At 34.1% G+C, this 61565-nt stretch overlaps 3 protein-coding genes and 1 pseudogene across 14 annotated transcripts; all 4 read right to left on the reverse strand.

The window, feature by feature from the left end:
- Nucleotides 1-4521: 4521 nt before the first annotated feature.
- Nucleotides 4522-8133, reverse strand: LOC111992150 (fructose-bisphosphate aldolase, cytoplasmic isozyme 1). The gene is made up of 3 exons (XM_024023974.2): nt 7123-8133; nt 5649-6331; nt 4522-5215 (listed from the first exon to the last, which is right to left on the reverse strand). The coding sequence occupies exons 1-3, from the start codon at nt 7148-7150 to the stop codon at nt 4853-4855; spliced, it is 1074 nt and encodes a 357-aa protein (XP_023879742.2). The 5' UTR covers nt 7151-8133; the 3' UTR covers nt 4522-4852.
- A 48-nt stretch (nt 8134-8181) lies between these two features.
- On the reverse strand, nt 8182-15942 carry LOC111992151 (uridine kinase-like protein 3). 3 transcript variants are annotated; one of them, XM_024023979.2, is made up of 15 exons: nt 14136-14226; nt 13873-14042; nt 13178-13269; nt 12810-12879; nt 12239-12357; nt 11938-12034; nt 11237-11316; nt 10609-10803; nt 10378-10461; nt 10193-10253; nt 9586-9646; nt 9239-9332; nt 9070-9142; nt 8768-8850; nt 8182-8649 (listed from the first exon to the last, which is right to left on the reverse strand). In XM_024023979.2, coding segments are annotated over exons 1-15 (1458 nt in total). In that variant the 5' UTR covers nt 14138-14226; the 3' UTR covers nt 8182-8472. The 3 variants fall into 3 exon arrangements, with proteins under 3 accessions (XP_023879747.1, XP_023879744.1, XP_023879743.1); XM_024023976.2 differs by lacking the exon at nt 14136-14226 and adding an exon at nt 15627-15942 and having other exon boundaries at nt 9070-9332; XM_024023975.2 differs by having other exon boundaries at nt 9070-9332; nt 14136-14234.
- Nucleotides 15943-31952: 16010 nt separating this feature from the next.
- On the reverse strand, nt 31953-33115 carry LOC111992143 (sufE-like protein 1, chloroplastic/mitochondrial; annotated as a pseudogene).
- Nucleotides 33116-41791: 8676 nt separating this feature from the next.
- Nucleotides 41792-58674, reverse strand: LOC111992133 (uncharacterized). Of its 10 annotated transcripts, none has more exons than XM_065771570.1 (6): nt 58294-58674; nt 58054-58160; nt 56955-57157; nt 56409-56503; nt 55429-55491; nt 41792-41903 (listed from the first exon to the last, which is right to left on the reverse strand). In XM_065771570.1, the coding sequence occupies exons 3-5, from the start codon at nt 57028-57030 to the stop codon at nt 55429-55431; spliced, it is 234 nt and encodes a 77-aa protein (XP_065627642.1). In that variant the 5' UTR covers nt 57031-57157; nt 58054-58160; nt 58294-58674; the 3' UTR covers nt 41792-41903. The 10 variants fall into 10 exon arrangements, 9 of the variants coding, with proteins under 9 accessions (XP_065627642.1, XP_065627640.1, XP_065627639.1 ...); XM_065771568.1 differs by lacking the exon at nt 41792-41903 and adding an exon at nt 44609-45054; XM_065771567.1 differs by lacking the exon at nt 41792-41903 and adding an exon at nt 53361-54216.
- Nucleotides 58675-61565: the final 2891 nt, after the last annotated feature.

A 61565-nucleotide genomic window follows, 5' to 3' on the forward strand; every position in this document is an offset into this window, starting at 1 on the left:
ATATAGCTAGGTGGGGGTGAATGTCATTTCAAAGAAATGTACTCAAAGAAATCCTTCATATATATATATATATATATATTATTTATATTTATATTTATTGTTATCAGTCTTCATTATTTAATATCATCCCTAGTAATTACTGTATATAAAAGATAAAAATAAAAAGGCAAGTTTCACAAACATACCCTGAGGTTTGAGGAAATACCAATAAAGTCCATAACATTTAAAAACTGACCATCTCAGTCCTTATCCTCAAACGGTTTGTAACGTCCATTAAATCTCTCCTCTCTTTCATCCCTCTCCCTGAAAGTCTCTCTCTTCCCTTTCTCAGAATCTGAGAAGAAGAAGAAAAAATTGAAGAACAATGACTTTCTCGGGAAAAAAACAGAAGAAAGAAAAACAAAAATGCCTTACCACCGACCCAACAAATCTCAGAAACCCAGTGACTATTGACCACAATCAAAACCCACAAACCCAGCAAAACAATGGAATCAGCAAAAAACACAAATCCAGCAAAACAATGGCGTCAACAAAACCCACAAACCCCATCAACTCACAAACCCATAAGCAAAACTCATCCCCAAACCCAGAACCAGCAACCACAGACCACATGCATCAACAAATTCACAAACATTTCAAACACACAAAATCTTCATCACATCTCCTCTGTGGCTTTCTGACAATCTGCCACCGACCAACCCACAACAAACCCAAACCAACAATCCAAACCAAAACCTACAAAACTCCAACACACCCACAAAAAACCCATATCCTCTATCACCGATCCAAATCAAAACCGACCCACCTACAGAACCCACAACCATGGGGCCACCACAAAGACAAAGAGAGAGGTGAAATCAGTGAACCTACCACCACGACGCCACCGGACAGACGAAGAGAGAATTAGAGGTTATGGACTAAAAGGTCAGATGAAAAGAGAGAAATTATAAATCAGAAATCAGAGTACGGAAGAAGAGAAAGAGAAGAGACATGAGAAAGAGGAGAGTTCTGACAGAGAGGAAAGAAACTAAAAAATTACCCAGAAAGGTAACGGCATTAACAAAGCCATTTGGGTATTGGACTGAGATGGTCAATTTCTAAATGTTATGGACTTTATTGACATTACCCCAAATCCCAGGGTATATTTGTGAAATTTACCCAAAAAAAAAAAAAATGAAACAATTATTAATTTTACTACAAAAGAATTATTAACTGACGTGATTATGAATATGCAGGATTGATACCAACAAAAGGCTTATCAAAACTAACGTGACTAAAAATAATGTGATTGATACCTCTTTAATAATATATTAAATAAATATTTGAATTACTTTTTATGATTATTACGTAATATTTCGGTTTATTAAACTTATATAATAAAATTTGTAAGTAAGGACAAAATTTAGTTACAAAATCAATTGTAGTCTTAAGTTACAAACTCACTCAATATTTTTTTATTGGAGGTGAATTTTGACAAATTCATCATTGGATTTTGTCTTCTTCTTATATCCTTCATGTTTGCAAAATTTTAAGAAAATTAAAGATCAATAGCTAGGTCACCAATAAATTTTTAAATTACAAGTTTTTATAATTTAAAATTATACATAAAATATAAGATTATAGATTATATAGTAAATGATATCCGATTGACACAAAACTTGACATGTGCATTAAGAGCATAAAGAACATGTAATTCAACAGTTAGATTTTCAAAATATGCAGTAATATTTATTTTATTAAGTGAGTTTGTAGGCTAAAGCTACAATTAATTTTGTAGCTAAACTTTGTCCTTGTAGTAATTATCCGTTACATTACCCACTAAATAAAAATTAATAATAATAATTATTATAATAATAATAATAAGTTTTGCCCTACATTAGAAGTTGTAATAGTTATTTGAATTCCCACTAATCACTTCATTCGAGTAGTTTTCTGACTTTCTCTTTACGTTTTACAATTAGCAGGTAGGTGCTTAAGACACAAATGAAGGTAAGTTCTATGTGAAAGGTCAGAACATGAACATGCATGGTATTTGAAAAGTCTTTTGGTGCGATGTCAAATCCTGGTTCTTTTATAAATTTCAACAACCGTGCTTGAGTAAACACCAATGCCTGCAGTTTCATATATCCATTTATTTGTTTTGGGTCTCTCATTATGCAAAAAGATGTTGATAGAAAATCAATTCTTTACTTCAAATGAACACAAAGGGACATTCCTAGAAGCTTCCTAGCTATAAACAATATGCATGAGTATTTTTTTTTTTTTTACTAAAGGAAAAAAAAAAAAGCCTTACCACCGACCCAACAAATCTCAGAAACCCAGTGACTATCGACCACAATCAAAACCCACAAACCCAGCAAAACAATGTAATCAGCAAAAAACACAAATCCAGCAAAACAACGGCGTCAACAAAACCCACAAAAACCATCAACCCATAAACCCATAAGCAAAACTCATCCACAAACCCAGAACCAGCAACCACAGACCACATGCATCAACAAATTCACAAACATTTCAAACCCACAAAATCTTCATCACATCTCCTCTGTGGCTTTCTGCCAATCTGCCACCGACCACCCCACAACAGATCCAAACCAACAATCCAAACCAAAACCTACAAAACTCCAACACACCCACAAAAAACCCATATCATCTATCACCGATCCAAATCAAAACCGATCCAAATCAGTGAACCTACCACCACGATGCCACCGGACAGAGGAAGAGAGAATTAGAGGTTATGGACTAAAAGGTCAGAGGAAAAGAGAGAAATTATAAATCAGAAATCAGAGTACGGAAGAAGAGAAAGAGAAGAGACATGAGAAAGAGGAGAGTTCTGACAGAGAGAGAAAGAAACTAAAAAATTACCCAGAAAGGTAACGGCATTAACAAAGCCGTTTCGGTATTGGACTGAGATGGTCAATTTCTAAATGTTATGGACTTTATTGACATTACCCCAAATCTCAGGATATATTTGTGAAATTTACCCAAAATAAAAAGATAAAACAATTATTAATTTTACTATAAAAGAATTATTAACTGACGTGATTATGAATATGCAGGATTGATACCAACAAAAAGCTTATCAACTAATCGTGACTAAAAATGATGTGATTGATACCTCTTTAATAATATATTAAATAAATATTTGAATTACTTTTTATGATTATTACGTAATATTTCAGTTTATTAAACTTATACAATAAAATTTGTAGTAATTATCCGTTACATTACTCACTAAATAAAAATTAATAATAATAATAAGTTTTGCCCTACATTAGAAGTTGTAATAGTTATTTGAATTCCCACTAATCACTTCATTCGAGTAGTTTTCTGACTTTCTCTTTACGTTTTACAATTAGCAGGTAGGTGCTTAAGACACAAATGACGGTAAATTCTATGTGAAAGGTCAGAACATGAACATGCATGGTATTTGAAAAGTCTTTTGGTGCGATGTCAAATCCTGGTTCTTTTATAAATTTCAACAACCGTGCTTGAGTAAACACCAATGCCTGCAGTTTCATATATCCATTTATTTGTTTTGGGTCTCTCATTATGCAAAAAGATGTTGATAGAAAATCAATTCTTTACTTCAAATGAACACAAAGGGACATTCCTAGAAGCTTCCTAGCTATAAACAATATGCATGAGTATTTTTTTTTTTTTTACTCTAACCCATCGGTAATATATAAATATATACCCATGTATGTATATGTTACCCTACTCAATCTCTGATAGAACACACTACTAGAGAAAGTTAAGAAATTCTCAAATTTTCTTTCTTCATTTTGAATCAACTATTGTTGTATATATGGAGTTTGAGTTTGGCATGCAAATAGATATACACTTTTATGTTGGTGCATTGAGATGCTTCCAAGAGTTAAAACGGAAGTTTAGGGCATTATATTACATCTTCACGAATGTGGAGTTTTCCAAGAATGAAAACCCCCAACATTGAAGACTTTTGGGTGTTTTCCAATTTTCAATATGATACTATGTGTGTTATAATGTGTACTATGGTTAATGGATCCTAATTTTCTTTTTTTGGATTTTACTTCTAGCTTTTGTAATCATAAAAAGAAAAGCCACTCAAGTTTGTTTTCTTTTTCTTTTTCTTTTTTATACTTAATTTTCAATGTATTCAAGGATAACATATCTGACTTCAACCAGTGAATAAAAGAACATAAATTTTGTGCTTTGAGTTTTTTCTTAGTTATTTATATAGATTGTATGATTAGTTTTTATTATGTATTGACATGGATGCACTGTGCACATAATTGCTAACCATAGTGTAATAGTTTTGAGCTCGTGTTATTTAGAGAAAGTTAGCCTATGTGTTTTGTCAACCAAATCAAAAATTTATTTATTATCTTATTGAAGTAACATCAATCATATTTATTGTCACATATTTATAATAAAATTAATAGTAATAGTTTTGGTTTTTTTTTTTTTTCTAATTATTGGTATACCATCATTAATTACATGAGTAATTTTGTCGCTCCCAATACTATAAGAAAAACATTGTGCAGTGAAATTAAACTTCTTGAAAGGATCTTTGAATTAGCAATACACATTTTCTGATGGGCTAAGATAAAGGCTTGACCCCTCTTGGGTTTCTTAATTGTTCATCTTAGACCCTCTAAGTCACAATTTTGGAATTTCTAATGGCAAAAACCTAGGTTCTTAGTGAGACGAGAAGGCAAACTCAGGACTTGGGAAGTTAACAGTACAATATTTAAGCATTGATAATATGAACACCCATTGTAGAATACGTACCAAAACTAAGCAGGTAAAGAAGGAAGGTACAATTGCATTAGAGATTATGATAATTGCCACGCTAGAAATTGAAGGCCTAGTACTTGTAACCCTTGACAAACAAACTCTCAGAAGCCAAACCACCAGCACCTCCACCAGAATACTTTCCAAGACTGGCCTCAGAATTAGCCTTGCACCTCACCAAGAACACCTCTTGAGCTTTCCCAACATTCTCCTTCTTTCCAGCCCATGTCTTGAGTGTGCTTTGTTGCAGAGCTCGCCCAAATGAGAAAGAAAGAGTCCATGGCTTCAGCACCTCCAACCTGTTCATTGCATTAAGATTAAGTGTTGCCTCTTCCTCACTTTGCCCACCAGACAAGAACACAATCCCTGGCACCGCAGCTGGGACAGTTCGGCGGAGTGCTGTGACTGTGTACTCAGCTATCACCTCAGGTGTTACCTGTGCAACAAAACAATGCATGCACTATTTTAGAAGGCTATGAAGACAAAATATTGTTGATATGGCAATGTGTCTAGTCAATAGATTGCATTTTGCCACATTATTAGCATTTAAACAAGAGTGATACTACCGCTATTATAAATTTAATTACATGATTTTTACAAATTAATATTTAACTTTTGCAATTATTGAGTTGGTAAGTTTTAATTGATCCTCATATGAATCTATCACTAACACCATTTTATTACCTATCATTAACGACTTGTCATACCTCAACAATTGTAAGAAAGAAAAAAAAAATTGAGAAAAATTGTGATGCTAGACTAATTGAAAATAATTAAAAATTTTATGTATTATGACTTTTCATGTGACACCCATCATATTTGTCATGTTGTGCATAAACCTTTGTGTAGTAAAATCAATAGTAGTTTACCTTTGGGCTATCAGAGCCTGGTGTAACCATGTTGGGCTTTAGCAGTGTGCCTTCAAGAAGAACATGCTGATCATTCAGTGCCTTGTACACTGCTGCAAGCACAATCTCAGTAGCAGCAGCACATTTCCTAATGTCATGAGCACCATCAGTTAAAATCTCAGGCTCAACAATTGGCACCAGTCCATTCTCCTGACAAATGATTGCGTAGCGAGCCAAGCCTTGAGCATTTTGTTGGATTGACAATTCAGAGGGCTCATTAGGACCAATCTTGAGCACGGCACGCCACTTGGCAAAGCGTGCACCGGCCTTATAGTACTGCTGGCACCTTGCACCAAGTGAGTCAAAGCCTTGAGTGGTGGTTTCACCATTTGTACCAGCTAACTCAACCGTGCCCTTGTCAACTTTGATGCCAGGAATGACATTGTTTTCTTGAAGGACTTCAACAAAAGGCTTACCATCTGAAGTCTTTTGGTAAAGGGTCTCCTCAAAGAGGATGACACCAGAGAGGTAGGGGAGGGCATTGGGAGAAGTGAAGAGGAGCTCGCGAAGAGCTTGGCGGTTCGACTCGATGTTCTCCACATTAATGCTAGCTAGACGCTTGCCAATGGTGCCTGTGCTCTCATCAGCTGCCAAAATTCCCTTACCAGGAGTGGCAATGTACCTCGCATTCTTGATAAGCTCCTCTGGAGAAGAAAGGAGAAAAGGGCTGTTTGATAAAGAAAGACTAGGCAGAAAACTTGTAAGAATTTTGTTGCAATATCACTCTAATTATTAGTTTTTTGGCAAAAATTATTTTAATAGAAAAAAAAAAAAAAAAGCATGATATAAAAATGCCTTATGGTTTTACGTGTGGGACAATAACACTATTCTGAAAGACTACCATTTTATATCTTTATTCGCACTCTTGAGGGTTGAGGGGTCCATTAGTGGTAGGGCATATATGATTCATTAAACCAAAAAAAAAAAAAAATCATCTCCATTTAAAATGCTTCTATTTATAGTTCAAATTAATATTATAAATCTAAAACTGTATTCATTGCTATTAGATTTTGATGAAGAAAATATTTGGAGGATAAATCTTTTGAGATTCTCACCCCCCAAAAAAAAATTGCATGAAAAGATATCTTTTACATTTTGACAAGCAAATCATCTCTCACAAACATATGAATCCCACACTAAAAGATAAGACATACATAAACATCAGACGTATGAGATAATTATTATTGGATGCATGAGACAATTATAGTGACTGTACAACGTTCCTGCTGAACAATAGCCTTAGTTCAATTTTCCAAATAAAGAGGCAGGATGGTCTTTGCTATGTGGAATAAAAGCTGCTAAAACTCGCATGCAAATGAAAATAATGTATGCAAAGAGTATACAAGCCATACAGAGAGCTTGTCACATCTCATTCTTATCTACATTCTAAGCAATCATAAAGCTTGATAGAGAGAGTGAGAGAGGAGAGACTCACCTGCATACTTTCCTACAAAGGCCGACATGGTTACAAGCTATCAGTTGGTATTGGCTTTGGATAAAAAGGGATATATAGATAACAGGACGAAAGTGCAAAAACCAAGTTTCCACTAGCACCAGCCTATATAGATCAGCTTTCATGGAATATACCCTCAGAATCATGCAACAACACGTGTCCAAAGATTAGCCCAAGGAGTTTTATCATCCTCGGATAAAGCAATGAGTGATCACTCTCTTAGCCAAGTGGAAGTGGCAAATCCATCCACTACTAAAAAATTCATATTCACCTCTCGTGGACTTAAATATTGTGTGGAAAACCTCTCTTCCATCATCCACTTTGCTCTTTTTTAACAACTTTAAGAGGTGCTTATAAAACACAAACAAATTTTTGTGGTTTCTATTAATCTGTCTCATGCACCCATTTGTATATATTTTTTAGACCTATCTCAATCCCCTTCAAATATCATACTAACTTATCTTAAATCATAAAGCGGCAACAAATATCTGAAAGGAATAAAACCAGAATATAAACACAATTAAGGGCACATTCAGACTAGTGTAACAAAGATGAAGCAACAAAGAATTTTATTAAGTAAATATATGGGTTCACAAATACATATATCAGGGGAAGGCCATTAATCAGTTTCAACTTGTGACAGTAAAGATTACTTTTTTATACTTTCTCCCCCTTTTTATTGGGGGTTGACCATCTAGAACAGTCTGAGAGCAAAAAAAAAGATTCCAACTGCCTACTGTAATAAATTGCTATCCAATACATTTATGTTGTAATGTCATATTATAAACACAAAAGGGCTTGCAGCCAAACACCCCAAGGGACCCCGGATTTCTAAAAACGAAGTAAAAAAAGTGTGGAATAAAAAGAAGATACTTTCTAAGTTTCAATTGAGTCAAAATTGTTTCAAAATTCTGAATGACCTGGGCCAGCACAATATGATTTAAGCAAATTCAGCTATTTATCCACACTTTAGTGCTGATGATAAACTCAAAATGAATCTAGAACAGTCTGAGAGCAAAAAAAAAGATTCCAACTGCCTACTGTAATAAATTGCTATCCAATACATTTATGTTGTAATGTCATATTATAAACACAAAAGGGCTTGCAGCCAAACACCCCAAGGGACCCCGGATTTCTAAAAACGAAGTAAAAAAAGTGTGGAATAAAAAGAAGATACTTTCTAAGTTTCAATTGAGTCAAAATTGTTTCAAAATTCTGAATGACCTGGGCCAGCACAATATGATTTAAGCAAATTCAGCTATTTATCCACACTTTAGTGCTGATGATAAACTCAAAATGAGGGGTTTGGACTAATCAGCAGCCTCAATGGAACTACTGTGAAGGGGCTACCACTTGCTGGTCATCATCATCCGTTCCAAAATATCGGTCGCCAAACTCACCCATGCCAGGAATGACACGGAAATCATTATTTAGACCCATCTCAATCTCAGAAGTGACAATTTTTATTCTTGGGAAGCTTTTGCAGACCACATGTACACCCTGAGGTGCCTGGTGAGATTAATAATGTAGCGGCGTTACTAGGAATGAATCTATGCATAATCATGGGAAAGCGGGAAACAAAAAGAACTTTTTTTAAGGTAAGCACTCATGGACAAAAGTAACTTACTGATATGAGATTAAGAAAAATAATGTTGGACTCTGGTACACCCTTCCTTAGAAGTAAAGAGATAGCTTGAACAGCCGAATTTCCTGGAGGAAAAGGTAAAACTCTTAGTTGTTCTTGCCTTAGGTAACAATAAAAATTTGCAGCAATCTAAAGCATGCTCAAATTATATAGGGTGTATACGACTAGACAGGAATGGAAACAAATGGAGCCCCATATGAGCAAGGAAACTATATAGAGTCCCTTACATAAGAACCAACAACAATTCAAAAAAGGATAATGATTTCCACATGAGAACTACAAACCTGTCCCTAGGATAGGATCCAATAGTAATACATGCCTTTCTGAGATGTCCGAAGGCAACTTTTCATAGATTAGCTGCCCAGTAAATGAAGCATTTTTTATTAATAGAAAAAAGGTCAGAACCAAGGAAATGAAACACATGCACACACAGACCCAAAGATAGGCACAAACCTGCTGACCATTGTCACCTTCTCTATGAATAAGTATTTTCCCAATCTTGATACCTTTACAACATGCTCGCAAAGCGTTCTCCATACTCTCACCACTGGCAATGGAAATGTTTAGCAACATACAATGACTATGGAAAGGAGGTCCAACAATATTTACACATACGACAAGTACAACAATGGGTAGACAACAATATGGTTCAAGAAGAAAGTTGATTCCGAGGACACTATCCAATTAGTAATATTGTAAATTTGACAATTTGCTACTTCTAAATTTCTATTCCAGGCATCTAATAGAGCATAAGTCATACTTCTAAATTAAAAATGTCATATCAAAACTAGGTTGAATACCTCCTGATAACTGAGACACCACACAACCTCTTACAGAAATCCACACCAGTATACACAGACCCTGCATATACAGAAGGGAAATGCTGTTAAAGCAACACATCATGAAGAAAAAACATAAAGCTGACTTCTCATTAATGAATTAGCTGCATTACCATTTTTGTAATATATTTACACACATGTAAAGCATAGGACACAGATGATATCTGGGCATGTGAGGCCTAAAGTTTATTTTGATAACAATATAAAGAACTGTAAACATTACTTACTTGAAATATTTCAATAATTCAACAAGCTATACCTAAAAAAAAAATATTAATGAAGATATCATTGGCAAATATGGTAGCTGAGGCTTTCCTATATGATGCTTCAGAGCATAGAACTAATGTTGATCATCTAACTTGGGCAGTAACCCTAAATATACAAGCACAAACAATTATTTAACCAGAGGGCCAACAAGCATATCATCCATGTCATGATTATCTATTTGAACTATATACAACAAATTTCTTTAACTAAAATATTTCAGGGAAGTCGGATCAATTTGGCTTCAAAAGAAACCAAATTCAATATTTGGAAAACCTACAAAGTTAAATTAACACCAGCTTACCAGTTGGAGTGATCACTTGCTTTTCGGTAAATGGAAGATGTCCAAGGCCATGTTCAACAACCTGGTCAAGATTCCAGAATCTTGATAAGTGATAATTTAAAATAAAATAAAAATATATATATATATATAAGAGCAAGTGAAAAACCAACAAATGACCCATGGGTTCAATGGAAAACTATACCCACCAAACGGATCAACCGATCAGCATAGAAAACAAAGTCATGCTTCGTTGTTTGAGCATCACGTATGAGGGTATGCATTCCCCGTATCTGCATGAGGCCAGGAACAGTTATAAGACTCAAAGAACCATGCTACATTAACCTTTATAATAACATCGACTTTGAAGCTCCAGGAAATATATATATCACTGTAACATAGTTAACAAGGTTATAAGTGGGAAGCAAGAGAATGGATACCTGAAAAGTTGAGTGAATGACATATAAATTAGGGTATATTTTACAGAGATCATGCTGACCAAGCTTTGTACGAATATGCTGTACAATCAAATCAATGGCTACATGATTATCTCCCCCTCGAGGAATAATGATATCAGCATACTTCTTTGTTGGTAGGATAAAGTCATCAAAAGCAGGCTTCACAAATTTGGAGTACTGCATCAAAATAACGTCTATCAACATGTGTCAAGATAAAAAGGTAAAAACGCAGACACACACACACTGAAAATTAACTTGAATACATAAAATTCAAAGTCCAACTTTAAAAAATTGTTGACAAAAGGAAGAAAACATGAAGTACAAAAAAGATTCACACATGAGAGTCCTGAATGAATTATTCCCCCCCCCCCCCACCCCCCAAAAAAAAAAAAAAACTCCATCACTTATCTTTAATAATCCACTTCTAAATAATGAATTATAGTAATTCTTTCTACTAAAAACAAACTATTTTACTAAATTGCAGGGTGGCAGCATGGAACTCAAGGGTTATGGTTCCACTAGTACAGGAAGCTTAAAGCCAATTACAGCTTAATGAACTATGGTTATGGTCTTTCTGCCTGTGTAATTGCTAATTTGAAATGTTACTAACCTGATCAAGTACTGTACCAATATCCCTACTCTTCTCAACAGTATCCCGCCTTATCCTCCTTGCTAGACGAACATCAGCATCTGCACTGAAAATTTTAATATGTGAAGTAACAGTCCAACTTTGTAACACAATGAAGTGATATAAAATGTATACATCACTACATACAACAAAAACTTTTTTTCAAAGTCCATCTTTTGATGGAAATATCAGCAATTGTTTGCAAGAACATCTGAAGTAACCAAAAATAGAAAGGGAAAAAAAAAATATTGTAAGTTCACCATGCTTTTTAAGTTGTAAGACTTACAGTTGTTGCCTGAACTAGTGCATTTTTGCATTTTAACTGACAGGTCTTCCTGACAACAAATACTGTAAGTCTAACTAAGCCACATTTCCTCATATCAAGAAAGCTATATGGAATGAGCAAAAAATGTAAGAACATTTAGGAACCAGGCACCATGCTAAAAGTGCAACTGGCCTCATAATACCAAAATTCATGAGAACTACAGATCCCAAGCAATCTTCATAAATAATTTCTAGTGGCCAAAAAAAAGAAAATAATATAGAATTTGAAATGTAAATTATAACATGAATACCACAATATATTTTCTAAAAAATTGAATGTTCTAGTAAACCTGATGAGCTTGAGATATTCATTATAATAAGATCCAATTTTAAAAACAGGGAAAATGAATATAGAGGACCTGTATCAACAAATATCTTCATATTCATCAAATCTCTAACACGCTGATCATGGAAAATGAGTATGCCTTCCAAAAGTATAACATCTGAAGGGTTTACCTGCAGATTTAATCATAATAAATATCTTCATATACTACATCAAATATGTTAATTTTATGGAACTATTGGAAGGAAAATGACAACAAAAACTATCAATGCAAGAAGTTGCCACTCCGAAGATATCTGCAATGGGTCTTTACATAAAAAGATAGCAGTTATATGTAGAATGATGCCTACTGGAGCCAAAAGATATGAAAGCTGTACCCTTCTTGCTGGAAATACATTGTTTTTGTAACTCTTTAAATCATAGTTTGGAATATCAACTGCTTGTCCATGCCTCAACTTCTCCATAACACACAACAGTTGCTCAGTGTCAAAAGCATCTGATGGAAATTCAATGTTGCAGTTAGAAGAATCAATTGAGCTAGCAAAAAAATTGAACTAACAGCAAATAATGAACACCATACTTATGTTCATTAAGGATACAAACTGATCAGACTGAAAGTAACTCATTACCTTACTAATGAACTATTTATACGATTTGGCCACAGTGAAAAATCCTAATGGATGGTCATTGACATTACCACTAAGTGGGAGCCTTTTGAATGATATAAGTCTATAGTACTATAACAAGAACATACTTGCAATTAGCTTGAGCCATTTATAAAAATGCATTTCTTTACTGAAAGAAGATATAAGATAAACTTGGTTGATAACTAAGTAGAAGCAAAGGATTAAAAAATAGTTAATTTCAGTAAATAACACGGCTGAAATTCTACACAGGTCATTGTTTTAATGATATTCTTCAGACTTCAGTCACCGAAATTGCACTCACCAGGATGGTCAAAATTGTAGTCATGTACTTGTTTAAGTTCCTCCTCAGTCAAATTATGATAAAAGGAATCCTGCAATAAGAAAAACCAGTAGGAATATATTTTCACTATCAAATACAATAGAAAGAAAAAGAATCGAACCATCTTGAAACTGCAGAAAATATTATTAGAAATTTATAAGAAAATCCCAAGCAAACATTAAGGAGTAGAAACAGTAACACAATGTGAATTTTCAAATATTGTATGCCAGAATTTTCATTAATTTCCTTGTTTTCTAAATGATTCAATTTGTAAGCCAGAAATATATTTGATCATAGAAAAAACTTCTCTACTCAGCCACCTAAACATATTTGAATCAGACAAACATTACCTGGTTAACAAGAACAACACGTTGATCATGAAGCTGCTGAATAATAAGATCACAAACTGTTGTCTTACCAGATGCCGCTCCCCCAGCAACCCCTGCCACAAAATTTATTAGAAAGCCGATGCTTAGGATAAAGATGAAGAATAAGTGAATAGATGTTCTCTTTTTCTGATGAACAAGTTATTTAAAAAAATAAGTGCACACGCCAACACTGTAGACCAATTTTTTTAAGTAAAATTAATGCTCCAGAACCAGGTAAAAGTTTCAAACTTGTACACACCTAGAACTTAACATTCTGGATTCCAAAAGAGATTTTTTTTTTTTTTTTTTTTCTAGGTAAGTAATGGCAGAGGGGAAAGGTAGGGTTCCAAAATTAAGACATTGGGCATCATAGAGGATGCCCAGTACCACAGAGCTATCACTCAATTCTAGCTTAAACTAATAGATATAATCTTTGTTGCATGTTTCTGCGTGAGACAGGTAAGAGGACTACCAATGCTAAAACCATCAAACTTCACCTTTGTGAGTCAGATTCTTCCACATTTCAAAGAAAATATACCAACCGGTGTCCCTTCTATCTTCTTCATTTTAGGGGAACCCTTTTCTGTACTTCCAATGAAGGGTTGCACATGCACCACCTTTTGCCGCCTCTCAAAAAATTATAAGAAATTTGCATATATTTCCACATAAACACTTACCAATGACAAAAGGCTGTTTATGCAATTCTTCGGTTGCTGACGCTGTTGTAAGTTCCATCTCTTTAACTCCTTGCTCCAAAGAGTCCATGTGAAATCCAGAAAAATGAACCCCTGAGGAGGCCTCTATTAAATCCACAACTGATTTAGAAGTAGAACCCATGGGCAGGGACCTGCATATGAAATTTTAAGAACAAAGTGCAAAGGAGGTCATAAGTCTGAAAAAACATGAATGGAAAAGTTTAGAGTCTTTAGACTATACACACATTTAAGAGTCTGTGCTATCCTCTAAACGTAAAGGTTGTCAAATGTATAACTTCTGCAAAAATCACACACAAATGTGTGCTGTATGCAGTTAACTCTTTTTTTTTTTTTTTGTTTTAAAGACCAATCATTCACCCTTTTGAATTTGTAGATACAAAGGGATCAAAACCAATCACAAGGTAAAATGTCAAGAGTACAACTCAGCAAACGCTATCCGAGGATGAATAGAGGATTAGGCGAGAGTGTGAACAACATATAAAAGTCCTAGGACAATAGGAAAACAAATAGCATGCCTAGGAGCCAGAGTAATTTGGTCTTATCAGCCAACTAAACAGAACGGCAATAGCAAGAAAAAATATCACATGAAACAAGAAAAATCTTGTAAAACAAGAAACTTGTGAACAAATGTCCAACAGCTACACTCCAACACAACTATAATTCCAAAATAGAGCAATGACTTTCTCTTACATATGTGAAAATTTTGAATTTACCACAATGTTTGCATACTCTATACGCTTAATAGGCAACCCAATGCCTCAACACGTGCCTAAACAACCTAAGGCCCAGTCCATTCTCTTTATTCCAAGCCACTAACAAACTTATCAAAAAAAAGAAAATTCCAAGCCACTTACACTCAGAACCCTCCGTTCACCAAAACACCGCCCCGCCCCGCCCACCTAGCTTATGCGAAGGACCAAAACTGTATTCCAAGTTCTTGCCAGCATATACAAAAACTGTCTTCGGACACCTATCACCGGCTATCTTCACAACGTATTTATGATAGCTTTCTACTAATAAACTAAAGCCCATTTCGCAATACCTTCAGTGGGTAAACTTCGTTGTCACACCTTATCTAACTTTCTCCCCATCCACTACCAACAAGCAAGATTCTAAAGTTTACACCTTTTTCCTTCTTTCCTATCTTTATTCCTATAACAAAAAGGAACCACTCCTTTTCTTTTCTTTTTCAAAATCTCAACCATCTCCCACTACAATTGAAGCAAGCAACAATCACGCATTCTTCAAATTACATTGCCTCCAACACTCCTACCCCAATCAAATACCGTTTCGTAGTTCCTTGCACCGCAAGGACCAACAACCCCAAATAACAACACAAAACAATCACTATCAAACCTCAGCATCTCCAAAACTAATAACATTAAACACGAAACCGATCACAGCCAAACTCAGAGGCAGCGTCACGGCACCTTAAAAGCAACTCAAACCTCAAAACCATGTCTTGTTCCAATCATTGCCCACTCACATCCTCAATGCCACACACCCACACACACACATAAATACACAAATTGCAATATCAAATCCCAATGATCTCCGCGATAAAAACATCAATAACGTGAGAGAAATGAAATCAAACCACATTCTTAACAGAATCAATTTCTAGATCCAATACTCACAACACAACAAAAAAATCAACATCGCCATTAAATTAACAACCAAAAACAATCAAATGCAGAATACAAAACAAAACATACCTGAAGACGAAAACTCGAACAGAAAATTGTAGAGAGAGAGAGAGAGAGAGAGAGATACAGATTTAGGGAGAGAAAGAGAGAGATTTGGAACCAAAATTTTTACTCTTTTTTTTTTTAATTTTTACTAATTTTGTAAAAAAAAGAGAGAATTTTATATATTTACGGAGGTTCGGTAATGAATGTCCGTATCGGACTCAAAAATTGGGGTATGGGTATTTATAGTGGATCCCTGAGGTGGATGAAGTTGAGAAAATGGGCATAGAGTTTGGGTGAAATTACAGAGGGAGCCACTGCCTCCACTCTTCGGTGAGGTGTGAGTGACAGAGTCACAGTCACTGACACAAAGTGGTGAGAGAGAGAGAGAGAGAGAGAGAGAGAGAGAGAGTAAAAGGCAAGCAATAATTAAATAGGAAAAACTATGTCAGTGGGTCCCTGTAGTTGTTGACTTGATGGTGATGACATTTTTGAAGATAAAGGATCCACGTCGTCACTGATTCGGATTGTAGGGTCCACTCACTTTTGATTTTGAGCACCGTCTCATGAAATTCACCAAAAATTTCCCAGTTTTTATTGGTCAGAAAAAGTGGAAAATAATTAAGTTTAATATATTATGATATTTTTACGCAAATTTTACAACAAATCATAAGTTATTATTGGTTGTTGTATGTCGGTCAAAAAAAGTAATTTAATTATTAAATTTAAATTTAAATAAGTAACAATTTATTATCTAAAATTTGTTATAAAATAGGATAATGTAGCATAAAATAAAATTTTCTTAAGTTTTTATTGGTGAGAAAAAACGGAAAACAATTAAATTTAATATATTATAGTGTTTTTCGCATTACTTTTACAACAAATTTTAAACGATAAGTTATTACATGTTATTATTGATGAGTAAAAAATAATCTCGGTATTAACTTACCACCTAGAATTTGTTGTAAAATATCGTAAAAGTGTTGTAGACAAAATATTTCTCAAATAGGATAATGTTACATGCATAAAAATTTTCACAATACTTTTCGTAGATAAACATTACATCCACAACATTCTCACAACAAATTTTAGATAAAAAATTATTATCAACAATTACTGATAGACAAAAAAGTAATTTTAGTCTTGAGCCTAATTTAGAATCAATAACTACTTTCTACCTAATATTTGTTGTGAAAATATTATAAATGTAACATTTTTTTTATATAATAATTAAGTGGGTAGATTTTTATTAGTTCTCAACTTACATTAATTTTGTATCTACCATGACCAATCTTCAACATTAGCATTTGTCTCTTATATACACGTGTTTATTATTTGGGGGAATTTTTTTTTATGAGATTGACGGATCTAATCACCAACAGTGTTTGTCTCTTATATGAGTTTAATATGCATATAAGAACGGAGATTTATATAAACCTATTCTATAAGATAAAATATACAGGAAAACAACTTGCAAATAGTATAAAGTTTAAAAATGTACACAAACTATCCATTAATTTTAATTTTATAAAGAGTCTTTTGGTTCAAAATTATTTCAAATACTTTTTATAGATCTTTCTCTTATAAGAAGAGATATATAAATTAATAAAAATTCAGACTTTGTTTATTATTTCTAAAAAAAATGTATATTTCATTAACATACCCTAAAGTTTGGTATAATGTCAATCAGGTTCAAAACTTTTTAAAACTAACCAATTTAATCCCTACAGCCAATTTAGTCCATAAAACAGTTGAGAAAAAACAACTAACTAGCCTAATAGTGTTTAAGGATTAAGTTGGCTTTAGAGACTAAATTTGTCAATTTTGAAAAGATTTGAACTTAGTTTGACATTAGCCTAAACTTCCCGAAAATGTTAGTGAAAGTTACCCTTAAAAAAATTAATTAATAAAGAGAAAAATTTGATCCTGAACAGCAAAGTCCCATTGCCTTAGAGGAAAAAATATATATTTTATATATATATATATATATATATTTGTTATTTCCTGTCGTCTTGTATGTTAGGACTTAGGACAGTAGATCGTTTTTTCACTATTTTCAAAAATAGTCTTATTATTTAGTTCAAATTGTTTTTTTTTAATTCAAAAATGCAAATCAAGGCCAAGAACGTGTTTTGACAAATGGGTGAAAGAAAATGTGAAATAAAATAGTTAAATTCAAAAAACCTCTTAAATAAATGTATCTCCCAACACTTTTAAAAATCTTTCCCATTCAAATAGTTAATTGTTTTGGGGAAAATTGTCTTATTATTTAGTTCAAATTATTTTTTTATTAAAAAATGCAAATTAAGGCCAACAACATGTTTTAGACAAAAGGCTTAAAGAAAATTTGAAATAATATAGTTAAATTGAAAAAACCTCTTAAATAAATGTATATTCGAATACTTTTAGGTGGCGTTTGGTACAGAGGAATCCACATTACTCCTGGCATCCAGATTCCTAGGATTGTGATTCCTAAGAATCACATTCCTAAGAATGTAACTATTCCTATATTTGGTTTCATTGAGAATCTCTTAAGATTCCTAGGAATGTGAGATGATAATATTTGGTTTATTCCCATGAATCTTAAATGAATTATTTATTTTTTCTATTCTATCCTTAGATTTGAATGTAAACTACCAAGTCATTAAAAAAAATCTTCCTCTAAATAAATAATTAAAAACCAAATATAAACTATTAATTATGACAAATTCATTAAAATTATTTATTTTCCATGAAAATAAATCCATTAATAATTTGTTCAGCAACACACACATAACAACAAAAGTGAATACCTGGCAATAATGGAGAGTCCCCTTCAAACTTTTTTTTTTCCACACGTGAAACCTAAATAAAACTTTGTTAAAGAATATATCAACAGAGTTGTCTATCCTATTTATGTTATTTTGGCAGGAAAAGATATTGATAATTTGTTTTATATTTTATTTTAATTGCTTAAATGATAAGGAAAAAGGGTTAAAATTGTCAATTTATAAAAAATACAATTTCTTTTAAACTTGGGAATCTGGATTCCCACCTATTTTAAAGGGAATCCACATTCCTACTGAAAGGGGTTTAAGGGGAGAATCTAAATTCTCCTGACATCTGATTCCCTTGCGTGATTTGCAACCAAATATGATAATTTTTAAACATTTCTAGAAATCCTAAAACATTACCCTGTACCAAACGCCACATTAAAACTCTTTCCCATTCAAATAGTTAATTATTTTAAGGAAAAATTACCCAATGAATATTTGTTTATGAAAAAAAAAAAGGATATTAGAAAAGTCCAAATGCGCGTGCATGGACTAGTTGCAAATTAATTATCCAACATGAAAGAAAAGGACAGGAGAAGCTATCAAATTGGTGTCTTTTTTTACCTTTTCCTTCGGAAATATTCCACATTTTATAGCCAAAAATATTTTATATCTAATCTACCATTCTTAGTGGCAAATCCTAATCTTAAGAATTCCCACTGCCCCTTAAACAAGATTAACAATATTTTGGTGACCTATCAATGACAAACCTTTTTTTTTTAACTCTCTTATCTTCTTTTAATATTAATATTTTCATGAAATTGAGATTATGGTGCTCATTTGTTGCCTTTTACATTAATTCAACAACATAATGAGTGGACACTTTTATTTACATTCTTAAACTCGATTTTAGTGACAAACGATTGAAATGAGGATTAGATTGATATTAATATGATAAAGAAAGAGACTTGATGAGTTTCAAAACATTTTTATAATATTTAGAGATCATACCAATGAAAATTGAAAAGACACCCACAACCACAAGTAGGGTTCAATCCCTTATCTTTTTTATTTTAACTTATCGTTACTTATGAGGGATTCAATGATCAAATTATTTTCTTAGGGCATTTCACATTAAAAATTATTATTAGGGTTTGTCTCATGTAGCAAAGCTTTGCTATTATAGACCAAAACACAAAACATAATCTATTGAATTAACAAGTCTTGTATTGAGTTTACAAAGCTTCGCTTCTATAATAGAGAATGCAGAATATAATTTTTTTTTAATGTTGATTTGTGATAATATGTTTGGATTTTTTTTTCAAGTTTTTTTTTATTTGGTGAAAATTAGTTAAAGTATAATTATACATAAAAATGAAATTTTAAAAAAGATGTCTACAAATACTAATTAAACTAAAAAAAACTAAAAGAAAAAAATATTGCCAAATAGATATAGACTTTCTATTTTCCTTTTTCCATGGCAAAAAAAGAACGGAAAACAAACTCATAATTATTGGGGAAAATCCACCATAAATAATGAGTTATTGAAAGTGCCCAAAATACAAGGTAGTAAAAGAAGAGATAAAATTTTAACAAAAATGACTAAATGACCACTGCCCCAAAAATTTAATGAACAAAGATGAGAGAAAATATTAATAGAAAGTAATAAATGAACAGTTTTCAAAAATGAAATAATAAATAAAGAGAGAAAATATTAACCGATTTAAAAACACAATAAAAATTCACAATAATCTTATAACATTCCTAAATTAGTATACCACTTCACAAATAAATCTGTCACAACCTATATATTAATTTCAATTTTCTTTAATGATTCACGCGCAAAGTAATATGCTAATTTAGGAACATCGTGAATTTTTATTAATGTAAATAAACTTCAATGTTACTTGTAATAGAAAGTAATAAATGAAGAGTATCTAAAAATAAAAAAGGAAAAGAGGGGAGGGAATCTTTTACAAACACAAAGTAAATAAAGGAAAAGTTGGGCTTAATTAATGTTAATAGTTGGCACGTGAAGAAAATTAGTTATAGCATCAATTCCATGATTGGCTTTTGGAGCGTAGAGGAGAGGAGGTGGGTGGGCCATGCCATTATCTGGGACTGGGAGGTAGAGATGTAGATCCACCAACTGAGCTGAGCTCGATGCAATTATGATAAACGTTGGTTACATGACGGTGGGACCCCCTTTCCTGATACCGCTATGATCATCACAGCTGGCCACTTCTAGATCCAATGTTCTCTTGCCATTTTGCCACGCTATGCCCACGGGATAAATAAATTTAATTAACACACCATTTAAAGCTTTTTTCATTTTTCTTGTTCTTTTCTTACCTGAATTATTCTAAAAAATCAAACTTAATTGGATAATTTCATAAGATTAATGCTGGAGTCACGTAAAATGGTATAATTTGTGCCACAATTTGCTCGTGTGGCGAGTTGAGAGTGGTAGTGGTGTAATGGTGTATAACAACTCAAGGAAAAGCGCTAGCCACATTTGCACTATACCTCAAAAGGACTAGTCACAATTGAGGTTCTTTGCAGTTGTTAATAAAGCCCAGTTCAACCCAGTAAATACCCGATATGGGACTCATCACACACTCACATACATCAAACAATTAATCAAATTGGAATATCATAATCTCTCCCACTTAAATCCCTAACGTTCTCGTTAGGGCCCACTTTGTGGGGTAGTGTCTCCGAGCCCATATAGGGTTACTGGGCGGTTTTGATACCATTTGTAACGACCCCGCCGCAACTGTGTAGATATTGTCCGCTTTGGGACCCATATCCCTCACGATTTTGTTCTCTCCCAAAACACACAATAGTGAGGGAAAAAAGCCTCTACACATTAAACGGAGATCATTCCTTATAAACACATTCTCATGTGCTTCTCTAGGTGATGTGAGATTCTATGAAATGCAAGACCCCCTTTTTGGGTCACTACATGGTGAGACCATGTGGGGACCCACCTCTACCATTTAGTTGTAGCACAAGTTTTACGTGACACCAACATTACTCATTTCACAACTTTCTGGCTTTTACGATTGCAAGTAATCAGAATTTGTTATCTTTTGCGACCCACCACTTTACATTAGTTACTCAAAATCACATAAAAAAGCAAATTGTGAAATTGAGTATGAGAATAATTGTCCTCAGTTGAATTCTTCAAACCTCACTTCCATTGTTATTGTTGGAAAAATTATAGGGTCATAATTGTCACAATTAATTTTATATCTATCTTTACAACTATCTGATGTGGTTGACTATAAATAGTGAGTCCATCTGAAAAGTGACATGCAATTCGTCAAACCTCACATGCATCATTTTTGTTTTTTATTCATTGTACTCCTTTTATGTGAAAATCAAATCTATGATCCTATTCCTTTTTTTTTGTTTTTATGCTGAAATTAATTGGACTTGTGAACTTTTACCTCTTTTTTTTTTTTTTTTTTTTTTTTTGGGTGATGTTAATAATGATAAATGTGAACCGTGAAAAATAATCTATATATGATGTATGTGCTCCATTGTTTTTAGAAATTTAAGTGTATAGAATTTTCTTGGTGATCTAAATAAGAACCACAAAAGATAATGATTGTGATTTAACATTAATTATGCGATTCACATAGGCCTAATTCTAGAACAACTTTGTCACATGAGAAACTCATTCCTAAAATCCTTCATATTCTTATGAACATTTTTACAAATTCCTAAAAAGCTAATTACTGTTTAAGTGACTTTGACTAAAATTTCCTTGATAAAGATACCTATAACCAGAAATTCTTATACTTTTTCCCTTTTCCTATGTCCACATTTGAGATATTCCTTCTATTTGGATTCTCCTTATTGTGGCAGACATTTTTATTGATATTATATTGTATTTATTTTCCTTTTATTTTGCTTAGAATAAGTGGGATTTGAATTTAGATTCTCATTGTTAAGAAAGATAATACCAGTGAATTAAAAATCTTTTGGCTATTGATATTTTAACCGTTAACCCTAAATTTTTTTTCACCACGCAGAGTATAGGCATCAGTGCAATTCAACTTGGAAATAGATTTTACATGGCAAGGATCAGTAATAAATAGGAACAAACGATTATGTAAGACAATTTGAAGGTTAGTGGTGATTCAAAGACTATAACCATGCTATGCTACTTCTACAAATAAATTGGACCAACTAGATAAAAAGATCGACCAAGAAATCTCTCGACCTCATATGGTCTGAACCTAAGGAATTCCTCAATACCATGATTGAGGACAAAAGCTATAACTCAATAGGCCAACTTGAAGAACTCGAACACAGATTTATATCCTAGCTATTGCATCGTGTAGTTGCACCTTCAAAGTGAGAGGAAAAAAAAAAGTACAAAGGTAAAAAGTTAAAGAGTCTAACACATTTTTTCATCCAATAACGAATATTAAAAATGAATTTTTAAATTTTCAATCTTAACCCTTGAAAGAAAATTAAATTGTCGCACCAACTATCAATCCCTCAAGCACAAGGGACTAATCATATAGATTTGAGCATGATATCTTGGAAACCATTGCCATGTTACCTCCATTATGAGAACCTACATACACTTGTATGCTAAAAGATCTCAACCATAACCAAGGGAAAAAAGTCAAGCCGATATCCCTCATTATAGGCCTATTATAGCCACATTAAAGGAAATGGCTTAAATCAAGGGGAATTGCTCCGAGGACAAGCCTATATATTGAGAAATCCAAATCAAGAATAGTTATGAAAAAATTTCCTTGCTTTCACTAAATTCACCTACCAAAATCCTACCAACTTAAGCATTGAAATCGGTGCCACCTCTGAGTTCTCCTTTTTTTCGCAAGCACTTGATTGATTGGTTTTACCATTTAATCTATTTCATAATTTTTTTTTTTTTTTTGGGTGATGTTAATAATGATAAATGTGAACCGTGAAAAATAATCTATATATGATGTATGTGCTCCATTGTTTTTAGAAATTTAAGTGTATAGAATTTTCTTGGTGATCTAAATAAGAACCACAAAAGATAATGATTGTGATTTAACATTAATTATGCGATTCACATAGGCCTAATTCTAGAACAACTTTGTCACATGAGAAACTCATTCCTAAAATCCTTCATATTCTTATGAACATTTTTACAAATTCCTAAAATGCTAATTACTGTTTAAGTGACTTTGACTAAAATTTCCTTGATAAAGATACCTATAACCAGAAATTCTTATACTTTTTCCCTTTTCCTATGTCCACATTTGAGATATTCCTTCTATTTGGATTCTCCTTATTGTGGCAGACATTTTTATTGATATTATATTGTATTTATTTTCCTTTTATTTTGCTTAGAATAAGTGGGATTTGAATTTAGATTCTCATTGTTAACCCTAAATTTTTTTTCACCACGCAGAGTATAGGCATCAATGCAATTCAACTTGGAAATAGATTTTACATGGCAAGGATCAGTAATAAATGGGAACAAACGATTATGTAAGACAATTTGAAGGTTAGTGGTGATTCAAAGACTATAACCATGCTATGCTACTTCTACAAATAAATTGGACCAACTAGATAAAAAGATCGACCAAGAAATCTCTCGACCTCATATGGTCTGAACCTAAGGAATTCCTCAATACCATGATTGAGGACAAAAGCTATAACTCAATAGGCGAACTTGAAGAACTCGAACACAGATTTATATCCTAGCTATTGCATCGTGTAGTTGCACCTTCAAAGTGAGAGGAAAAAAAAAGTACAAAGGTAAAAAGTTAAAGAGTCTAACACATTTTTTCATCCAATAACGAATATTAAAAATGAATTTTTAAATTTTCAATCTTAACCCTTGAAAGACAATTAAATTGTCGCACCAACTATCAATCCCTCAAGCACAAGGGACTAATCATATAGATTTGAGCATGATATCTTGGAAACCATTGCCATGTTACCTCCATTATGAGAACCTATATACACTTGTATGCTAAAAGATCTCAACCATAACCAAGGGAAAAAAGTCAAGCCGATATCCCTCATTATAGGCCTATTATAGCCACATTAAAGGAAATGGCTTAAATCAAGGGGAATTGCTCCGAGGACAAGCCTATATATTGAGAAATCCAAATCAAGAATAGTTATGAAAAAATTTCCTTGCTTTCACTAAATTCACCTACCAAAATCCTACCAACTTAAGCATTGAAATCGGTGCCACCTCTGAGTTCTCCTTTTTTTCGCAAGCACTTGATTGATTGGTTTTACCATTTAATCTATTTCATAAAGCAGGAACTCGAATAGATTGCTCTAAGACTTGAGGAGGAATAATAATGACAAATCACCTATATCATCCTTCTTTATGAAATTTGATGAAGAATGAATTATATTCTCACACTACTAACTGTACAAACAGAGGAGGTATTTATACAAGTTGAAGTTCTAACTAATCCCTAAATATATGGATCTAAAACTAACAATACCTATCAGCTACTTACACGTGTCCATAAATATTACCACTGTTAACTACAACTAAAACTACCAGTGACATAGAAAATTACAATATAAAGCTACAGGTCGTTTAGATAGAACCAATAGCTGATTCTTTGTACTTGTCCTGCTCAGATTGCAACTTGTAGTTTGGAGCTTGAAGCTGACCCTTCTGATACTCCCCCTCAAGAGGAACAGGGGAATGTATATTCAACAAGTTCATCTTGGACAGCAAATGATGAAATTGTTGTGAACTGAGAGCTTTTGTTAACAAATCTCCAACTTGAGACTTAGTTCGAACATGTAACAGCCTTATCACCTTAGCTAAAACTTTATCCCTGACAATGTGACAGTCTATTTCTATGTGTTTCGTCCTCTCATGGAACACAGGATTTGCCCCAATGTGCAAAGCAGCCTGACTGTCACTGAAGAGCAAGGCTGCCTTAGAATGTGAGACCTGAATGTCCTGAAGAAAACTAATCAACCACACAATTTCACAAACAACAACAGCCATTGCTCTATATTCTGATTCTGCTGATGATCTTGAGACAGTGTGTTGCTTCTTAGATTTCCAAGAAACAAGTGAATCTCCAATAAAGACATAATAGCCTGTAGTTGACCTTCGAGTATCAGGGCATGCAGCCCAATCCGCATCAGCAAATGCCTTGATATGCAACTCAGACTAACTAGAGTACAATAAACCCTGTCCAGGTGATCCTTTGATGTAGTGCAGAACCCTATGTGCAGCTTGAAGATGTGGCAATCTAGGCTTACCCATAAACTGACTTAGCTTATGGACTGCAAATGTGATATCAGGTCTTGTGATAGTTAAGTAAAGCAACCTTCCAACCAATCTTCTATACAAACTAGTAAGAAAAATCAAGCGTGAAAGAAAATGCGGAAAGAAACTAAGAAGAATCTAGAAGAGCTCAGAGTGCTCTGATACCATATGAAATTTGATGAAGAATAAATTATATTCTCACACTACTAACTGTACAAACAGAGGAGGTATTTATACAAGTTGAAGTTCTAACTAATCCCTAAATATACGGATCTAAAACTAACAATACTTATCAGCTACTTACACGTGTCCATAAATATTACCACTGTTAACTACAACTAAAACTACCAGTGACGTAGAAAATTACAATATAAAGCTACAGGTTGTTTAGATAGAACCAATAGCTGATTCTTTGTGCTTGTCCTGCTCAGATTGCAACTTGTAGTTTGGAGCTTGAAGCTGACCCTTCTGATATTCTTGAAGCATGAAGTAAAAATAATTAACAAGATTATCAAAACAGGGTCATTGACCATTTCCAAGTTACAACACCTATTTTTCTGTTCTTGATAGTAAGTTATACTAATATTCGAATAGATTAGCTTCGTTTGTGCAAAAGATCTTGATTGAGATTATGCACAAGATCACATTCACATATAGTGATTATATTGGGATTCGATTGAGAAACTCTAGAATTTCACTTGGAACACATAGTCACATACTTGTCCAATTAATGCAAAAAAGTTGTCTTTCATATTGTGTTTTATACTATGGTCTTATTATTGAGTGTTCTAAGGACACATATTAAAGATTAATATATAAGTGTGGTCACTTATGAATTGTAATACACATCTTTCAAAAATAAGAAAATTCACTTGTTAATAATCCATTAGCTTGCACAAATTTATAGTGGTTGTATGTGCTTTTTTTTTTTTTTTTTTAAATGTGTGTATAGTTAGACTTTATTTTTTTTAAATGTATAAAAATGTTATTTAATAAAGTATTAAATGTATCTTAACCACTCCCATTAAATCATTCTTGCAATTTATTAATTATTACTTGTCCCTTAAATTCCGCAGGAAATAATAAAGTCCTCTAAATTGAGTCAACATCACACTCATTTGAAAACATAAAATGTCTTTAACAGTAATACATTGAATGAAGTACTGAACAAAACAAGGATAACTTTTATTTCTGGGGCTTAGAATGAACTAATATGAAAGGCTATACATCGCCAAATAAAGATATCCACCTCCACAGATTTTTAATTTTGTTCTATTATCTTTCTCCTCTTCCATTAGGACAAAAGGTGGGGACAAACTGCCCTCATGTTATCATAGTTGTCTGCGGGCGGCCAAAATACTTTTAGATATATTTAAATGTGACATTTTTGTTATTTTAATTTTTTTAAACAAAAATCTATTCTTTTTATCTTGTAATATATATATATATATATATATAGAAATGCTAAAGTTATAACAAATTTTACTACAAAAAAACTTACAAATGATGTAGCAATAAATGTGATTAGTGACACTTTAAGAAGATAATAAACAAGTTTTTTTTTTTTTAGAAAAATAATAAACAAGTATTTGAATAAATGATGTTAGAGATACTATAAATTTTACAACATGAGGCTAATAAAAATTTATCAGCAATCACAAAAAGTAATTTAAAAATGTATTTAATAGATTGTTAACGTCCACAATTCATATTAATTGTCACATCAATTTTTAAAGGTTTTGAAGTAAAATTTATAGTATTTCTAGCATTTTCCTATTTGAAATTATTTCTTGTGATTAATGACACATATTTGTAAGCCCAATGTATTTAAAGTTGTATTATCTCTAGTATTACTCAATTCTTTAGGACTTCTTATAAGTATAGGAAAAATGTAAAACTAATTTTTTTCCTATATCTCAAATTTTTTTTTAATATATTTCAATTTTTACCCAAAATTTTGGGGGCCTTTCTCTAGTAAGGGGCCCTAGGCCTAGGGCCAACCCTGGTTGTTTGGATATAATTCGATAATGGTTTACTTTGTTTGGACTAAATGTTATTTCTCCTAGATGTTCTAGTCCATAGGTCTAATCCTTTTTTTTTTTGGATAAATCAAAAAGAATATATATATATATATATATATATATATATATAATATATATATAGAGAGAGAGAGAGAGAGAGAGAGAGAGAGAGAGAGAGAGAGAGTTTTACTAATGTATACCCTTAGGGTACATGTTAGAAAACCATTTAAAGAATTTTTTATATGAGAAAATGAAAATGTGATTAACTTTTTTTTTTTTAGTTTTTTCAAATCCTCGTAAACAATTTCCAAAAATAGATGGTTAAAGTATGCCCTTAGAGCATTCGTAGTAGTGGAGCTAAAAATTTAGCTTTTTAGCTCCACCAAAAGTTACTTTATCTATTATACCTACACAATTGCTGCAGCAGTGAATCTATTTTAACTATCAACATAATAAAATAATATAAACATCACAATAAAATAATATACCCCTACAATAAAATAATATATCTCACAACTCAAAAAACATTCCAGCACTGACCACAACCTCCTCTACAATCAGCCACAGCCACAGCCACCACTACCACCACCACCACTAACACAGACACAATCAAACCCACAAACAAAATAAATCCCCAAACAACCATCATAGTCACCAATCCACCACCACAACCACCAAGCCCATAGGAAAAAAAAAAAATCAAACACCGTACCACCAAACCATAGCCACAACAACCACCATCGCCATCAAACTCACAGAAGAAAAAAAAAAAATCAAACATCATTCCACCACCATAGCCGGTGGATTAACGGCGTGGATTGATGTGGATCGAATGGTGTGGATCGACGGCGTGGGTCTGGGTCTGGCGGCAAGGATCGATGGCGTGGGTCTGGCGGCGAGGATCGACGGTGGTGTGGGTCGGTAGTGTGGGCTTGAGTTGACAGCGGTGAGAGAGAGAGAGAGAGAGAGAGAGAGAGAGAGAGAAGGTTAATATTTTAATCAGGTAAGGATTAAAATATTATTATTATTATTTTTAGCTCTCATGAACAGTGCACATTTATAAATAGATGTGCACTGTAGCAATGGAGCTAAAATTTTTAGATTTAGCTCCACTGCTGCAGCAAGACTTTTGTGTTTGTGGAGCTAAATTTTAGCAATATAGCATTATACCTCAACTGCTGCGAATGCTTTTAGAGCATATATTAACCAGACCCATATATTAAACACTACTTCGATTTCCCATAGGAGAAGATGAACTTTTTTTAATCAATTGAAGTTCCATTAGAGGAATGGTGATAGCCCAAGAGCGGTCACTCTAAAGTGACAAGCAGCTACAATTTATTTATTTATTTATTTTTTTATGAAAGACAAGCTGCTACACTATACACAAGGCAACAAATTTGGTTGGCCCAGCCTGAACATTCTTAAGCCTTATCTGTCCATGTACTTAAAAGGACAAGCCAATTTTGACCCAGTCCTAAAATAGAAATGAGCTCATATGTATCCTTTTAGATTTGCACCAAAGATTGGAAAAAAAAAAAAAAGTGGAGAAAAATACGGAGAACTAGAAAACGTTTGAATGGTGACCAAACCATCATTGAAACAATCTAGAAAAGGCCCACATCTCTAGACCCCTAAGGTGTTGCCCAGTCAAGGCCCAAATAAAATTTGGAGTCGCTGCACGGTCCAGATCACCTTAGCATACAAGTTGATTTTTATTTTATTTTTTGTTTTAAGGTTGTGTTCTACTTCTATAGGTCGGCATTAGTTAATCCAATAAGAAAGCTTTTGTTTTATGATCTATATCAAAGATTTATAAATCGAATCTCATTTACATCATGCATATTATAATTCAAAGAAAAACATAGTTGAGCATCAAAGTTTGTATACATATTTTGGAAAAAAGCCAAATATGCAACATTTTTTAGGAATAGTTACTAGCTGCCACATTTTTAACCTTTTTTTTTTTTTTTTTTCAATTGAGGAATATATAGTAAACTGAATTTTAGATTAATTATAGACTAATCTTATGGTTATTTCATTTAGGTATTACATCTTGAGACACCAAAGGATTCAACCATACTGCTTATTTCTTCTCCAGTTTAATAAAGTATGCCAATTTCACATTTTTTAAAAGATTATTTTTATTTCACTATTTCAGTACATTAAAATGTTTATAATAAAAAAAAAATATTTTTTTTAAAAAAACTCATAAAATAACATAATAATATTTTAATTCGCATAATTTTAAATTTTTTTTTTACCCAAAATGATTTAAAAGAAAGGATTAATGGGAGATGGAAGTTTGTCCCATTGTTTAAAAAACAAACCATTGAGTAAACCCACATATATATATATATATTTGGCTAGATCGATGGATGTATGTGTTGGCTAAATATCTATTACTTTGGCTTTGACAAAGACAGAAGGAAAATATCTTTCTTGTCATCTACCCATATGAGAGACGTACGTTCCAGTGTCAATTTTGTAAATCCAGTAGATTAGGGGGGTACAATTCTCCTTTAATGAAATTGAACTTGTGATCCCGCTCTATTCCACCAACCAAAGAGGACAGGACAAGGTGAAGCAAGATTCTTGTTAATGGTGGTGGGCTTTGAAAATTGGCAACCATGCAATGCAACTATAATCTGGGTCGACGTCATGGGTTCCACGAACTATGTTGTTCAATAATATTCAGACGTTACAATATTTTTCATAATTTCTTTTTTCATTTATTATCATATCTATTGGGATTAGCATACGGTAAAAGTATTATCAAAGTTGAACATGCGATTCCAAAATAATAATAATAATAAAAGAATAAAATTAACATGCATAAAGAAATATCACTCCAATTACAATATTACTGACATTCCCTATTATAATTGGAGAATAATAAAATTATTGTTAATAATAGATACATGTGAAAGTTATGTTATTCAAATTTAATCACAATGTTTCTTTTGAAGAAAAAGGTTATCACAACATATTATTTTAATGATTTGTAGGAAAAAAAAAAGAAAAGAAAAAATGGCCCCTACTATTACTAGAGAAAAAAAAGAAAGAAAAAGGACGGGCCTAGGTCTAATGGCACACATCTAATTCTCTAATTGGGTAGCCCAATGATCCAGGGAAAAAAAAGAACATGTATAATAAAATAAAAAGGAATGTGTAATAAAGTAGTCGCCATTCGATTCTCAAAAAAAAAAAAAGTAGTCGCCATTCCTTTTAGGTTTAATTGTATTTTCCCCTTAACTATGAGGTCCATTTCAATACCCTACCAAACTTGTAAATGGATCAATATTTCCTCTCATTTATTGATTATTAACAAATTGTCCAGAGAAGCTAGTGCTACATTCATAACATTTTTATAATAAATTATAAGTGGTAAGTTATTATTGGTTCTAATTTAAATTCATCACTAAAATAACTTTTTTAACCCACTAGTTAGCTGTCAATAACAACACACAACTTAAGATTAATTATAAAATATTATGAAAACGTTGTAAATATAACACTTCTTATTTGCTCAGCCATAATAAAATCCAATAAATATAAATGGAAAGTACGGCTTTAAGGATATGGTAATCGAGCTGAGGAAAGGTTGAAGACCTATATTTTTTTGTTTGACAAGAGAAAGAGGAATTGCATTAAAATCAATCAATGAAGACTGATAGTACTAGTTCTACTGTTTTTCGGGTATTGTTAGTTTTCCATTTTTTTCTTATACCAAGACTTTCCTTTCTGAATGCATTGATCTCTTAAACACGACCACGTATCACAATTCACACTAAGTTAGACATGTAGTTATTAACAAAACACGAAAGCAACAGAAAGTTCACCAAGACTTAGTGTGTGGGAATTCTGTGTCTTTGAAATTATGTAGAAGATAAAGAAATAAAAGGTCCCAGAAGACTTTGAAACCAGCAGTAGTAGTTGATTACACGGCATTCACGCCAACAAGAAGGACCGGCACTAGTTAAGCTCATGCAAATCTTTTCTTCTGTGTATTATACAGTTCTGCTTTAACTAATAAGAACCAAATCCTCACATACTAAAAGAGTATTTGCATGCGTAAATGATATGTAGGGGACCCAAATAATCATTTCTCCTCTCATGCACAGCAAAAATCTTTCCGTCAACAATGGAAAGTAATTACCTCTGTATTGCTCATTCATCACAACTTTTGTACGTAATGTCTAGCACTGATTTTTTTACCCCTCGATCAAGGCAATATAAGAAATTATAGAAAGGCAAAGATAGGAGATGATGTCTAGCACTGTTCCATTTATTTTATTAAATGTTTGGCAGGACCCCTTAAAAAGATAGGAGATGATGAAGAAGAAGAACCGAAGGAAGCAGTTCTGTTGAGGCAACAAAGATGGAGGGGTGAGTGTCATGGGTATAAAAAATTTTACATTAAAATGCGTCTCACCATCACTTCCTCTTAACACCAGCACGCTGTTAAGAGATATCTTCCACTTTTATGGCCACAGGATTAAGCTGTCTCCAATTTCTCCTTTATTCTCATCCCTCCCCAAAACCACCTGAATTCGAACTCTGAACCGGGCTTCTTTCTCCACCCACCTCAGAATCCAATTCAACAATCACATTTCCATTTCTGCTATCTACTTTCAACCCCGAATTCGATACCACAACCGGAGTTTCTTCAACGCCCAGATCAGAATTCGATCCAAAGTTTACATTTTCAACTCTGCCATCCATTTTCAACCCCGATTTCTCGCCCTTTTCGGCTTCCACGGCCAACTGAAGCGCCTTCTTCTGCATCAACCTCAACATATTCAAGAACGCATTACTCCTCGAAGGAGTGAGACTCTGCTGAAGCCCAAGAAGCACCACGAAATCAGGTGAGACCTGAATAACCTCATCAACGGGACGACCCGATAGCCCATTAACGAGTAGAGCAGCGAGTCCCTTTGTGAGAACCGAGTCAGAATCAGCCTCGAAAACAACATTATTATCCGAGTTCAAATCGGCCCTGACCCAGACCTGAGAGACACAACCTTCGACCTTGTTATCCTTTGTTTTGAACTGGGTTTCGAGGGGTTTAAGGTTTTTACCATATAAAACAAGAGCTGCTCGTACTTGGCCTTTGGCTCTTGCACGGACTGGAACAGCTTGACAATCTCTTGGAGCTTAGGTGGCAGTTCTTCTATAGGTTGCAGGGGCACAGAGCTCGATGCTGATATTGATGGTGATGGTGATGGTGATGATGATGATGGGGTAGTAGGGAGTCTTTGAAAAGAGCTGGGTTTAAAGAAAAGGAGGTTATGGGATTTAGAGGGTATTAAGGTTTTGGGACAAAGAAGAGGTTTCGGGAGTTTGGTGGTGAATAATCGAAGAGAGGATGAGATTGAAGAAGACATTGCTGTTTTTGGAGCACAGAAAATTCCAGAGAGAGAGAGAGAGGGATGGGATTGTTATTGTGTTTGATCTAGCTCTAGTGAAAACGTGATTTGAGGCTGCGGGTTTTAGATTTTTTTTTAACTTTTTTTTAATAGAGTTTCATTTCCTGAAAGAAAAGAAAGCTTGAAGGTTTATCAATGGTGAATAGTACGTAAGAGAACCAGAGATGAGGAAAACAAAAACTGAAATTTTATTGAAGCTTTCTCAAATGAATACATAACCCACACTCTCTATTTATAGATTACATAGATCATAACTACTCTAGAAGATTCGTGATCATGGGACAAAAAGAGAATCTTTGGATGCTAAAGTCTCAAGTTAATTGGATGATACAGGGAGATCGAAACACAACTTTTTATCATGTGTCAACTCTGGTCAGGAGGAAAAGATACCAGATTCTAGCAATCAAAAATTCTATTGGGGAATGGATCCAAGAGGAGAAGGATATAGCGGAGTTTATCAGGAATGGTTTTAGGGACATTTATACTTCTTCGCTGACAACTTCGTCAATAGCAATGCCTACGGTTTCTCAATGGCAAGGCCGGCTTAATGAAAAGGAAAAAGAGAGCATTGGAGGGCAGATAACAATGGAGGAGATCAGATCAACTCTCCGATCGCTAAAAGCTTTTAAGGCACCAAGGCCGAATGGGCTACATGCATCGTTCTTCCAAAGATTTTGGCCAATAGTGGGCGAATCAGTAGTTAGGGAAGTCAAAAAAAATTTCATCAAAAAAAATTTCATCTAAAAGAAAGTTTTGGAGTACCTCAATCAGACCCACATCAACCCCATTCCTAAAATTCGGAGTCCTGAGACTATTAGGAATTGTTGGCCAATCAACTTGTGCAGCACAATCTACATGGTGGTCACAAAAATTATAGTAGCAAGACTCAGATTGTATTTTGGAAAGCTTATATCACCTCTTCAGATTGCCTTTGTGCCAGGGCAGAAAGACATTGATAACACCATCATAGTACAAGAGCTTATTCATTCCATCAGTAAAAAAAAAAAAAAAAAAAAAAAAAAAAAAAAAAAAAATCATAGTACAAGAGCTTATTCACTCCATCAGTAAAAAAAAAAAAAAAAAAAAAGGGTAACGTGGGCTACATGGCTATCAAGATAGATTTGGAAAAAGCATACGATAAGCTTGAGTAGGCTTTCATCAGAAATATGCTTTTGAGAATAAATCTTCCTGGGAATCTTATAGACCTCATCATGAGTTGTGTTTCCTCGGTATCCACCTCTATCCTCTTAAATGTTGCGCCATTAAAGCCGATTCTTCCATCTAGGGGAATTAGACAAGGGGATCCTCTATCCCTTACCTTTTTATACTCTGCATTGAATACCTTGGTTAGCTCATAGAAGAGAAGTGCAGTAATAAACTATGGAATCCAGTTAAAGCGTCTCAGAGTGGCTCTACGTTCTCTCATTTAATGTTTGCCAATGATCTAATCCTCTTTGCAAGGGTTGATCATTTGAATTGCTCCACAATTAGAGAGGTTCTTAATGAATTTTGTGAAGTTTCAGGCCAAACGATTAGTGAAGCTAAATCAAAAGTGTATTTTTCACCGAATGTGGATGAAGGCACAAGGGAGGAGCTTAGTGGTATGCTCAGGTTTGCTTCTATTCCAGGTTTAGGGAGATACGTTGGTATACCCATTAAGCAACCTGGCTCTTCCACACAGGACTTTAACTTTATCTTGGATAGAGGAAAGCAAAAGCTTGTAGGCTGGAAGGCAAACTTGCTAGGGCTATCCTCATTCAGGCATCTTCATCAACTATCCCATCATATGTTATGCAATGTTCCTACCTCCCCACAAGAATACTTAAGGGAATGGATTGGGTCAATAGAAACTTTCTTTGGGGCACTTCGAAGTTGGCAAGGAAGGTTCATTGGGTGGGTTGTTAGAAGGTAGCAAAGCCCAAAAAGGAAGGACGATTGGGCTTACAAGCAACTAAGCACAGAAACACAGCCCTTCTAGTGAAGCTGAACTGGTGATTTCATATAGAAAAAAGAGTCCTTTTTGGCACGTGTGTTGAAATCTAAGTATTACTCAAGCCGTAGGCTAGGTTCGAGAAACCAAAACAAGCTCCCATGCTCCCAAACATAGTCTGCTATGAAGAAGGGCAGGGAAGTCTTCAACAGAGGTATTAAATGGACAATTGGGAGAAGTAGCAATCTTAGTTTTTGGTATGATCATTGGGTGAATCATGAAGTGATGCAGAATTTGGTGATTGGTCCTCTCTCACGATAAGCTTCAAACTTGAAGATTCAAGATGTCATTAAGGAAAATGGGTGGGACTGGAGTTGTCTAGAGTTTGAGCTATCCCAAAATGTTAGGCTTATGATTCAAGCTAACCCGATGGCTTTGGCATCGGTAGGAGAGGACAGATTGCGTGTTTAGCTTCTCCCCAAGGAAATTTTGACCTAAAGAGTGCGTGTAAGATGGGTATGGGGGATGAATCAACGATTAGTGTTTCGGTCAATTGGATTTGGAAACTGGATATTTTGCCAAGAATTCAAACTTTTGTCTGGATGTGTGCCCATAACAGCATTGGTGTTTGGGATTGTCTTAAAAAAAGGGGGCTGATGGAGGATATAAACTGCCCATTATACAATAGGGTGATTGAATCGATCCTACATGCTCTCTGAGATTGTGAAATGATCAAACTGGTTTGGAATCAACTGGGGTTTTATGGACAGACCCATGTTTTTGGACCAGGGACCTTCATGAGTGGCTGGAGTACAACGGGAAAGTAATCGATTCACTTAGCTCTTGCAAGCCTCGTGGGAGCATTGTATTTCTTTTTGCTATATGGATCATATGGAAAAGCCGAAACAACTTTGTTTTCAAGGGGAGAAATCAAATCCCAGCTTTGGCAGCAGAAATAACGAAACAAGTAGTGAAATATTTCTATTATGCTTACTTGCCTAAAAGTGCAATCTGATCAGCTCTAAGGCAAGTTAAATGGGAAAAACCATAAGGTGGGTGGATTAAAATGAACACTGAAGGGTCTGCCATTGAGAATCCGGGGATAGCTGGTTGTGGAGGAGTTTTGAGAGATAAGCATGGCCGATGGATCAAGGGATTCGCTAGGAAAATAGGGATTATAAGCAGCTTTGTTACTAAGTTATGGGGATTGAGGGACGGAATCCTCATATGCTGCAGCTGCAATTTTAATTATGTTGAGATTGAGCTAGATGCTAAGGCTATAATTGATGCTTTGGTCAATTATAATTATGTAAATAACATAGTGTTTCCCATCTTGGATGGTTGCAAGCAATTGATATCAAACCTCACTTAGGTCCGGATTAGGCACTGCTACCGTGAAGTGAATCGTTGTGCAGATAAGCTGGCTAGAATGGGATAGAGTCACAATTTAGAATTTACTATTTTTGACAATCCACCTGTGGATGTGCAATCTGTTTATGAGGATGACCTCAATGGGGTGTATTTAAACAGGCTTTGCCCTGAGACTGATATTTTGTTTTAGTTTTAATGATTATCCTTTCTTGATCAAAAAAAAAAAAAAAAAAGAACTACTCTAGAAGATTCCAATCTAACAAACTCTAGAAAGTACAGCTGTATATCATAAACAAAGTATCTACAATTAATGGAGAAGAAATATTTGGATCTTTAAGACATGAGAAGAACAGAGCAATTCCAGACTTGTTGAGGGAGAGAAGTTGCTCTAAAACGACGTCGTCTCGTATCTTGAATAAACACACATAAGTAAAACGATGTTGTTCCTCATTTAGTTAAACGCCAACATTTTAATCTATTTTCAAAACCAAATTTACCATTGCTCTTGTGACCGTTGGAACAATGAACCTTCTTGCTTCTTCTTCTCAGAGTCAGAGTTTGTGGTTCCACTTTCATCCTCCCTTAAAACCAAGGGGTCAATGGACACCATGGTTTTGGAAAGCAAAAATTGAAAACAAGAGGAAGAAAGACTCTTGGTGAAAATGTCAGCAAGCTGGTCACCATTAGCAATGTAGCGAATCTAGAGATCCTTGTGAAGAACCCTCTCATGCACAAAGTGGTAATCCACTTCAACATTTTGGTTCTAGCATGGAAAATAGGATTTGAAGTAATGGCAAGGGCAGACACATTGTCACACTAAAGCTTAGGAGCAAAAGAAAGAAAAATCCCAAGGTCCTTTAAAACTTGGCGAATCCAACAAAGCCCAGCAGTAGTGGTTGCAAGAGCTCAATATTCAGACTCAATGGAAGATTTAGACACAGTCTCTTGTTTCTTTGCACTCCATGTAATGGGATTATAGCCAAGATAAATCAAATACTCAGTAGTGGAGCTACAATCAAAAGGATCACTGGCCCAATCTGAGTCTGAGAAGGCTGAGAGGGACAAAGGACGATGTTGAAAGAAAATCCCCAAATTGGGAGTGCCATTAACATATCTTAAAATGCGTTTGGCTACAATCAAATGGGCTTCACTCGGAGCAAACATAAACTGATAGACCTAATGAACAACAAAGCTGATATCAGGCCTGGTGAAAGTCAAAAAATAAAGAGAACCCACCATACTACGATATTCATAAGGCTTAGCAAGCAATGAGTCTGTAGCAAGAACTAATCTCAGATTTGGGGCATAAGGAGTCTTGGCAGGCTTAGTAGAGAGCATGTTGTACTTCTGAAGTAAGTCATAAGCATACTTGGATTGATTTAGAAATAAACCTGTAGAGGTCCTAGTGATGTGCAAAACAAGAAAATAGTGCAAATTACCAAGATCCTTAAGCTCAAATTTAGAGCTAAGTTGATGAATTAGGGATTATAAGAAGGAAGGACTGTTACCAGTAAGTACAATATCATCTACATAAACCAAAAGGAAGACCAAGAACTTCCCATGTCTGAGGATGAAGAGAGATGAGTTTGCCAAGGAAGCCTGAAACCCCAAATGAAGAAGATGAGTAGAAAACCTCTCAATCCAGTCCTTAGGTGCTTGTTTGAGACCATATAGGGACTTCCTCAAATGACAGACAAGATTAGGAAAAATTGGATCCACATAGCCTAGAGGTTGAACCATATAGGTCTCTTCTTTCAAGAAACCATGGAGAAAGGCATTTCTAACATCCAATTGCCTAAGAGGCCAATTGAATTGAACTACAAGGGACAAGATGATTTTGACAGTGGGAGGCTTAATTACAGGACTAAAGGTTTCTTCAAAATCAACTCCATATTATTGATGAAATCCCTTTGCCACCAGCCTGGCCTTGTATGAGTTTATGCTCCCATCACTATTGTGCCTTAATTTGAAGACCTATTTGCAACCTACAACATTCTGAGATGGTGAAGGCGGCATAAAATTGCAAGTACCTTGTTTAGTAAGAGCAACAAACTCCTCATCCATAGTTGAACAACATTGCTGATATTGGGTAGCAATTTCATAAAAAGGAGGTTCAGTGACTGTGTAATCAATCTACGGCTTGGTAGCAACTTTGGACTTAGAGACTGCCAAAGCCTTAGGCTTGAAAATACATGCTTTAGATTTGGTGGTCATAGGATGAGTATTCTAAGCAGACACTGAGTTAGGCACAGTAGTCACATCAATAGAGAGCAATGTCTTAACAGAAGGAGGAATAGGAATAGTATTTGGGGAGATAGATGGTGATACAGAGTTAGAAACTGGGAGCTAAGTGTTAGATGTAGGTGATGTCTCTGGTATGGAGGATGTGACAGGAGCTAAAGTAGGAGTAGATGTAGGAAGAGTAGGACTAACACTAGATGAGGGAGAAGGTTGAATGGAAGAAGTGTGTGTAGGGAAATGAGAAAGGAATGATAACCAATGAGTAATAGAAGAGGAATCAATGGATGAGGATGAATTAGGAGAAGAACTAGTGGGTGAAGAAGTGGACTGTAGAGAGAGAAACTCAAACTCATTAAACACCACATGCTAGAAATATAAATTCACAGAGTGCTAGGGTCTAGACAAATGTAACCTCTGGAGAAGGTAGGATATCCAAGAAAAATGCATGGTTTGGTATGTGGTTGAAGTTTGTGCTTATTGTAAGGTCTAAGAAAGGGAAAACATGTGCAACCAACAGTCCTAAGATGAAGTAAATCTAGTTTGGACTGAAACAAAAATTCCCATGGAGATTTATTATGAAAGTAAAGGTGTGGGAAGTCTGTTAATTATATGTGTTGCGGTGGACATTGCATAAGACCAGTAAGATAAAGGTAGATTAGAGTGTGAGAGCGTGGTGAGAGAACATTCAACAAGATGTCTATGTTTTCTCTCAGTTGTACCATTTTGTTGTGGGGTATGAGGACATGTAGTTTGGTGTATGATTCCATGACTAGAGCAGAAAAGATTAAAAGCATTAGAGGTAAACTCACCCCCACCATCAGTTCTTAAAACCTTGAGAGATGTGTTTAGTTGATTTTCAACATAAGCTTTGAAATACTTAAAAATATCAAACACATTAGATTTATTCTTTAGCAGATAAACCCAAGTGAATTTTGAGTATTCATCAATGAAAACAAGGTAATATCTAAAATCATTGATTGAAATGACAGGAGTTAGTTCCCAAACATCACTACGAACAAGTTCAAGAGGTTTAGAAGCAACAGAATCAAATTTATTGAATGGTAATTGATACATTTTACCACTAAGGCAATGCTTACAGTGACTTATAGAACTTGAAATTGTATTATTACAAACATCAGCAGTATGAAAAGAAGATTGAGCTATTCTAAGAACATTATCACTAGGGTGTCCTAGCCTATGGTGCCATAGCAACCACTTATTTGATTTCTGTACATGAAAAGAAGTAAAGGATGGATTATGCAGCTGTAAAGAAGATAAGTTATGCTATGTTGAAGTTGGTGCAACTGAGTGTGGTTAATGCCTAGTGAAAACCTTTGGATAAATTGGGTAAACCCCATTCTCACTTAAGCCCTTGTAAAGGATTCTTCCTGTAGGAAAATCCTAGATTGTGAGTTCATTAGCATCAAAATGGCAAGAGTAGTTATTATGTAAACAAAATTTATGAACTGAAGGAAGGTTCATGGCTATTCCAGGAACATGAAGCACATATTTAAGAACAAATTTATGATATTTGGTTGAGAGGGAAGCATTACCAATGTGATTAATAGGGAGTGATTAACCATTGCCTATTGTGATCTGATCTGGACCTTTGTATTGTGACTGAACAGAAAGATTGCTAAGATTAGCAGTAAGGTGATTTGAAGTACTTTAGTCTGCCAGACAGGGATCTTGATTGTTTGTTAAGGCTGCATTAGGGGCTGAAGCCATTGTAACTAGCTTGGTTGGTGGATTCTTGCCTTGATAGGCAAAATCCATCCTGTGGTAGCAATCAAGAGTTTGATGACCTGCCTTTTCACAAATCTGGCAAATAGGTCTGTCATTCTTGAAATTCTGACCCCCAAATTGAGCAGTTTGGACTGAAGAATAATTATGTTGAGGTTGAGGTGTGAAAAACTGTTGTTGACTCCCACCACCATTGTTGTTGTACCTTCCTCCATCTCTTTCTCTATTTCCATTGTTCTTTCCTCTTCCTCTATTAGAGCCACCATCATTATATGATTAAGGCTAAGGATTGTTAGAATGCTTATTACCAGATGCAAACATAGCTAGAGAGTGTGGGAGACTATCAAGATTCTCTGCCATGGCTTGTTCTTCACTTTGCAGCATGATAAAGAGTTGTTCATAGGTGATTGGCTCATTCTTGGTACGAATTGCTGAGCAAAAATGAGCAAATTCCTTTAGCAAACCTCAAAGAACAATACAAATAAGTTCTTCATTGTCTACAATGACTCTAACTGCAAGGAATTTGTCACGAGCTATCTTAATCTTCTGCAAAAAAGTGTTCACAGAATCTAAACATTTCTTGAGACTTTGAAGCTCCAATTTCAAATTGAGAATGTTTGCCCTTGAGGTTGATGTAAACCTTTGTTCTAGTGTATTCCACACCTCTCCAGAAGTAGTGATACCAACCACAAGAGAGAAAACTTGTGGAGTGAGAGTGGAATTAATCAAAGAAAGCAGGGCATTGTCTTTGATTCTCCAGGTTAGAAACTCTGGATTCACATTTGAGGTCAAGTGTCCTTAAGCATCAAGAAGATGCTGACTAGGTTGAAAAGTTGAGTCATCAATGTGCTTAATCAAAGAATAAGCTTCTAGTATTGTAATCAACTGTTGCCTCCATGGAATATAGTTTGTATAATTAAGCTTGATTGACATCAAACTTGACATGTTAGAAAGCAGTAACAATGGTAAAGGTGATTGAGTAGCAGTGATTGTTGCAGTGGTTTGTGGTGGTGGTGGAGTCGTGCTCATAGGTGTAAAGGAAGCCATGGATTCAGGCTCTAATACCATGAAAGAAAAGAAAGCTTGAAGGTTTATCAATGGTGAATAGTGAGAGAACCAGAGATAAGGAAAACAAAAACTGAAATTTTATTCAAGCTTTCTTAAATGAATACATAATCCTCACTCTCTATTTATACATTACATAGATTGTAACTACTCTAGAAGATTCCAATCTAACAATCTCTAACAGAAGTACAGTCGTATATCATAAACAAAATGTCTACAATTAATGGAGAAGAAATATCTGGATCTTTAAGACATGCTAGAGCAATTCCAGACTTGTTGAGTGAGAGAAGCTGTGCGAAAATGACGTAGTCTCGTATCTTAAATAAACAAGCATAAGTAAAACGATGTCATTCCTCATTTAGTTAAACACCAGCGTTTTAAGCTCTTTTCAAAACCATAGTTACCGTTGATCTTGTGACCATTGGAACAATGAGCCCTCTTGCTTCTTCTTCTCAAAGTCAGAGTCTGTAGTTCCACTTTCAATCTGCTCCTGATGATAGTAGTTCTTTATCATTAGATCAAAATATCAATAAATTTTGTGTAAATAGGAATCAAATCCCAAATTTCTTATTCAACTAGAGACTTTAGTTGGATTGTAAAAATCCGTAGCTTGGAGGATTGTCTTTTCTATACCCTTTTTAAAAAAGAACCATCTATTACACTTGAAATGGTGAGTTGAGTTCTTTTTTATTTTTAATGTATGTGCAAGATTGTGTGTATTAGTGTATGCATAACAAAATTTTTCCTTACCTTTTAGAAAGGGTGAAGCTTTTATTCAATTGGAGGCCATGAATAAAAAGAGATTTTAGTGTTGAATTATACGTAGTATATTAATTGGTATGTGATGAGTCCAAAAAAATCATTAAGTCCATTAATATGGATGACCTTGCATCATTAGTAGGCCATCAAAGATAACCGCTCAACAAATTCAATAACGACCATCAAAGGTCTTAAACTCTCATCAAGACAAATAACGTTACAATTAAGGTAATAATCATCCTAATTTATATACAACAGCTACCTAAGTCATCTATAAAAGGGAAAATCTGTCTCACTAGCGAAGGTACGTAAAAATTACTATAAAACACTATCTATATATGAAAGATATAGGCTGATACTAACTTAAGCATTGGAAACTCCCCCCACTGGGCACAACCCGATGGTCTCTTTGATCTATCTCTCCTTTATCTTGCAGGTCCTACAAGATCGTCTAATACTCTAAATTGGACGAGTGACCCAACTGACGATTTTGGCATCATCAGCATGTGTAATAGATTTACTGAAGCTTCAAAGTCGATGTTCTTATAAAGGTTAATGTAGCATGGTTCTTTGAGTCTTATAACTGTTCCTGTCCTCATGCAGATACGGGGAATGCATACCCTTATGATGCTCAAACAACGAAGCATGACTTTGTTTTCTATGCTGATCGGTTGATCCATTTGGTAGGAATAGTTTTCCATTGAGCCCATGGGTCATTTGTTGGTTTGTCACTTGCTTTTTTATATATTTATTTTCTTTAAATTATCACTTATCAAGATTTTGGAAATACTTTGGTTACATGATGGTAAGACCCTTTTCTTGATACCTCTATGATCATCACATCTGGCCACTTCTAGATCCAATGTTCTCTTACCATTTTACCACACTATGCCCATGGGATAAACAAGTTTAATTAACACACCATTTTAGTTTTTTCATTTTTTCTGTTCTTTTCGTATCTAAATTATTCTAAAAATTAAACTTAATTGGCTAATTTCATAAGATTCATGATAGTGTCACTAAAAATGGTACAATTTGTGCCACAACTCGCTTGTGTGGTGAGTTGAGAGTGATAGTGGTGTAATGGTGGACCCATGTGGGGACAGACCTCTACCATTCAATTGTGGCACAAGTTATATGTGACACCAGTATTATTCATTTCACAACCTTCTGACTTATATGATTATGAGTAATCAGAATTTGTTGCTTGTTGTGACCCACCACTTTACATTAGTCACTCGCAATCATATAAATAAACAAGTTGTGAAATTGAGTGTGAGAATTGTATGTTTTTAGACCCCTTAAAACACAAGTTTTTAACCTAGTTATTTAGTCAAGTGATTACTTAGATAAATTATTTAGATCTAGGTTAACACAATCAAATCATATCATGTAAGTAATGCAAAAAAATAAATAACACACGATATGATAACCCAGGAAAACCAAACCAGTAAAAAATTTGGGGTGGATTTAACCAAGTTATTCTCAAGGTAAAACAGATCTACTATGAAAGAATTGAAGTTTTTACAATAGAACTTAAACCACTAACATCCTATTGCTACCTCGTGTAGAAAACTTACTACCACGACCACGTGATAGCTCCAAGTCCACGGATTACTTCTTTCCCTGATCCACTGCAACCGCAAGTACTCCCACTTGTAACTTGGAGACTCCACTCAAATGTTTTAGATCTTCTTGTAATTTATGTAGCAACTGAAGCGATCACCAAGTTCTTTACATGAATTTTGATAACCCTAAGTGTGTATGAAGGTAAACACCTCTAGATCTCATAAGAGATTTAACACACAGCACATCAACAACATTTAAAACGTAGCTAGGGTTTTTCCTTTTATTCTTGGAGTAAAATATAAAACCCTACACGTCAAATCGAGCTTGGGCTGAGTTGGAAAAAATCCGCAGAAAATTAATCTACACAAGGTTCGATCGATCGAGCCTTGTAGATTTAGTCTATAAATCCTACAATTCACTTGATTCTAACTTTACAAACAAACACACTTTGAGCAACCTAAATCTGGACTCTAAGTTTTGATCATGGTTTGCCAACACATTACATATTGAAGTTCTAATACATTTAATTCCTAAAGTCTTAGAACCTAACAAACTCCCCATTTGCCAATTCGTGACGAAACACATCACAACACTGAAATGCTCAAAGTTACAAATAGCCCTTTAAAAAATTAACACACCCAAAAACAATTCAACCTAACTACTATCTATCAATTACTAGTGTAGACAACAGCACGACTGAATAAACCTGTATATTTCTGAAACACTCAACAAACACATAAACAAATGTGTGGAAAATACAAGTAAAAACAAAATAAATTCTTGATTTCACACAACAGAAAATAAAAGACATATACCATGAATAACCTCATAATATAAATCAATAACCAATGTATCACATGTGAAACAAGAAACATGAAAAGAAACATAAAACATAGTGTCTCCCCCTAACATATACAACTCATAAAAAATACATCATCTCCAAAACAAATACATCATGAGCCAAAATAAAATATACATCATGAAACTCCTAGATACAATTTAATAGAAAAAAACTCCCCCTATCTCCATGCATAAACTTAATATGTACTCCCCTTTTTGTGACAAATTGACAAAGGTCAATTAGGACTCATCATCAAAAGGAGGTGGTGGAGAAAAGCATCGAGCACTAGCCAAATTATCACGCAAAGCCTGAAGCTCGGTGAGCACATCCAACAAAATCTGTCCATGTGCTGCCTAAACGGTCATGACAGTATCCAACATACTTCGAATGGATGAATCACTCAAAGAAGAAGGTGGAGGATCAACAGTTGTAGTGGGATCGACAAACTCTTCAGCAGAAGGATCACCTGAAGAAAGAGGCCGAGATGCATCACCTGTGGAAGACTCTACTCTAGGGCGTTTAGAGCTAGCTTTCATTTGAGCCACTTTTTGCCTAAGGAAGGTGGCACTTATAGGAGCAATAATGTGGACAGGCTCAGATGTAAGAAAATCCTCTAAACCTAAGTCTAATAAAATCCTATGAATGAAAATAGGAAAGAAAAGACCATGAGATTTAGCACTATTCATATGAACCTCAACCAAAGAACGAATGAAAAGAGTAGGAAAACTCATAGGAGCATTGGTGACGAGAGCGTACAAAAACGCACATCTCTCAAGAGGGATAGTGTGTAAATGAGAGATAGGCCAAATGGAATGACAAAATATTTGAAAAAATAGATAATTGAGCTCAGTAAGCTCATGTGATCCGAGGATCAGTACCCCATCTAATGGTAGTACCAGTGAGTAAGGACATAATATCATCAAGCGGAGGGGTCTCAGTGTAAGGATACATAGGCTGCCGTACCAAAGGTACACAAAGAGTAAAGGCCACTACTTAGGGTGTAATGACATACTCTTCACCCCTTATCTAACTCCTCACAACTTGAGTGTTGGAATCATTGGAGTGAACAGAGAGGTTCGAATAGAACTCTCTAATCAAGGTAGTAGGAGGATGATGCTCTATATCTAAAAGAGGTAACCAACACCGACTCTTAAAGTTCCTCCTAATCACTAGATCTAACGTATTTAGAATCACCTTACGCTCAGCCCAAACTAACCTATGGATATAAGGTTCTCATAGGTTTTTTTATTTTTCTCGATTCTAAACCTACCACTCTCAAAAACAAGGGTAGAGGTGGTGGTGGTTTTCTTATTTGCTCTAGTTTTCCTAACCATAATGCTAAGAGAGTAGACAAAAAGGAAAACAAAAACAAAAGGAAATCACAAGGGCAGACTACATTAGAGAGAGTTAAAGCATAGAAATCTCAATAAATAACAATCTATATGATGTATGTGTTGAATGCACATATGATGCATGCTTTAATGCATTGAAATTTGTTCAATTTTACTCCATAATCCATCAATTGACTTGAACATAGAGTTTTAGACCAAAGACCCCAAAATTTGAGAAACCCAATTTCAAAAAAATGAACCAAATTAAGCAATTAATCATCATACTAGTTGGAAAACATCATATAATGAGTTAATCAATCAATTACACAGGTCACTTTTACCAATTTAAGCCCAATTGAACAAAAACCCCAATTTCACAAAGTTTCAAGCCCTAGAATTTCAATTTTTTTTTTCAAATTCACAAAATTGATCAAATTAATGCATAAGGATCATGTTTATACCATCTAAAGACAAAAAGCCAATGATCAAATGTGAATAAAAACAACCCAAAATTCAAAAACCCCAAAAATCATTAGTTTGAAAATTTTAAGGAAAATGCATGAAAAATATGAATAAATTGAAAAAGAAAAGGTAAAAGAGACTTACAAGCACTTGAAGACAAAAACCCTTGATGATTTAAGGCAGAAAACGACAAAAAGTTTTAGATTGGAACGGTTGAGGAGAGAATAGTGAGAAAGTTTTTGAAAAAGTTTAAAGAAAGTGAAGAGCACGTGAAGAGGAAACCTTTTTAAAAAAACTCACTGTTTGAATTTCGATCAGTCGAAAATTAGATTCAAACAATCGAAAAGCAGTTTCAATCGATCCAACATCAATCGAGCACCGATTAAGCTAGGCAAATTCAAACCTAAACTTTTATCACATTTTCGATTGGTCAAGCAACAACTTCGATCGATCGAAAATCTAGAAAACTCAAATTTTTGAAAAATGAGCAATTTAATGCAGGAACACTTCAAAGCATAATATTTCATGAATGAAATGCATGAGTATGAGATTAAAATTTTTTCAAAAACACTTAAATTCAACACAGATCTCCTAAAAACACATATTTGAATCAATTTGTCCTCAAAAACTCAAACCTAAAACACATTTTGCATTAAAAACAAGGAATATATCATTTTGAATGGCCAAAACAAATTCACACACAATATCATGTACTAAGTTTAGCAAAGAATAACTTGTGTAGTGTGTGCAATTAGTAAAAGCATGAGATACATGTGAGGTGATAAGTAAATAGTGATCAATCACAATTTCTACAAAAGTCATCACATAAGTTTGAAAGTGACTATCACTTAAAAAGTTACATCATATAACTCTTACGTCTCCTAAAAAACAAGCTTGCAATCATGTAAGTTTCTTATTTTGCCTCATAATGTACACACCAATTTTATTTCAATGTGAATTTATTATAGCCTAATAATGTACACACCAATTTTAGCATTAATCTGATACTTAACCTTATATTCTTTTTGTACATATGCTACACTTTCTCGAGTACAAAATCATATAATGTGCACTAAGGTATTCATGATTGGCTAGTAAACAGTTGTGAGATGGTTATTTATGCCATTCTTTTAGGATTTTTTAGTCCTTACAATCAAAAGCATGTGACTTCAAAATCAAGATCATGTGATCAAAAACTATAAACAATTCCCACACAACATGCCCTATACTGTCAAAACCAGCAAAGTGCAGTAAAATAAGCTCATCCAAGCTAAACAAAGTACACAAGCATGTTATGTAAAGATAATATGGCTAGTCTTGATTACAAGTTCAAGAGAAATAATGCAAAACACATTTTTCCTTCCTTCCCATTTTATTTTTATTTATAAAAGGAATAACAAAAATGACCTATCACGAAATGCATGAATGTTATACAATGCAAATCCTAAAAACAATAAAAAAATATACAACAAAAGGAGAATGGTCGCAAAGAATATAGAGATGAAGAACAAGGACCATGTCAAAAAGACTCAATTAGATTGAGCTTTTTGCATCCAAAACCTTTTAGATGCAACTCTAGCATTGGAGTTATTATTTATATTAGAATGATGTGCAATTTCAGGATTGGAATAAAGGTTTAACGCTTTTAGCAACTCACCAATAAGTACCATAGGATCTTGTGATTAAGGCATGGGTACTTTTGGTTTATTTTCTCGCTTTATAGCTTGCAACTTGAAACAGTTTGGACATATATGTCCAGTCTTTCCACAAAAATGACAAACCCATAAAGGTCTATCATGTAACTTATCCTTAGGGAGAATAGGATTCTTAGGCTTTGACTCTTTAAGATCAACCCTAATCTTCATAGGAGGTGGTGTAACTTCTATTAGTTTGATAATCTCACTCTTGGGGGGCTTAGAAGAAGAAACAAAGTTTGTGGAATGAGTTTTAGACACAGAGATGCTATCTTCAAAACCTAGACTAGTTTTGTCTAAAGGAGACTTCTGAATACTCAACATGTGTTCAAGTTTAGAACTAGCATACCTATTTGTTTGTTCTCTTGCAACAGATAATTCTAGTTCCAAATTCTTAACTTTATCAAGCAATAGCATGTTTTCAGTGTTTACCTTATTAATCAATTCATTAGCATTAAACAATTTCAACAGCAAATTTTTCTTACCAAGTTCAAGAGAAGCAATTTTTTTCAAACCTATGTTAACATTCATAGTATCCTTTGCAGCAACCTTACAAAACTTATTATAAGCTTCTTGCAAATCAGCATTCTCAGAGAGTTCCCCATCAAAAGGGTTCCCATCAACCACAACACTTTCATCAACTATAGTAGTAGTTGTGAAAGCAATGGAAATTCCATCCTCTTCACTACCAAACTCATGATCAGAAACTTTATCATCACTAAAGGTTACAGCCATAGCTTTACCCTTTGATCTCAAGAATGTAGGACATTCTAATTTCACATGACCATACCCTTGACAACCAAAATATTGTTGACTCTTGGAATTATTAGAGGTTTGAACTACTTTTTCTTTAGATTTATCAATATTATTCACTTTAGTATGTTCATTCCTCTTAAAATTCTTAGGTTTAACATTGTTTTTACCTCTTGCCCTTCTGTTGTTATTCTTAAGAAAGTTTTTGAAGTTCTTGACAAGATATGCAATCTCAGTAGAAGAGAGTTCATCATCAAATCTATTACCATCAACGTCATCAATTGACTTAAGAGCCATTGATTTAGATTTTTTTTGTCTTAGGTAGGTCTAGCTCATAGAACTGGAGAGATCCTACAAGCTCATCAATAGGGATGGAGTCCACATCCTTGCTCTCAGTCAAGGATCTAAGTATCTTCTTAACAATCTTAGGCTGATCATAAATTTCACCCAAATTATAAGCAAAGTTAACAATATCATTCAGTTTAGCATAGAATTCATCAAAATATTCATCATCAGACATTCTAATACTTTCAAATCTGGTAGTTAACTGCTACAGTTTGTTAATCTTAACTGCTTTCGTGGCTTCATGCACAGTTTGGAGAATATTCCATGAAGTATGAGCAACCTCAACATTTGAGATCCTCTTGAATTTCTCTATAGAAACAACATTAAAAATAGCATTCATGGCTTTGCTATTAAAAGCGACTACTTCTTTCTAAGAAGTTTGCCACTCGTTTACAAGAGTAGTCAGTTTCTCCCATCCGTATTCAACAGAATTTCAAACTCTCTTATCAATAGATTTCAAGAATGTTTTTATCCTTATTTTTCAGTAGGCATAGTTGTTCCCATCAAAGTGAGAAGGGATCACAAGAAAGTGACTGTGTTCCATGACAACAGGGGTTTAGGATCTATTCTTAGATCAAAAGATCTAAATACAAGAGCCAACCCGCTCTAATATCACTTGTACATTTTTAGACCTTTTAAAACACAAGTTGTTTAACCTAGTTATTTAGCTAAGTGATTACTTAGATAAATTATTTAGATCTAGGTTAACACACTCAAATCATATCATATAAGTAATGTAAAAAAATAAATAACATACGGTATGATAACCCAAGAAAACCAAATCGGTAAAAAACCTGGGGAGGATTTAACCTAATTATTCTTAAGGTAAAACAGATCCACTATGAAAGAATTGAAATTTTTACAATAGAACTTAGACTACTAACATCCTATTGCTACCTTATATGAAAAACTTACTATCACGACCACGTGACAACTCCAAGTGCACTGACTACTTCTTTCCTTGATCTACTGCAACCACAAATACTCCCACTTGTGACTTTGAGACTCCACTCAAAGGTTTCGGATCTTCTTGTAATTCTTTATGCAACAACTGAAGTGATCACCAAATTCTTGACATGAATCTTGATAACCCTAAGTATATATGAAGGTAAACACCTCTAGATCTCACAAGAGATTTAACACATAGCACATCGACAACATCTAAAACGTAGCTAGGACTTTTCCTTTTATACTTGGTGTAAAATATAAAACCCTACATGTCAAACCAGGCTTGGGTTGTGTTGGAAAAAATCTGCAGAAAATTAATCTGCAAGAGGTTCGATCGATCAAGCCTTGCAAAATTAGCCAATAAATCTTGCAATTTACTCGATTCCAACTTTACAAATAAATACACTTTGAGCAACCTAAAAATTTATTCACCACATAGAGTATAGGCACCAATGCAATTCAACTTGGAAATAGATTTTACATGGCAAGGATCAGTACTAAGTAGGAACAAACCCTTATGTAAGACAATTTGAAGGTTAGTGGTGATTCAAAGATTATCACCATGCTATGCCTCTACTTCAAATAGGTTGGACCAACTAGATAAAAAGCTGGACCAAGAAATCTCTCCACCTCATATGGTCTGAAACCAAGGAATACCATGATTGAGGACAAAAGCTATAACTCAATAGGCTGGCATGAAGAACTTGAACACAGATTTGTATCCTAGCTATTGCATCATGCAATTACACCGATGAGAGAATTAAAAAAAAAAAAAAAAGGAAAAAAAGTTAGAAGGTTGACAAATTTTTTTATCCAATGAAGAATATTAGAAATGATTTTTTTTTTTTTTTTAACTTTAAAAAAAAAAAAAAAAAGGAAAAAAAGTTAGAAGGTTGACAAATTTTTTTATCCAATGAAGAATATTAGAAATGATTTTTTTTTTTTTTTTAACTTTCAATCTTTAACCCTTGAAAGATATTTAAATTATTGTACCAAATATCAATCCCTCAAGAACAAGGTCCTAATCACCATAGATTTGAGCACGATATCTTGGGAAATCATTGTGATTTTACTTCCATTATGAGATTTTTTTTTTTTTTTTTTTTGAGAATACCATTATGAGAACTTAATTACACTTATTTGCTAAAAGATCTCAACCATAACCAAGGGAAAAAAGTCAGGCCAATATCCCTTATTATAGGCCTATTATAGCCAAATTAAAGGAAATGACTTAAATAAAGGGGAATTGCTCCGAGGACAAGGAGAGAAATTATTAAGTACATTGGGAGGACTGCTGATATGGTCCTCCCAACTAACGAGATGATGCCATCTATGCAAATATATGAGTGAGATTCCTAATCAGTACAATGAATAAAAAATAAAAATTACTGGGTGATGTCACATTTGTATAAATAATAGTATTTTATTGGTTGGGAGGTTAGGTACCACGTCAGCAGTCTTCCCAGTAGACCTAATAATTTCTCGAGGACAAGCCTATATATTGAGAAATCCAAATCAAGAGTAGGTATGAAAAAATTTCCTTGCTGTCACTAAATTCACCTACCAAAATCCTACCGACTTAAGCATTGGCATCATTAAGTCGGTGCCACCTCTGAGTTCTTCTATTTTTTGGCAAGCACTTGATTGATTGGTTTTACCATTTAATCTATTTCATAAAGCAGGAATTCAAATAGATTGCTCTAAGACTTGAGGAGGAATAATAATGACAAATTACCCATCATCCTTCTTGAGGCATTAAGTAAAAATAATTAACAAGATTATCAAAACAAGGCCATTGACCATTTCCAAGTTACAAACACCTATTTTTCTATTCTTGATAGTAAGTTATACTAATATTTGAATAGATTAGCTTTGTTTGTGCAAAAGATCTTGATTGAGATTATGCACAAGATCACATTCACATATAGTGATTATATTGGGATTCGATCAAGAAACTCTAGAATTTCACTTGGAACATAGTCACATACTAGTCCAATTAATGCAAAAAAAAAAATTGTCTTTCGTATTGTGTTTTATACTAGTCTTATTAATGAGTGTTCTAAGGACACATATTAAAGATTAATATATAAGTGTGGTCACTTATGAATTGTAATACATATCTTTCAAAAATAAGAAAATTCATTTGTTAATAATCCATTAGCTTGCACAAATTCATAGTGGTCGAATGTGCAAAAAAAAAAAAAAAAAAAAAAATTACACACATATCAATCACTTTATTTTTTTTATAAATGTATAAAAATGTTATTTAATAAAGTACGAAATGTGTCTTAACCATTCCCCTTAAATCATTCTTGCAACTTATTAATTATTACTTGCCCCTAAAATTCTGCACGGAAATAATAAAGTCCTCTAAATTGAGTCAATATCACACTCATTCGAAAACATAAAATGTCTTTAACAGTAATACATTGAATGAAGTATTGAACAAAACAAGGGTAACTTTTATTTTTGGGGCTTAGAATGAACTAATATGAAAGGCTATGGCTTTGTCTACATCGTCAAATAAAGATATCCACCTCCACAGATTTTTAATTTTGTTCTATTATCTTTGTCCTTTTCCATTAGGACAAAAGGTGGGGACAAACCGCCCTCATAGTTTCATAGTCGTCTACAAGCACTACAAAAAACAAGGCCTATAGCCGCATTTCGGCTATAGACCCTAAAAACATGGCTATAAGCCTGTTTGGTCTATAGCCGCATTTACACATGCGGCCTAAACTCCGCGACTATAGCTCTTGTGGGTCTATAGCCGCATTTTTTTAAACGCGGCTATAGGCTGTGACCTATAGCTGCTTAAAACAATGCGGCTATAGGCTGGGACCTATAGCTGCTTAAAAACGGGGCTATAGACCATGTTTGGGCTGCATTTAAGAAATGCGGCTAAAGCCTCCTATAGGGTTTTTGTCTATAGCCACATTTTTAAAAACGCGGCTATAGGGTTTTTTTTTTTTTTTTTCTATGTTTTTAAAAACATGGACCGTATTAAATTCTTGGCAATTGGGCACTCTTTTAGCATTGGACTATTTCATTCTAAGCTTTAGAAGCAAGGCTCTTAGGAGATAATTCCAATCCAAACCAAGTATCAGCCCTAAAAATAAAGCACCATGTTCTATGACATGCAAACTTGAAAAATAAAGCTAAGTTTGAAAAAAATAAAGCTTATGACTAAATAATAGTATAACTAAATTGAAAGTGCACTTGGTGTGTAAAACATAAGCTTCAAAATAACCAACACAAGCTTATACTCAAACAGTATATGTGCGGAATAATAAATATAAGCTATACCCAAATTGGCAAAACACTCTAAATCATAATTAATCACAAACACAGCAGCAATTAAAAGGAAAAGAGTAGGGAAGAGAGAATCAGATACAAAGATAACACTGGCACGTGTTATCGAAGAGGAAATCAAAGAACTCGGCGAAAAACCTCTCCGTCACCCTCCAAGTAGTAAAATGATTTACTAGAAAATTAGTTGGGATACATGAATAGCAATAGACCCTCAAAGCCTAACCTACTCGATGCACCTAAGCCCTCCAAGCTTCTTGCTCCAACAAGGTTAAGCCTAACTGTGTCTTCTCTAGCTTTCCGGATCTTGCAATAAGCTCCATATTGAATCCGCCATTCTTGGCAGCTTCCAATACTTCCCAAACTCCAAAAACACTTTCAACACTTTAAATGGGTATGGGTTGTGTCTGGATACAAATCTCCTCTCAATGGGTATAACAATAGGATAGTGAAGGAGAAGAGACTACAAATATTTCTCTCTAAGAATGAGTAGCTCTCTCTATAATAAGGTGGGTGTATTGTAGAAACCTTTCTTAGGGTTTTTCTCTCAATAGGCTCCTTACAATTTCTGTGGCTAATAAGGGTATATAGTATGTGTGAGGAGAATACAAAAGGTCATGTGTTTCAGCAAAATAGGGGCATCTCGCGACTCACTCGCAACTAGTGCGAGTGGTAACCCTAGTCACAAGTGAGCCAATTGATAGACTGTACTCTCTGGACAGCTGGCTTGACTCTTCACCTTCTTGCATGTGCTTCTCATGTGACCTTTAGTTGTCTTGATCAAATCTTCATCGCTTAATACTAAACCCATTACAAATAAATCCCACAAAAATACAAGGAAATAAATTATTGCAATTACAACACTGTTTGTCATGGAATAAGCCAACACTAATGTTATTAGAAAAATCATAACTTATCATAAACTTTGATGGTATAACTAAACAATAGTGTGGGTTCATCTAGAGCATAATTAGCAGCTATTATGAACTTAAGTCAGAATAGTGAGATAAAACTCACATTCCAATCAAGTGTGGTGACATCTATACTCTTCTCATTTGTTCTACCCTTAACACGTTTCAACACCAGCACGTTCAAAGGACCATTAGAAGTAGATCTAGCTACCATCTACAGCTCTACTATTGTCCATATATAAGCTGTTGAATCTCCGATTTTAGATATTATAAATTTCGTTATATAAAAGTTATACACATGACACATGACACCGATTCTACAATATAATTTAAATATTTTTATTATCTACATAATAAAAATAGATGTTACATGGGTTATAGTGATAGCTCAATTTTTTAATGGTATTTTTTATATATATAGTATCTCATGTATTTGATTTGAATACTAACTTCACCTTCTTAACTTTCTACCTATCTCAAAATAAAAAATAAAGGTGTTACATAAAGCAAACCAAACACATCTTACTAATTGCATTCATAGATAAGGACCTCCAACTTCCCATCTCAATTGTGTCCGCAATTCTTTATGGGGTTGAAAATGTGTCCACACTTCCATAAATATAGTAAATGAAAATACTTTTAATAGGTCAACACAAAAGCTAGCAGAATATATATATGGAACCATAATAAATATTATCATAACATAAAGTAAAAGTAGAACCACCTTCCTCCTAGTTTTACTAATATAGGCATATATATAAATTATGCCATTCCTTTACTTCTAATTCAAATATTCTTCTTTTTACTTAGATGAGGATGAAGTGATTGACACTTCATTCTTAGCTTAAATTGCTATAGGCTTAAGTGTGTAAGGAACAATTTTTGTTAAGTGAAAATCCAAGAAATGACATGGGTGGAAGTTACATTTCACATCACTTTCACAGCTAAGGTCATTATTCTCTTTCCTTTATTTATTATTATTTTTTTGAGTTTTCTTTCCCATTTGATTTAATTAAGTTCATCATCAAATCCAAAAGAAAAAGATTTAAGAGTACCTTCGAAAGCAACAATGAAGGAAATCCTTTACCTATGAGGATAATGTTTCTGGTATGGATGGGGTTCTGTTCAAAACTTTGAAGATAGCTTGAGGCTGAAAAACAGAAGAACAATTGGATACTTAAAGGGATCAAGTTTAAAACACAAGGATAGTATTAATAGTAATAATGATTAATTTTTTTAAATTCCTCATTCAAAACAAGATAGTACAAATAAGTACCAGTTGTACATCAAAAAATTAGCCATAAGAAATTTCTCAAAAGAAGTGTGATTCTTTAATAGGTCCATATAAATCAGAGATGGGTTGAATTCATTCTGAGCACATGAAACAATAGCATGTAGATGACATTTTACATGTCTTGATTATGATCAATGAAGCATAAAAAGGTTAACAATGTCCTCAATAAAGATGTTACATATGGCAAACCAAACACATCTTAGTAGTTGCATTCATGGAAAAGGACCTCCAACTTCCCCTCTCAATTGTGTCTGCAATTCTTTATGGGATTGAAAATGTGTCCACACTTCCATAAATATAGTAAATGAAAATACTTTTAACAAATCAACACAAAAGCTAGCAGAATATATATATGGAACCATAATAAATATGATCATAACATAAAGTAAAAGTAGAACCACCTTCCTCCTAGTTTTACTAATATAGGAGTGCGCGCGCGCGCGCACACACATATATATATATATATATTTATATATAAATTATGCCATTCCTTTACTTCTAATCCAAAGATTCCTCTTTTTAATTAGATGAGGATGAAGTTATTGGCACTTCATTCTTAGCTTAAATTGTTGTAGGCTTAAGTGTGTAAGGAACAATTTTTGTTAAGTGAAAATCCAAGAAATGACATGGGTGGAAGTTACATTTCACATCACTTTCACAGCTAAGGTCATTATTCTCTTTCCTTTATTTATTATTATTATTATTGAGTTTTCTTTCCCATTTGATTTAATCAAGTTCATCATCAAATCCTAAAGAAAAAGATTTAAGTGTACCTGCGAAAGCAACAATGAAGGAAATCCTTTCCCTTTGAGGATAATGTTTTTGGTATGGGTGGGGTTCTGTTCAAAACTTTGAAGATAGCTTGAGGCTGAAAAACAGAAGAACAATTGGATACTTAAAGGGATCAAGTTTAAAACACAAGGATAGTATTAATAGTAATAATGATTAATTTTTTTAATTTCCTCATTCCAGCAAACTGTAATGGAAAAAGATAACATTATTAACATTGAACACTAATCTCTAATCAACATAAACCAGCCAAAGAAAAAAAGAGTTCCAGTATTTGTAAATTACCCTATACATAACCTCGATTCCATAATCTTGACGGGGCTGGTCATTGTACTTCAATACATCAATTCAGTTTCAATGCTACATAGTATTATTAAGTGGGGATTGGCATGAATTCAGTGTCACCTAAGTCCTATCATTGTTTTACGAGGCTTAAGACTTCTAGTAACAGGTAACATAATCTTAAAAGTCCAACTTAGAAAGCTAAAAATAAAAATCCAACAATCCAATACGCAGAATCAAAAGCGTACCAGTCGGCAGAGAGAAAGTCAGGAACATCAGCGGAGGCTCTGAATCGATATGTAACAGGTGAGCTTGAGACGCCATTGAAGCTCAAGGGTTTGGTTTTCGGTAAGAACTAGAAAGATTTGAGAGACGATAAAGATAAAGATAAAGATAAAGATAATGATGAACACAACGACATTGTTTTTTTTTCCCCCACCTGCTCCAATTGCTTCACACATTCAACAGATTTTGGATCATCAGGATGTTAACATGAGCACAAAAATCCCAGAGATAAATTTCTTTTAGTTTTTTGTTCTTCCTTTAACTTAAGGACTCATCAATTACCTTCTATCCTGAGCTAGTACAAGACATCAATTATGTGATAGTAGTAACAACCAAATTTCTTCCAAAACTAAACAAATGAACTCCTAGATAGTACAAATCCACACCAAAATATGTGACTGAGCAATATGATACTAAAATAATTTTTTTGTTTAAAGCAAACACATGTTCAAGTCATAATTATGTCTATGAGTCTAGCTAAACAAGAAGGCCAAACAATTTAAGGTAAACCCAGTTCCTGATTTGCTCTTTATGCCAAAAAGGCAACCCATATGAATGGTTTCCAAGTAGCTTTCAAGTGATAGCCTTCCTTTATTCTTTTTCTTCTCGCCCAACCTAACTTTGTTAAAATTTCTTGACTTCCACCTCCTTTAAAAACCAAAACTATCTCAAACTTCCAACTATTTCTCCAAAAAATTTACTAACTTAATAAACATAGAAATGAAAAATAAGGACACAAAATTTTGGCCAAAATTCTCAATTTTGAATACATTTTTTCCACCTTAAACAACAATTCACTTAAGTTGTCCACGCCAAATCCAAAACTTACACTTTCAATGAGATACAAAAAGTAACATTTGAGTCAATACAAGCACCAAACAAGTTTCAAATTTTTTCTTTCTTTTAAGCAAAAGCCCTAAAATTTGATTTGATGCTCAAAGCCCAAACCTGGAAACAATAAACCACCAATCCTAAAACTTTCTAATCAAACGAAAAAAAAACCCAACACCACACTTCAAAGAAATAAATAGAGAACAAAAGAAAAAGGGGGGGGGGGCTTACAATTTGCAGATTTTGGAGTACCACGGGTGAGAATATTGTAACCGGAGGACATGTGAGTATCGGCGACAATCACACACTAATCAGCTCCGATGATTGCAACGCAGGATCTGCATATACCAATCTAAACACATTTATGATATGCAACAAAAAACTAAAGAAATTTATCTCTCAAGGTCCCTCCCCCTTCACAAACACAGGCACATAAGCACAAAAATCCCAGTACCTTACCCTCTGTCATACCTGTGTTGTTCACGGGGTCACGCGCCACCACATGTGATCTCACATGTCACCACGACCACAGTTCTTGGCAGATCCGTGAAGCCTTTAACCTCCACGACACTGATTCATGTTCCATGCGCTGTTTGGGGCTCTTCTAGGTAATAAATTGAGAAGTTGAGTTCTAGGTTTTAGAGAGAGAGATTGGATAAATATGAAGTGCTTGGCTCGAGTTTAGAGAGAGAAAGGATGAGAGGTTGGGAACCACCATCGGGGGTGGCAGCTGGGCTTCACAACGGAGCTAGGAGGCTATGCCTTGTTTAGATTGAAGAGAGGGTGAGAGGTGGGAGAGAGTGAGAGAGAAGTGAGAGACCGGATTAGAGAGAGAGAGAACTCTGAGGTGTTTTTTTTTTTTTTTTTTTTTTTTTTTTTTTTTAATTTATACCAAACCTGTAGTTGTGTTTCTTTAAACGCAACTATAGACATGCTTGAAGCCGCATTTCAAAGAAACACAGTTGTAGGCAGGCTATAGCTGCATTTTCAAAACGCCGCTATAGGCCCTTTTAAAATATATATATATATATATTTATATTGTTCAACCTAGAGCCATGATTAAAAGACGCAGCTATAGGCAACACTATAGTCATGTTTTTGTAAAACATGGATTTAAGTGTACCTATGGTCGCATTTTCTAAATGCAGCTGTAGAACTTCTTTAAAAAAAAAAAAAAAAATTGGGCTGGACCTATAGTTGCGTTTTTTAAACGCGACCATATGCCCTAGTTGATAAACACTGCTGCAAACACTAAAAACACTGCTACAGAACTATCCTATAGCTGTGTTTGTAAAACACGCTATAGGTTCATAATTTTAACTGCATTTATAAAAAAAAGGCGGCTATAGGGTATCTATAGCCGCGTTTTTATAAACGCAGTTAAAAAAAGCCTGTATAGCTAGCGTTTTTTGTAGTGAGGAGCGACCACAAAACTTTGAAGCTTAAGGAATATATTTAAATGGGGCTAAGGCAATATATTTAAATGTGGCCTTTTTGTTATTACTTAAATAATATTTAACTAGTTTTTAATATCATAATTTTTTTATTACAAAAATCCATTCTTTTTATCTTGTAATATATATATATATATATATTCTTTTTTGGTTGAAGAAATGCTAAAACTATAACAAATTTTACTACAAAAACTTACAAATGATGTAGCAAAAAATGTGATTAGTGACACTTCAAGAAGATAATAAACAAGTTTTTTTTTAGAAGAATAATAAACAAGTATTTGAATGAATGATGTTAGAGATATTATAAATTTTACAACATGAGGCTTATAAAAATGTATCACTAATAGGTTGTTAATGTCCACAAATCATATTAATTGTCACATCAATTTTTAAAGGGTTTGAAGTAAAATTTATAGTTGTTTTCCTATCTGAAATTATTTTTTGTGATCAGTGACACATATTTGTAAGTCCTATATATTTAAAGTTGTATTATTTCTAGCATTACTCAATTTTTTGGGACTTCTTATAAGTAGAGGGAAAATGTAAAACTATTTTTTTTTTCCTATATCTCAATTAAAAAAAAAAAATTCAATTTTTATCCCAAAATTTGGGGCTTTTTCTAGTAGGGGCCCTAGGCGATGCCTAAGAGGCCTAGCCTAGGGCCAACCCTAGTTGTCTGGATATAATTCAATAGCAGTTTACCTTGTTTGGACTAAATGTTATTTTCTCCTAGATGTTCTAGTCCATAGATCTAATCCCTTATTTTTGGATAAGTCAAAAAGAATATATATATATATATATAGAGAGAGAGAGAGAGAGAGAGAGAGAGAGAGAGAGAGAGAGAGAGAGAGTTTTATTAATGTATACCCTCAGAGACTTAGAGTAAATGTTAGGAAACCATTTAGGGAAATTTTTATGAGAAAATGAAAAAGTGATTAACTTTTTTTTTTTTTAATTTTTTTCAAATCCTTATAAACCCTTTTAAAAAATGGATGGCTAAAGTATACCCTTAGGGCATATATTAACTAGACCCATATATTAAACAGTACTTTGGTTTTCCATCGGAGAAGATGAACTTTTTTTAATCAATTGAAGTTCCATTAGAGGAATGGTAATAGCCAAGAGCAATCACTCTTAAGTGACAAGTAGCTCCACTTTTTTCTTTTTTAATAAAAGCAAGGTTGTNTTAATTTTTTTGTTTAAAGCAAACACATGTTCAAGTCATAATTATGTCTATGAGTCTAGCTAAACAAGAAGGCCAAACAATTTAAGGTAAACCCAGTTCCTGATTTGCTCTTTATGCCAAAAAGGCAACCCATATGAATGGTTTCCAAGTAGCTTTCAAGTGATAGCCTTCCTTTATTCTTTTTCTTCTCGCCCAACCTAACTTTGTTAAAATTTCTTGACTTCCACCTCCTTTAAAAACCAAAACTATCTCAAACTTCCAACTATTTCTCCAAAAAATTTACTAACTTAATAAACATAGAAAATGAAAAATAAGGACACAAAATTTTGGCCAAAATTCTCAATTTTGAATAATTTTTTCCACCTTAAACAACAATTCACTTAAGTTGTCCACGCCAAATCCAAAACTTACACTTTCAATGAGATACAAAAAGTAACATTTGAGTCAATACAAGCACCAAACAAGTTTCAAATTTTTTCTTTCTTTTAAGCAAAAGCCCTAAAATTTGATTTGATGCTCAAAGCCCAAACCTGGAAACAATAAACCACCAATCCTAAAACTTTCTAATCAAACGAAAAAAAAACCCAACACCACACTTCAAAGAAATAAATAGAGAACAAAAGAAAAGGGGGGGGGGGGGCTTACAATTTGCAGATTTTGGAGTACCACGGGTGAGAATATTGTAACGGAGGACATGTGAGTATCGGCGACAATCACACACTAATCAGCTCCGATGATTGCAACGCAGGATCTGCATATACCAATCTAAACACATTTATGATATGCAACAAAAAACTAAAGAAATTTATCTCTCAAGGTCCCTCCCCCTTCACAAACACAGGCACATAAGCACAAAAATCCCAGTACCTTACCCTCTGTCATACCTGTGTTGTTCACGGGGTCACGCGCCACCACATGTGATCTCACATGTCACCACGACCACAGTTCTTGGCAGATCCGTGAAGCCTTTAACCTCCACGACACTGATTCATGTTCCATGCGCTGTTTGGGGCTCTTCTAGGTAATAAATTGAGAAGTTGAGTTCTAGGTTTTAGAGAGAGAGATTGGATAAATATGAAGTGCTTGGCTCGAGTTTAGAG

This window comes from Quercus suber, unplaced genomic scaffold, assembly GCF_002906115.3.
Source record: "Quercus suber isolate HL8 unplaced genomic scaffold, Cork oak 2.0 scaffold_46, whole genome shotgun sequence".
NCBI classification, from domain to species: Eukaryota; Viridiplantae; Streptophyta; class Magnoliopsida; order Fagales; family Fagaceae; genus Quercus; species Quercus suber.

Coding starts and splice junctions, on each gene's coding strand:
- LOC111992150 (XM_024023974.2), bottom strand. CDS start 7,150: ATGTCGGCCTTTGTAGGAAAGTATGCAG. Junction 6,332..7,122: donor CTTTGTAGGAAAGTATGCAG/GTGAGTCTCTCC, acceptor TTTCTTCTCCAG/AGGAGCTTATCAAGAATGCG. Junction 5,216..5,648: donor CAGGCTCTGATAGCCCAAAG/GTAAACTACTAT, acceptor TTTGTTGCACAG/GTAACACCTGAGGTGATAGC.
- LOC111992151 (XM_024023975.2), bottom strand. Junction 12,358..12,809: donor CTACAATTTTGACCATCCTG/GTGAGTGCAATT, acceptor AATTTCCATCAG/ATGCTTTTGACACTGAGCAA. Junction 8,650..8,767: donor TTTTTCTTAATCTCATATCA/GTAAGTTACTTT, acceptor TAATCTCACCAG/GCACCTCAGGGTGTACATGT.
- LOC111992133 (XM_065771570.1), bottom strand. CDS start 57,030: ATGGCGTCTCAAGCTCACCTGTTACATATCGATTCAGAGCCTCCGCTG. Junction 56,504..56,954: donor GACTTTCTCTCTGCCGACTG/GTACGCTTTTGA, acceptor TCTGTTTTTCAG/CCTCAAGCTATCTTCAAAGT. Junction 55,492..56,408: donor CTTCATTGTTGCTTTCGCAG/GTACACTTAAAT, acceptor TCTGTTTTTCAG/CCTCAAGCTATCTTCAAAGT.